The sequence below is a fragment of the Acipenser ruthenus genome, chromosome 2 (genome assembly GCF_902713425.1).
Source record: "Acipenser ruthenus chromosome 2, fAciRut3.2 maternal haplotype, whole genome shotgun sequence".
NCBI lineage: Eukaryota > Metazoa > Chordata > Actinopteri > Acipenseriformes > Acipenseridae > Acipenser > Acipenser ruthenus.
This window is the reverse complement of record NC_081190.1, coordinates 90,704,276-90,776,364: the sequence shown is the minus strand read 5'-3', so window position 1 is coordinate 90,776,364 and position 72,089 is coordinate 90,704,276. Positions and strand designations below refer to the sequence as shown.

The window sequence follows — 72,089 nt, the reverse complement described above, 5'->3', positions numbered from 1 at the left end:
CACAAAACAAACATGTAGCCAAGGCGGTTAAAGTGTAAGTGAACCACTGCCTTTCAGGATGTGGAAATCTATCCGTCTGCTTTCTCAAACACACAGGAGTGGCCAGACCTAATAGATCCAGAACAATCAAGTCAATTTGAATAGTCTGATTGCAGACTATTGAAGTAGACCAAGCCTACAGCACTTAGAAAGTGGTCAGATAGCCACAGCAACATTTAATCCATGTCATGTTTTTATTGTTTTTTTTGTTTTGTTTTTTTTAATATATATATATATATATTCAAGTAAAATAAAAAGCTGAGACTTAAGTGATCAGCAAAAGAAAAGAGAGACCAGTGAGCTGACATATTATTATTTATTTATTTATTTATTTCTTAGCAGACACCCTTATCCAGGGTGACTTACGATTGTTACAAGACATATACAATAGATCAAAAGAATGAAAACAATTTTACAGTATAAAACTAGCAAGTAAATGTCCAGACCTCTAACTGAACTGCACCTTCTTGCTACAAAGTCGTTTCTTGCTAGTTTTATAGAATTGTTTAACTTCTCTCAGCAAATTAGCCTTTGCTTTTGAAGTAGCCCAACATTCGTTGTTTCTAACCTCAGTACAACAAAACCCTGAATTTGGAGATTAAATTGTACCATAGTGTACATTGTCAGTAACTGTAACTCATGAATTCAAACTACCATTCTAAGGTAGAAGCTGTAAGAAAAGACTTTTTTTTGTCAACACTTGTAAGTTCCACACTGGGGCCATTCTCTAAGGCAGGGGTTCCCAAACTCTGGTCCGCGGCAATGACATTCTATGTATTTTTTTTTTTTTCTATTAATAGTGAAAAGCAGGCGCCGGGCGGCAGCTGTAACTGGAAAAAATAATGTGCAGCAAGGCATTGGCGGACTGTCAATCAAAGCAGAAATTCACAAATCAGAGCTAACAGATTGCCTACCTGTAGGCGGGATGTAGAGCGAGGGCTCTGATAATAGGGCAGTGTTAAGGTCATGTGATCGCTTGCTGGCAGATGTAAAAAGGGTGTTCAGTAGTTAGTAAAATTACAATATGTCGAATCTGCTACCAAAGAATACGTTTGAAAAGTATAAAGAAAAAAAAAAGGCAGCTACAGGAGTTTGAATGCGTTTGTACCGCGGGCTCAGTTTTGAGGTGCTGGAATGGTTTTGTTCTTTTGTAGAAACGTTTTCATACTAACTTTTGTACTTAATAACATTCGTTTAAAAATTCAATTGACGCCTATGATGAATACGTTTTTGTGACAATTAGTTATTAACATTTAAAATAGAGTACTTTGATATATGTTTCAATAGTAACTAAATCAAGTTATTAATCAAACTCATAAATCTTGTTACATACTGGTAATTGTTCTTTCTTGTTTTGATCAAGAAAAATAACAGCATTTCTAAAATTTTCAATTATACAAAGGTACCTAATTTAAAGGTTTGATCAAAACGTCTGTTAAGTTTTGCAATTTTATTTTAAGTGTTTCAAAAAATGTTTTCACTTGGTGCATATTCTATGTGATTTCCATCTTTCACAATATTTATTCAAATGAATAAAGGACAGTTTAGATTAGGTTTATTTATAATGTTACAGGTTTAAACGTATGAAATGTTTTTAACTTGACATTTTCCCCAAGGAGTGCTAATAGTGGGCCGCAGTGCCTAATGCAGCTGAACAGGTGGGCCTCGGGTAAGAAAGTTTGGGAACCCCTGCACCAAGGCATTTGAAACTTCCTTTGCCTTGCAAGACCAATACAATATGCAATTCTAAAGCTGTTTAAATAATAAGAACATTTATGAACAAGAGGAGTCATTTGACCCTTCAATGCTCATCTGGTTCCTAGTAATAAAGGATTTCCAATGATTCAGCATCAACTACATGACTAAGTAACCCATTCCATACCTTCCACATTCTCTATGTCCTCTAGTCCTGGTGACTGTGCTGCACTTAATGTATTGGCAATGGTTACGTTTGTCTCTCCATTTAACATTTTAAACTTCAGCCAAGTCCCCCACCCCAATTCTTCTCAGTTCTAGGATAAATAAAGGAAATCTCAATCCATAGGTCATAATTTTAAATCTTGGGATTAGTCTGGTTCTTCTTTGGTGTTAGCCATAATGATTGTCAACTTTACTTTCTTAGTTTTCCCACATAACGTTTAACTTTTTTGCTTACAAGAAGGAGTAAAGCCAGGTGCTGGGGAAATGCAGGCAGTCAGTCAGTCAAGCTACTGTGTTGCAGTGAAGCAGAAGACAGCCCACTCGCTTGGACAGCAACAGCAAACACTCTGACGTGGTAATGAAGATCAATGAGGGGGTCTCTCCCAGACTCACCTCTCTCTGCAGCCTTGCGCTCCTTATTGATGGGATCGGGGTGAAAGGCTAAGGAAACAAAACGCTTTCGCCGGAGAGTATGCATTTCTCTTCGGGGAAGGTGTAAAAGGAAAAAAGAGAGCCACAGAAGAAGATGAAGAAGCCTGCCGCCTTGCTGTGCTTGAAACGTAGCCCCACACAAACGCTTTCTAACTCAGAAGCTTTCTCCATCCTCTTGCCATCCATCATCCCGTCGTGGGGGAGTCAGGTTAGGGCGAGGGGCGGCGGGGGAGCCTTTGTAAATGCAAATGGCACTTCCATTGGAACAAAGCGGCAAGCTTCTATTAGTGTCAGGCGGAATGGAGAGGGATTATCATAGTGCCATCTGTCTTGTTTTCTCTTAAGTGAATAAGGTATTCAGTTATCCAGAATATTTACTCATTTCCAATGTGCTGCCCGGCCCTGATGTAATTGAGCTGTTGTTGAGAATATCTATCATTATCTATCATTCGTACATCTATCTGTTTAGCTATGTCTATCTGTCTATCTGTCTGGCTGTCTATATTTTAAGTATCTGTCTTTATGTCTTGCTTTATGTATATGTTGGCGGGTTGAAGACGTTTGTCCAAAATAAAAATTTAAAATACTACTTTAATGCGGTGCTTGATTGATGATAAGGTTTGGATATGGTTTAGAAAGAAATATCGGGGCAAACTGCATTTACCCTGACAGGTAATGCCCTTAAATTTTAATTTGATTTATTTTTGTATTAAATAAAAAAGCACAAAGATGAAATAGTTTGTATACTGACATTTGCTGCCTGCCTGTCTGCCTGCTTGCCAATCTGTCCGTCTGTCGGCATATTTATTCCACAACGTTCTGTCCTAGTAGATAAAATAGAGAATCTTTGATTAATAATGGTGTGTCCCACTAATAATAATCAGACTTTGAGACCTTCTATCCAACCCCTCCCTCCTCTTTTTATCTGTCCTGTTTTGTCTGGTCTTTTGATTTTTGATTTTTAGATTTTAAATTGCACTGTTGATTGATGCACTTGATTTTATGACTTTATGGATTGCACTTGATTTTATGTAGGCCTACTTTTAATGTAAGATGTCCTTGAGTGTCCTGAAAGGCATCCACCAAATAAAATGTATTATTATTATTATTATTATTTGAGACAGCCTAGTGTCAAGTGGGGCAAACTGTGTGCGTATATTTTATATATTGAGGCTACCAAATCAAGACTTCCAAAAACCTCGATTCTAGGGCTCCACAGCTGAACCCCACTCCCTCCCCTTATATATATTCCCCATAATAAAAGCATAGGCAAGTGTAATAAAGCTCAGTGAAAGCATGGTTGAGCACAAGTAAATACAAAGTTTATAACATTTTTTTTTAAAGCATGCAAAAAAAAAGTAATTATAGCTGTATTGAAGAATTCAGCCACTTTTGCCACTGCATGCATTTGATTAGGCCGTGTCATGTTTTAGGAAATTACTCATTAAACATAAGAATGTTAGGAAAGTGCTGAAGGAGAGGAAACTATTTGGCCCATCAATGTTGAAGATGTGTGTGTGTGTGTGTGTCTATGTATATATATGATGCATGACATCTGAATGTTGCATTATTTTTAGATGTGTTTTGATGTTTTAAAAGTACATCTCATTTATAATACCGAAAGTTCACATTTTAAAAATACATTACTAATAGTGTAAGTAGTCACATGGAAAAAAATGCAATGAACCACTGACGCATGCACATATCTCAAAATATTCTCAAAACTGCTTAATGCAGCATGCAAATAGCGTTTGGTGCCTCGTGAGCACCTTATGAATATCCTGTTTGTTATGTTGGTTTGTGTTAAGTTTGAGGTGTTTATTAATTAGTTATGCGCACACTTTTTGAAAACAGGATATAGTTTCTGGTAAGGGATTGGCCAGTGAGAGAAAACAGGTGACGAAACGGGAGTAGAGCATACAAGAGAGTGTACACAGGTTATGGATTTGTTATTTTTCTTGATTTATAGCTGTTGAATGTTTTAAATACATTTGTTAATCGGGTTCTTAGAAAAAGAAAAAAACGCCAAGGAATGGAATAAGACGGTAAAATAATACTTTGTGTGATATTTGCCTATGAGACTAACAATGACTGTTATGTATAAGGTTTGTTGTATCTTACTATAAAATAAACTTGATTATACTGCGTTTGTATTTTTAACAATAAAAAGTATGTCTCTGCAAGGGTATTTGATTTTTTTTAAATCCCAGGATATCGCGATATGGAAATTATTATTGATATCAAACGACCTATTTTAAAGGTAGCTGCTACCACCTTTATTTGACTGGGAAGGTCCGATTTAAGAGATCCTAAAAGACTCAGGAGGGTAAAAACTTAAACAAGACACAAAGCAAGATATAGTTTAAAAAGATGTCTTTATATAGAGAAAATGAGGTCCATGATTTCAAAACATTTATAATCAGGTTCAATCAATAGATCAGTTATTGCACAATCCCAGACTAAATTAGCAAACAGGCTTCAATATTTTAAAACATCACACAAACCAATAAACATAAGCTAATATCAGTTACAAATCAATATAACTAGAATCACACACAAACAATTATCAAAGCATTTAAAAAGAAGTCAGTGCAATTTACAATTCATAATTCAATACCACACATCAAACTCAAATACTACTATTGTGTACCAACCAAAGAACGAAACAATTAGTGAGCTTTCACTAAAAGTCGACTGCACTTTATTAAGGCTAAAAAAAAGACCTATTAATACTGTTTAAACGCACTGTGACAAGGATGGCTGATGAGGTGACGTCAGGCCAGAAGCAGGAAGGAAAACAAACAAGTACTGCAGGGCAAACGACGCGGCGTGCGCTGTTTAAATAAACAAAAAAACATAAATATACTTCAACACAAAACACACTGCTCACAGAGCAAAACAAAGTCTTAAACAAAAACAAATCACAAACACTAATACAACAAAACCCCAAATCCTATGGTCTTATTTACTTTCATTCGTTTCTCCATCTCTCTCTCAACACCCTGAGCGCGCTGCAGGTTTATATACCGTGGCTGAGTGGTTTAACTAGCTAGTAATTATTCTATTACCCTTCCTGGCCCTGTTACATATCCCCCCCCTTGTGCACAGCACATTTGGCCCCAACAGCCACCTCCCACCTTAGTCTCAAAGTCCCGGAAGAGGGGAAGCAAGGTGTCCATGGGGGCGGCCATAGTGAGAGGTCCTTCACCCCCCACTTCTTCATGGCTGGCAGATCCTCTTTGTGGGGCTCCGGCCACAGTATTTCCTGCTGCCATGCAGGACTGGCAGCGACCCCAGGCGAAGCCGGCCTACAGGCAACCCCAGGCCAAGCAGAGCCGGCAGTGACCCCAGGTGAAGCGGGACCATCAGCAACCCTAGGGGACATAAAAGAAATAACAGGCAAGCCCAGGCGGTGCAGATGTGGCATCCCCGAGCGGTGACATGCTGGCATCCCCAGACGAGGCAGAGCTGACGACCCCGGGCGACGGCGGCAGCGGACCCTCGGGAGGCGACGGCTGCAGCAAACCACATCTCAACTACCGCTATTTTATTTGAAAAAATGTCGCACAACTCTCGCTAGAGATCTTGCTAAGATGACACAAATAATATTTAAATTAGTATAGTTCGGCTCTCTTCATTAACATATTTTTTCTTAGTACATATGACAAAATGTGCACTTTGCAAACTGTCGTAAGGAAAATGCAAACTGCGGACTGGCCCATCTTAATACATCTACCCCTAAGTATTTAAAAAAAAAAAAAAAAAAGTGTCAAGGGGTATCACTCCCCTCCTCAAAAAACCTCAATAAACCTACCCTCGACCCCACCTCCCTCCAGAGCTACCGTCCTGTCTCCCTCCTACCCTTCCACTCCAAAACCCTCGAGCGGACTGTACACCGCCAGCTCTCTGCTTTCTTGTCCAACCACTCTCTGCTTGACCCTCTCCAATCTGGCTTCCGCTCTGCTCACTCCACTGAAACCACCCTCCTGTCTGTCACCAACTCACTTAAGTGTGCCCGAGCTGCCTCTCTCTCTTCTGTCCTAATTCTCCTCGACCTCTCTGCTGCCTTTGACACTGTCGATCACTCTATTCTACTATCATCTCTTGCTGACCTGGGGATCTCTGGCACTGCTCTGGCCTGGTTCTCCTCCTACCTCTCCAACCGCACTTACCAGGTAACCTGGCGTGGAGCAACCTCCACACCTCACCCTCTCTTAACTGGAGTCCCCCAAGGGTCAGTCTTGGGTCCTCTCCTGTTCTCTCTCTACACTCGCTCCCTGGGCCCCCTCATCGCATCCTATGGTTTCTCATACCATTTCTATGCTGATGATGCTCAGATTTTCCTCTCCTTCCCCACCTCTGACTCCACCATCTCCTCCCGTATCTCTACCTGTCTGTCTGCTATTTCCTCCTGGATGCACTTGCATCACCTCAAACTCAACCTCTCTAAATCTGACCTCCTTTTCTTTCCCTCCTCCTCCCCCTCCTCTGATCTCTCTATCTCTGTTCCTCTGGAATCTACCACACTCTCTCCCTCTTCCTCAGCTAAAAACCTTGGAGTCACCCTGGACCCCTGCCTCTCTTATTCCCAGCACATCTCCACTCTGGCACACACTTGCAGATTCTTCCTGAGCAACATCCGAAGAATCCGACCCTTCCTCACCAACTATGCTACCCAGCTCCTGGTCCAGGCCCTGGTACTCTCCCGCCTAGACTACTGCAACTCCCTCCTGGCTGGCCTCCCTGCGTCCGCCACCCGTCCGCTCCAGCTCATCCAGAACTCTGCTGCTCGCCTTGTGTTCTCTCTACCTCGCTTCGCCCACGCTACTCCACTACTCCGCTCGCTCCACTGGCTCCCGATCACCACTAGCATCCAGTTCAAGACTCTTGTACTAGCCTACAGATGCCTTGATCAGACTGCACCCAGCTACCTCCAGACCCTCATCTCTCCCTACACCCCCACTCGACCTCTCCGCTCCGCCTGCACTAGAAGACTGGCTCTACCTCCGCTACGCTCCCCTGCCTCCCGAGCCCGCTCCTTCTCCACCCTTGCTCCGCAGTGGTGGAACGACCTTCCTACAGATGTCAGGACTGCCCAGTCCCTGACCACATTCCGGCGCCTCCTTAAGACTCACCTCTTCAAACAGCACCTGTAGAACTCCTCTGTTGTATCCTGGGACACTATCACCCTTCATTTAAATATGCTTTATTTTGCTCTTATCTGCCCTCTATTTTACTGCATTTAATCCTGTACCTCAGAATATTGTAATCTGCCAAGTGTTTAATCTGTAGTATTTTGTACTTAATCATATCCTGATGTAACTATCACTATTTCATCATATCCTGATGTAACTTTCACTATTATCTGCTGTATTATTGAATTGTGGTTTGTCACACTTGAGAATTATTGTATTTCTTGTTCTTATTGTATGACTTATATTGTAACACTTGAATGTATTTGTATTTGCTTGCGATTGTAATTCGCCATGGATAAGGGTGTCTGCTAAGAAATAAATAATAATAATAATAATAATAATAATAATTTAAAAACCTTTCATACACCAATTATCACTACTCAAATGCCATGGGGTGGAACAGCTGGCCTCTTCCCAAAAGATGTGTCAGCAAAGTCCCGCATAAAAGATTAATTCTCAAACTGAACGCAGTAGGGATAGCGAGGTAACCAGTGGTGTACCACAGGGATCAGTATTAGGTCCTCTGCTATTCCTAATCTACATTAATGATTTAGATTCTGGTATAGTAAGCAAACTCGTTAAATTTGCAGATGACACAAAAATAGGAGGAGTGGCAAACACTGTTGCAGCAACAAAGGTAATTCAAAATGATCTAGACAGCATTCAGAACTGGGCAGACACATGGCAAATGACAGTTAATAGAGAAAAGTGTAAGGTACTGCACGCAGGCAATAAAAATGTGCATTATAAATATCATATGGGAGATTCTGAAATTGAAGAAGGAATCTATGAAAAAAACCTAGGAGTTTATGTTGACTAGCCAATGTGTGGAAGCTATAAAAAAGGCCAACAAGATGCTTGGATATTTGTGAAAAGTGTTGAATTTAAATTAATGGAAGTAATATTAAAACTTTACAATGCATTAGTAAGACCTCATCTAGAATATTGTGTTCAGTTCTGGTCACCTCATTACAAAAAGGATATTGCTGCTCTAGAAAAAGTGCAAAGAAGAGCAACCAGAATTATCCCGGGTTTAAAAGGCATGTCGTATGCAGACAGGCTAAAAGAATTGAATCTATTCAGTCTTGAACAAAGAAGACTACGCGGCGATCTGATTCAAACATTCAAAATCCTAAAAGGTATAGACAATGTCGACCCAGGGGACTTTTTTGACCTGAAAAAAGAAACAATGACCAGGGGTCACAAATGGAAATTAGATAAAGGGGCATTCAGAACAGAAAATAGGAGGCACTTTTTTACACAGAGAATTGTGAGGGTCTGGAACCAACTCCCCAGTAATGTTGTTGATGCTGACGCCCTGGGATCTTTCAAGAAGCTGCTTGATGAGATTCTAGGATCAATAAGCTACTAACAACCAAATGAGCAAGATGGGCTGAATGGCCTCCTCTCGTTTGTAAACTTTCTTATGTTCTTATGTTCCAATTGCTTCAGGAGAATCCTGTCAAGTAAGTCAGAAACTGAGCTCCTGCTCTACTGCTAAAATAAGATGCCAGTCCAAGTGCTATTACCATTCATGATTCCTCGTACGGATTGCTCTACTTTTATCTTCCTCCTCGTGTACTGACATGTGTATACAAATTCAGCCAACGCAGAGAGCGCAACTTTCAGAAAACAAAATCGCAGCCACCTCACCAATCATAGCAGTAACAACTGCAAAAACAAGGAAAACTATATTTGTCTTTAGGGTGTAATTAACTATTTTCGATTCAAATGGGATGTTTTAATTAACCGCTTACGTTGTAATACTTAAACGTATACATTTGATAAACGTATCTTCAACTTACTCAATGTCTTCTAGTCAAACCAGTTGTCAATTTTATAAGTTTCTTTTACTACATATATTATTACATGTTCTTCTATTGAGAATTTATAATTACTGTCTGAGCCAGGTGCGCCACGGGAAAGCAAAATGGAATGAACCAACACCCTGGTGGTCATCTGCATATTACGCTCCAATATTCAAGACAATTGTCAATTACCGGGCATCGAAGATACTCTTTCTAATAAAGAAAATTGAAAAAACAAGGGTTTTGCTCTCAATTTTGGTTCAAGTGTGTTCTGACATTAACTCCAAAGAGCCTGTCGGTGAACAGAGATAACAGCACAATTAATATCACATACTGTATGCAGCCGTGTCTGTGTTTAGGCTAGATGGCGGCATGATTCACAAAGATGGTTTATAGGCCTCAATGAGCTAATTCTAAAAAGGGCACTTAAAGTTAGAGTAATGGATTGTCTTGACAACTAGGAAAAATCTAGATATTTACTATAAATAACCATTTTTCAACCAGTTTACTGTATCTCATAAATGCTGCCATATGTTCAATATTAGAAGTAATCCCCTTTCATACAACTTGGAGCCCCACCAATTCAATAAAACATGCATCAAAAATCCATCATAAATGCATAATAATTTTTTTTGTTAGAGGCGGGTACGATGATGGGGCTGATCTCATTTTCAAGCGGTTATATTAGTTTAAAATAGCCAATTGTATTACAATAATTGCATTATACATTTTGTTATTTATTAGAACACCATGTGGGTGTTGTAAAGCATGGCTTGCTGTAGATCATGTGTTACATCTTGAAGCACAGCTACAGAGCGTTAATGGATGCTGGAAACATTTAGCATACACAACCAAAGAGAGCATGTACAGAAAAGTACAGTATTTAGAGAAGAGAACTGGAGTAAGGTGGAATATCTTGTTTTCAATAATAATCTTGTAACTCGCTCAGTCTGTTCTGATCAACTGAGTCCGAAAGTGTTAAAACCGTATACATGAAACACCCTGTAGAATTAAAATGTATTGGTAATCATATGAAAGAAAATGTGCTGATCATGTTAAACCAGTTTGCTGGAGATGACTTTAGCATAAGTAGGGTTGCTAAGTAACTCCACTTGGCCTTAGGCTTAGCGTGATTGAAGTGATAAAGCATCTGCAAGAAAGTTGTTGGACTTGAATGGAGTAACAGCTAAAAAACACATTTCTATTATAACTAGTAAGATAAAAGAAAAAAAAAATTAGTCATGTACGCTCTGTGCATACCAGAGTTAAATTCCAGGAATAGAGGCATACACAGACAGATAAGCTCCTAATACCTCCGGATCATCTCTGTTAATACTAGTGGCACATATTGTAGCTAAACAATAACGTTTAAGTAGAATGTAATGTAATGTGGGTATGTTTACCTTCGTTTTTAAACATTACAACACTACCCTGCAAATGACATGGGATACAAGGTGGTTTACACTGGTTAATGATAGACACTCGCACTAACAGAAAATAAATCAGACATAATGCTTACTTACTATTTGTTTACCGAAACTGTACTCATTTGGGTCTTTGGGTCTTTGTGTCAAGTCAATCAAAGTTTGGAAAGGTTCCCATCACACATTCTCAGATTTAAGTCTTGTTTTGTTTACAATGTATGTTATGAATCAGGAAGTACATCAGGGGCCGCATTTCAAAAGCCTGAATCACACTGGAAGTTTACTCCCAGGCATGCTGTAGCTGATATTGAGCAATAGGAATAGTGCCATTGCACACTTGTAAAGGACGTTCAAAGTACCTGCTATATAGGTTACTACCAGCAACATGCAATGCTTTAATTTGGCTTACTTCAGTTTGCATGCAACTCTGGTCCTGGGTTCTGTGCTGTGCTTCAAGTATTGGCAAGGGTTAACAATCTTGAGAAACAGGAACCACATCCCCTCCAGTTGCACAGCTGCCTCAAGAAAATTATGTAGATGCTGGGATTTCTGTGAACAAGTGATTACTAAAAATAAATATTTACTGTGGAAGCTGTTTCACCTTTAATGGAAGTACCACAAGGGGTATATTTGCAGAAATTAACTTGTCTGTCGATGCATTCTTATTCTTATATTTTTTCCCATGAGTATAGAATTGCATTTATTTAGGTCCCTGTGGTAAAGTGGTTTGTAGTGTGCAGGTGTAGAGGTGATGCAGTGTACAACACAGACAGTCCAAACAATGTTCACGGTTAAATAGAGCTTTATTTGGCTCTTCCAGTCGTTAAATAATGGTGCTGGCAAATACACACAAATGTGTATTTGCACAGCTAAACAATACTGGATTTCAGTCCCGGAATAATAACAAGTACAAGCAATGTACAAGCACGGTTCTGCGTCCTTTTCACGGTGCTCCAGTGCCAGTGGTAAATACACAATAAATAGTGCTTAGTGCAGTATTGTAATCCTGGTTGAATGCTGGCTTCACAGCGACAGCTCCTCGGTGTTAGCCGTCTAATAAGTACAAATCAGACACAGTGAATAACACACAAAACAAATAGAAAACATTTTGGTTTATGGTTCGTCAGCGTTCCATTCGTCACATCCCGATATACCCTCAGTCACGCCCACTTAAGTAGTGAGTGCAGTCACGTATCCTCCAATCCATGACTGACACATCGCCTACCGCATTAAGACGATGACTTCTGGTATTGTGACTCTGCCCCTTTCCTGGATGATCGGCTTCTGACTGACACTGGAATGAACTGCCAAACCATCCAGTCCGGGGCACACTGTTCCCTTTAAACAGCACCCTCACAGGTCAGGAGGGAGAGTTATAACCAAGATTCATTCTTTCTCTGTCACATCCCACCGTTCAGAATGGAGCTGAAAGAACACTCGGTTAAATATACTTTTCCCATTACACCCCCTTCCCGGGAAAAAAAATCTGCATTTTGGTGGTCTTTCCCTGCACGGTGCATCATGTGATACATGAAGGGCTGCAACACCAGATACCACCGAATTATCCGGGCGTTGTTATCCTTCATTGTGCTTAACCACTTGAGTGGGGTGTGGTCCGTGACGGGATCAAATGAATGTCCCAGTAGGTAATATCGTATGGTGTGAGTAGCCCATTTAATGGCCAAACACTCCTTTTCGACTGCGGAGTAGTTGCACTCCCGGGGGGAGCATCTTTTTACTGAGGTACAGGATGGAGTGTTCTACTCCATCTACCTTTTGGGACAAGACCAACATCTGAAGCGTTGTGTGGAGGATGAGTCCTTTGTTAAAATATGATGTAATAAGGGTAGGGGCCTGGCAAAGTGTCTGCTTAATAGTATCAAATGCCCCCTGACATTCTCCTGACCATTTAAGGGGTCGACCACTGTGGCATACTCGGGCATAAATCTACGGTAATAACCGGCCAACCCCAATAGAGACCTCACTCCTGGAAGGCTCAATCACCCCAAGTTCGAGCATCACCCGCACCTCTTTGCTAACGCCACTTCGTTGACTTTCTGGGATCCAGTAAGGTCACTCTTGAACCGTGGTACCTGGGGAAGTGATAATGACATATTCAACAAAGGTTAGTTCTGCCGGGCACATCAGAAAAAAACATAATTGAACTCCTCAGTTAACTTACACAGATCTCTTTTCTGATCTGGAAGTAACTGTTCCCCCATCAAAATGGTGCTAGGAGCCTCTACACAGGGGCTAAATCACCCTCTACCTCGCCTGGGGCTAAAAATAAGGCCTCCCTTGCCTGCCAGAGCTTCAATAAATTGATGTGATAAATTTCACGTTGATTACGCCGATTGGGCTGCTTAATTTCATAATTTATCTTCCCTATAGCCTGAATCACCTCGTATGGCCCCTACCATTTAGCGCACAGTTTCGATTCTGACGTGGGAAGGAGCAACAGTACCTTGTCTCCTGGCTGAAAAGTCTGAATGCGTTGCGTGCATTTCTATTGCACTGCTGCTCTTGCCGATGCTGAGCCGATTTTAGATTGTCCTGTGCCAATCGACCAACCAAATTCAGGCGTGGGAGCACATGCTTCAATACATTTTTGGACAAGCCTTTATGCTCCTCCTACCCCTCTCTCACCTGATCGAGGATGCTGCAAGGCTGTCGGCCATACAAGAGCTCAAAGGGGGAGAACCCTGTAGAACTCTGGCACTTCTCTCACTTTAAAAAGGAGGTAGGAAAGAAGTGTTGCCCAATGTTTTTGCTCTTGAACCACAAAACATCTCAGGATGATAAACAGGTTCGGATGGGACGTAAGTTTAGTATTTTGTATACATGCTGTAATCTTTGAGACAAAAAGTTAGTTCCATGAACAGTTAATATTTCTTTGGGGATCCATACTCTCGCTATAATCTGCACTAGTTCTTTGGCTATCGCAGATGCACTAGTAGACCTCAATGGAACTGCTTCCGGGTATCGCGTTGTATAATCTACCACCGCTAATATATGCGTATACCCGGAATCAGAAGGTAGCAAAGGGCCTACAATGTCCATCGCAATGTGTTCAAACCGAGTGGAAATGATTGGCAGTGGGACCAGAGGGGCAGAGCGCACTCGACCTGGCGCTACTCGCTGGCAGTTTGGGCATGTGGCTACATATTTCGACACATCCTTATGAAGTCCTACCCAATAAAATCGAGCCAATATGTGTTCCCTAATTTTGCCAGCGCCGAGGTGTCACGAAAAAGGGATATCATGTACAAGCCTCATGACCTCAGACCGATAAGACTGGGGAATCATTCATTTTGTTACATACAGGCTGTCCTGTGCCCGTGGCAGTGTTCACCCTATATAACAATTGCCCCTTGATAATGAAATGTGGAAATACTAGCTGCCCAGCGCCTTCAACATCCTTACCTTCAATAGACTGGACCTGTCCCCAAGTGTGCACCAGTGTGTAATCGTTTTTCTGGTCCCACATGTCCAGTATATTGAGAGGAGCCGGAGTAACAACTGCCCTGGATGGCCCAGTAACCTCACCGCCTAGGTTACACTGCGTACCAACTCCCTTTGGCGTTTGTTACCAGCCATGCTTTTTCACACCAGACCCCAACCTCGTCTCATTGATGCACCTCTAGGACGAAAAAGGGAAGAAAACAAGTCAGCTTGTAAGGGGAAAATCTCACCAATCATTTCCCCTTACTTTTTGTCTGCCACGTTTACGTGGGCGGTCAGGACTGACTTTTTAATTAATTGCTTATACTCTGGATAGTCCTGGCCCAGAATTACTGGGTGTGATAGCCTTTCCACCACCCCCACTACGAGGTGACGCTGCGTTGGTCCTACCGATATATATGTTTTTAGTATGGGGTATGTCGGTGTCTTGTAACATTTTATATAAACCCTATTCACGGAAGTCAAAATGTGCGCACAAGACAAATGCTTATTTTTCAACCGCAAATTGATTTATATATATATATATATATATATATATAGTGCCTTGCAAAAGTATTCAGACCCTCTCACGGTTTTCACATTTTGTTGCTTTAAAGCTTGCAGTCATGACACTTTGAAATATGAATTAATATGTGTTATAAACACAACCTACTCCACACATTCAAAGCAAAAACAACAAGAAAGAAGTACATAGATCATCAATATGAAATGAAAATGGAAAAGTCACAATTGCATAAGTATTCAAACCCATTGTTGTGGCAAACCTAAATTAATTCAGGTGCACAAAATGACCTTAACAAGCCACAAAATTAGTTGAATGGCCGCTGTCTGTGTGCAATATTAGTGGTTCTCATGATTTCAGAATAAAAACACCTGTCTCTGTCAGGTTCCTTGGTCAGGTAGTGAATTTCAAGCAAAGACTCAACCATGAAGACCAAGGAGCTTTCAAAGCAAGTCAGGGATAAAGTCATTGAAAAGCACAGATCAGGAGAAGAGTACAAAAAAATATCAAAGTCTCTGAATATCCCTGTGAGCACAGTCTACTCAATCATCAAGAAATGGAAGGTGCATTGTACCACCCAGACACTGCCTAGATCAGACCGTCCCTCCAAACTGAGCAGCCGGGCAAGGAGGAACTGGTGAGGGATGCCACTGTGAGGCCAACGACAACTTTGAAAGAGCTACAGAGTTCAATGGCTGAGATGGGAGAAAATGTGCATCAGTCAACAATATCCAGAACACTTCACAAAAATAGCCTGTATGGCAGGGTGGCAAGAAGGGAGCCATTACTAAACATAAGCCATCTCAAAGGCCACATGGAGTTTGCAATAAAGCACCTGAGTGATCCTGCAAACATGTGGCAAAAGGTGTTGTGGTCAGATGAGACCAAATTGGAACTTTTTGGTCTAAATGCCAAGCGTTACGTTTGGCACAGACCCAACACAGCACATCTCCGAGTCAACACCATCCCTACAGTCAAGCATGGTGATGGGGATGCTTCTCCTCAGCAGGGACTGGAAAGCTTGTTAGGACTGAAGGAAAAATGGATGGGGCAAAGTACAAGCAAATACTAGAGGAAAACTTTCAGTCTTTCAGTCTTTCAGTCTGCTAAAGACTTAAAACTGGGGCGAAAATTCACCTTTCAGCAGGACAATGATCCAAAGCACAAGGCCAAAGCTACACTGGACTGGCTTAAGAATAAGAAAGTTAATGTCCTTGAGTGGCCCAGTCAAAGTCCTGACTTTGGTTTGACTTGAAAACTGCTGTCCATAAGCGATCTCCTAGCAACTTGAGAGAGCTTGAGCAAATCTGCCAAGAACAATGGGCAAAAATTGCACCAAGCCGGTGTGCAAAGTTGGTAGAGACTTACCCAAAAAGACTTGCAGCTGTAATTGATGCCAAAGGTGCTTCCACCAAATATTGAGTTGACGGGTCTGAATACTTATGCAATCAACATATTTCTGTTTTTTCTGACATTTACTGTAACTTATCTTACCCTTAGAAGTCTTCAGTTTGTATATTTTAACAACATTTTACCTGACATTACAATATATGCATAAAGTGTTTCTCCGAGGTTGGTAAACCGCAGTTAAACCCGCTGCTGGGTGGTCTACAATAGACTGCAGTGGGTTGTTAACGAGCCACTGCTGGCACGTTGAAATTGAAAAAACATTTTCACAGGTTTTGGTTTAAATGCAATTGAGCTCATAGACCCGTCTCGTTTTCAGATTTAAACACATTTTAAACAGATTCAACTAGAACGTTGCAATTCACCCATCAAGTGGACTAAATGTGGTATGCTGCAATTAACCCAATGTTTTTTTTCATTGTCTTGTCTGCATTCTCCCTACCTCTGTGGAATACAATTACAGTAAATGAAAACAGTGATGCTTCTTTTTTTATACAATTCTAATCATACTGAATAGCTAATAAAAAACATGTATATAGTAATTACTATGTTTACGTATAGCGGGTGCTTTTAACAATAGACTTTATTTAACAAACAAAAAAAAGTATTCATTTGTCAGAAACATGCAATTTGCGTTAAGGCCCGTAGCAAAAATGTAAACAAACACACAGAAGGGTTACTTCTTTAAAAAAAAATAAAAATAATAAATAATGTTAAGCCAAACAAATGCACCAACATAAACCTTACTTGCCTGCCATGAAAATCAAGTGAATTGTTTGCCTTACTAACACAGTGTGAAAAAGCAGGAAGCGGAACAACTTATTTTTTAATAAAACAACAACTTGTATTGAAAAATAAACAGCTAAATGTGAATATTAATATACTCTAAGTAGGGGTGCACAATTGCATGGGGTACATTTCTCATAGGTTTAGCTATGCAAAAGTGAATCCCCTTTACATCACATAACTTGCGCATGCGTGGTAAAGCCTACAGCGCATGCTACACCGGACTTAAATGTATGCAGTAGCGGACTGGCCATCTGGAGCACCGGGAGAATTCCCAGTGGGCCGGTCGACCTGTGGGCCGGTGGGCCCGATACAATATATATATATATATATATATATATATATATATATATATATATATATATATCCCGGTCCAGGCTGTTTGACTGGGTCGGCCCAATGGTCCAATTAATGGGGGGGCTAGAAAGTTGAGCGACGCGGGCCAGCCCACTGGTCCATCTCTCCCCCCCGGCCCCGGCCCTTTGGTCCATTCCTCCCTCTGTGCAGCGGCTGCAGTCCTTAACCCCGCCCCCTTCCCACACACACACACACACACACACACACACACTGACAGTGAAGTCCGCTTCAATTTTGGAAAACATCATGGAAAAACAACACAGTAAAAAACACAAAGGTGGGGCTGAAAAGTTAAGGGAGAAAAAAGTAAAGTCCCTTGAGTCAGATGCAGCCAAATGTAGGAAGTTAACCGACTTATTTGGTAGTAGTGCCAATGCCAACAACGTGCATGTAGTAGTCCATGCCGAGGAGGATGCCGCAGCCCCGGTTCAAACTAGAGTAGTAGCAGAAGAAGGAGACAGCGACAGCATAGCCGACGACGATTGTGAGTCTAGCACAAGCAAAGTCAGTGCAGCGGCTGCATCCGAAGCGGTAGGCAATGGGGAGCCAGGGCAGGGAGGGAGACAGATAACACAACACCAATATTGTGCTAGCTAACTAACTGTACCAGTAACATGATTCCAGCCAGACAGTTTGTTGATTAATGTACATGCCAGCCATATCAGTCATTTCAAGCCCTATTCCTCAACTTTTGTTGACTAGGAACTACACCATATATGAAATTTCATATTTTCATCATATTTTTACTGTACTTGAGCTTGTGTCTTCAAAAGTGAGTACACCTCAGCAATTTATAACTATTTTTACCAGAAAGGTGAGATTTTAATCTTTCTTGGAGTGTGCAGCATTACTAGTTATTGTGTATGGCCCTCTCATGATAAATAATTACTTTTGGGTATGTCTATTTAGGCAGAAATCTGCATTTTTACATTACATTCAACAGGTTAATGTTCATTTGAAGCCCTACTATTTACATTAGTCAGTCCTTGACACAGCACAACTGCCTTTTATTAATTAAATTCATGATGATTCAGCCTGACTATAAGCTATTGTTTCCACTATGTTGCTATATTTATAATCTGTAGCTGAAACAACTATGAATTACAACTGAATTTTAGTGCTAAGCTACTTTTCTCCAGCCCCATTCATGCTATACAAATAAAGGTTTATTATTATTATTCATTCATTCATTTGATCAAATGGTGGGGCTGCTGCTGTGTTTTTGTATTTTGTCAAAATATTGGGCCTTTATAATTAATTGGTTTATTCATTAATTCATATCCAGGTTGAGGTTGATGATAGGCCCATTTCAGCTGCAGTGGAAGAGAGTCAGGGAGAGCCAGGATGCAGGCCAACTTTTGATTATTTCAAGAGACCCAAGTCAGAATTTCCACTCTCAACAGAAATCAAAAAACCCTGTGGTGCAGAAGGTTTTCTGTTTTAAAGATGGCACCAATCGAAAGTGGCTGTCATACACTGAAGAAAGCCTTGCTTTTTATACTGTTCAATTTGTATGGCATTTGCCAAGCCCACCGACAGCAGTATTTTCATGAGTGGAATGACCGATTGGAAACATATTCACCAAAGAGTAGAAGAACATGAGAAGAGCAACATGCACAGAAGTCGTGCTGAGGCATATGTTTTAAGGGCCTCCAAAGCAGATATTGAAAATCTGCTCAGTGGCAGTCAGATGTCTGCTCATAGAGAGCAGGTTCGCAAGAGGAGGCAATCATGACAATTCAGTATGTGTTCTGTAGAACTCTTCTAACAGTGTACAGAGTGTGTGTGTTCTGTAGCACTCTGAAAATAGTACTGCATTAGTGTACAACAATAGCTGTGATGCAGCTAGGTGGTGGTATAGGGGCTGGTGTGTGAACGTGCGTGTGTCGGTGGGGCGGTTGTGGTGGGCCGGTCTGGGTCAAAGTCCAGGGCCGTTTTTTAGTCCCAGTCCGTCCCTGATGTATTGTAACGCTGAGGTTTCCGGGATACAATGAGACAGACAACAGTTGCGGTTATTTTTTTTTTTTTTTTTTTAGCTTTTAATAAACAATGGTTCTCATTCCTCTCCTCTCATTCGCACCCTCAACCTCTTTTTTCAACTCTCTCAATTCTCCCGCCACCAGGTCCTGCTTCTTCTTTCTGACTGTCATCTCCACACACACCCCCTCCCTCCTCACTCATTGGTCCCACACTTCCTTATCCCTGACTGGTCGTGTCAAACCTGCACCCACCTCCTTCAGTGACGCACTCACACACACGCAGCACAGTTGCCAGATCCGCTTATAACAAGCGGGATTGGGCTTGTTTATTTGAGCGTCGCAGTTTAAATTTGCATACACCAATACTCTAACATGGATTGCGCTTGTTTTGAAATGTATTTACAGTTTTTTTTCCTCCTGAGACTTGGCAACACTGACAGGTATGGAAGGCCATCTGGGTCAAAACGTGTGCTGTTAGTACACATTTCAAATAAATTAGTACGTGTGTAGTACTGCGAAACACTACGCGTTCTATTTTGCTAACTACACGTTCTATTTTTAGTATACATACAAATTAGGGCCAATCAGTTCTTTAGAAATGAAATAAGAGCCAATGAATTTAAAGAAAATAGTACGTGTACTAAATGATCCAATGAAAAGTCGCCTCACATTTTCCTCACATATTTTTAAAAGCCGTCTCAAAACATACTTTTTTAAACTTGCATTTAGGGCCTCCTCTCCATAATAATAAAACTCTGCAACAAACTTAAAAAATAAATAAATAAATAAATAAATAAATAAAAACCCTCTGGCATTGCATGAATAGACCAAGTGAAGCAGCGGATATCGTCTAGGCTTCATTTTTGCAAAGATATCAACCAGGACATCAAAATCAAGTTTATTTTATTTTATTTTATTTACCAATGATTTTTCAGTTGCCATCACTCAGACGAGGATTGGTCATGGAAGTTCGTAAATAGGTTTTAACTAAACTTAAAACAGAGGCTTAAATTGTCATGGAATATTTCATACTACATACAAGTACGCTTAAGTAAAACTCCAACTTCAAATAAGACACCTGCGTGAATCAACCACAGTTGTAATTCCCAGCACATTAAGTAAATTACAATGCTCTAAACAGACAGGCGTTACATTCTCAGTTTTAGATTCACAAATTACTATAAAGAAAATAAAAAAGGTTTTCATAAACTAGTGCTGATAGTGATCTAAATCGTTTCTCAGGCCATTCAGTCAAGTACTTTGATTCGTTTTCATGTTTCGAACTAGTTAAGCTCGTACATTCTCAGGCAACCAAACCGATATCTTGTTTCAGGTCTGCCAAAAGTAGTGACTTCTTTAAAATCACGGAAACAAAGCAAATACATTGTGTCAAGTTTACACAGCAGTTAACTCGTTTACAGTTTCACATGATACACGCACACGCAGCACTACACAGCAACAACCATGGAAAGGAAGGACAGACGCACACATACAGATACAGAAGTGGCGTTCTTGTTATGCTGCTCTCCATGTACGTAAATATTTTCACTTGTTATAATTGCCATGAAAATAAATCGCTACAGTCCCCGTGAAAATAAACGTTCATAATTATTTATGGTAAAGTTGTATTTTGTATTGTTTTCCCTACAGAACAGCCTCAGGCTGAAGTCAAGATGCGGAAACATTTAGCCCAGTTCCGGACAGCTCCGGCTGAATTTAAGCCGTGAGTATAATAGCGAGCATCCTTTTAGAGTTGTACCAGCTCAAAAAAAGAATACCATCTGGTGGTGGCGCGAGTTTAGCTTTTCGTTCCCCTCTTCGACTCAGTAACTTCTTAATTAGCTAATATGGCACTGGCTATTATTATCAGGGCCGGTAGGGCAATGGACCTCCAGGGCCCCCCACCTTCACCCCCAAATAAAATATGTTTCTATCAAAAAGGTTTTCATAATCAGCAGTCCCTCGCTAAACCGAACGTGTCTGAAAACACACACTTTACAGAAATAATATTTTTTTAATTTACATATGCAATTACAAAATTTGAGTGTACTCACTGCAGTTTTTTTTCTGTAGGCTTTTCCTTCCGTTTTTGACATTCAGATTTATGTTTATTTTTATTTGGAGGTTCCAGAGGTTCGGCAGGTTTCATTTTTGATGGGCTACATTCGTATAATTATAATAGGCGTTATGATAATAATAGACAACGCTTGTCAAAGCAAAAGAGGGGCGATCTGAAAAGTGTCACTGCACTGCACGCATAAAGTTTAGTTGAGTGAAAACAAAACGTTTCTTGTCCTAAAGGCTGCTGGATTAGGATAGCTGACACAGAAATAGTACATTTACTCATACATTTTATTTCTGTATGTATGGGCCCCCTCTGGCGTCGGGGTCCCCGGCGCTTGCCCGGGTTGCCCAGGTGCTGACGCCGGCCCTGGCTATTATTTAGCCATTTGCTTAGTTGCTGTGATGTGATAGATGTTATAAACTAAGCACTTTTACTGACAACTTCCCAGAACACATCTTAAACAGAATTATTATTAAAACGTACCTTTCTATTTGGCTTTTTGTAACAACAGCTATTATGGTTAATTTTGAATTTCAACAAATTCAACAAATTTTTTAAGTAGAACAATTTTAAAACATAGTACTTTGGATCATTATAGCTTTTGGCAAGAAAAAATTTAATGTTTCATTCAGCAACGTTACATTGTCAGGTTAGTCGCTGCACTTTCGATGTCCCGAAGCATGAACACTTTCCTTTAAGTCTTTTAACTTCGCACAGAAACTGCCATTTGGGGGGCCCCTGTCGAGCATATCGTTCTGGAAAGAAAAATACTTCTGTTGAAAATATAGTACTGTACCAACAAAACCAACTACAGTACATCTAAATGGAAGACTGCTTATTAAAAAAACAGTGCTTTCAGCTATGTGTTTTTGTATCTTTTTTGTTTTCCTTGAATAAACGGACAAGGGTTGGAACGGGACAAAATGAAATAATCACATATGCGTCACACGCGTTTAACCCTCACTGAAGTCGAAATGTTATAGGGTCGGATATATGTGAGTGCTAACTGAAATATATATTTGGTAAAAAATAGTTTACTCAAACAATCAATCACTAAATAAACAAATATTTTTCTCATATAACTGTATTCTTTTGTAAGAATAGAAAAACTCAATAGCCTCTTTTGAATGTCATTTAACACTATACAATGCCACCCTGTTGTATGCGTTGTGGGTCAGTGGATGTTCTGAACCAGTAGCCAGACCGCAGGACCGCATGCTCTGTGCCAAAAACCTGTATTCAGCGTTCCCAGTGCAAACATGGACAGGTGTATTGTGGTCCCACGGTATATTCTGCCAATTTAAAAGTTATGGATTAATGTAAAAGAACGAATGTTTCTTTGATTCTATTATTTTCTTTATAGTATCGCATACCTTTGTTTTTCTTCCTCTGGGTTTTGGCTTCTTCATTTAGATGTGTTTAGTACCATTTGTTTAGACAACGTTATATTTATTTTGTCATTCCCTCCCTCTTTGCTGATTTAGTTTTAAAACAACGATATACATTTAGTTTTTCTTTCTTGTTTTGTTCTTTTTACTGACTGTTATATTTTTTTCTTAGTGATGCACAGATTCTTGACAGCCTATAGCTAAACAAATAATTATCTCCTTTTGCAGCGCTGAAAACACCACACAGTATTCAGTTATGGAAAAAAGTGAAACGCGGGAAAGCAGGAGGCAAGTAAGCAGTGAAAGAGGAAAGAAAAATGAAGTTCAACCAACACATGTAATAATCCAATACTGCTATTAGATGCAGATTATTTGGGTTTTAGTTTCAACCTTGCTTCGCATGATACTGTTTATTCGACTATCCATGGGGCGCCAAATGTATTTGTTTAATTTATAGCGGTGTTGATTGTACTGTCTAAAAAAAAAACCCTGTTATGATTAAGGAAAATATTTTGTTGTGTTAAATTGCATTTAATTAAAATATACATTTATTACAAATATACATTATTACAATTAGTGTTTTATTTATGTATTTATTTATTTATTATTTAAATTTTAACGCAGTTTTAGCGTGTTTTGGTCTGATAAATGGTTCAATAAGGAAATTTAACAGATACATGTCCTAAAATACACCAAACCCCCCCAATTATATATATATATATATATATATATATATATATATATATATATATATATATATATATATATATATACATTAGTAACATGAACTGTTAGTAACTAGACACTAGCTTATGCTCCTAAAATTATTTTTTTCTTGTGTTCCTATCAGTTTTTCTGTAACTAGACTGGACTGAGTGCTATAAATACATGAAAACACAAAACTATCGCGTATTTAAATGCATTATTGTTATGATTATTATTTGTAAAGAAACTACAACAGAGCTTGCTTTTTTTCTTGTGTCAAACTTTTTCCTCTCTTCCTAGATAAATTTCCTTGATTGTCATGGTTTGGAGAGGATGCACTTTAGCTCTTTGTAACAGTGTAATTTGATAAACGTCTTTTGCTTTTCTTTTCTCTTTTCAAAAAACAAAACAAAACACTTGTTTCCGAGTCTTTTCAAACTCTTGCCACAGACATTTGAGATCTTCCAGCAGAAGCGGTTTTGGGTCAGGTACCAACCTCTAAAAAGGAGGACGAACTTGCCATGCTTTTGTACTTAAAGGTGCCCTGCACTTAAGAAGCTCTTGGGGTCTTTTAGTGATATCCCCCAAGTTATTCTGGTTATACATACCGGTGAATATGCAAGTTTAAAAAACTAAAACGTCACACATATGGGTGTATTATATAAAACCTGGGTTCGCCAGCGCTTGTCACAGCAACCCATTGAATATTGAATGTATTGACGGGTCGAACATAAGGCTGAGGTGAGTGTATGTATGCGGTTTTTTTTTCTCGGTCTCTCTCTCTCTCTCTCTCTCTCTCTCCTCTCGTATAATTGTATGCATGTTTATTAAAATGTTTATTTATAACTGGATATACAAATGTAATGTTGTTGTTTCCATGTAATGGAATGACATAATTTTATTATAGCATTGTGTGTTAGTGGATTTAGGGTTACACGGTGCTGCTTGCAATTGCAATTAAAGCAGTAGCACATCCACACCTCCACGAAGTAACAGGTGCAATGAAGCGCTGGAAATTCCATCACTGTCATGGTGTAGGCTAATTTCAGCGCAGAAAAGGCCCGATTGTGTAGGCCTATTGCAAGTTAAGCTTTAAATAATTTCAAACAAAACAATACATACATACATACATACATACATACATACATACATACATACATACATACATACATACATACATACATACATACATACATACATACATACATACATACACACACACATACGGTTACGATGTGTACTTACATACATAAAAAAGCTGTTGGTTTGGAGTTGAGCGTTAATTATTGTGGCCTACCCTCGCATCTTACACAGGCACGAGGTAATGAACCACTTCGGGTGTATGGATTGTGGGGTCAAATGCATTTCAATATCTGCATCGGTGCATTGCACTGTTAACAAACGATAACACAAAACAGTTATAGTTTCAATAAACTGTAACTTTTTTTTGTTATATTTAAGTGATTTGAGCATTTCACAAATTCCCATTTTTGAAACCCGACGTGAGTATTGTCAGTTGGTTGATTGATATGAATGCAAATTGGGTATAGGATACAGGCTACATTATCTGAATTTGCTTATCAAACTATTTTTGTAATTACAAAATACATATCTTAACCTATCTATCTGTGTTGTATGTCTGTCTGCATCATTTAGTAAATAAAAGTTATGCCGGTGAATGAAGAGGGGTGGAGAGTGAAAGAAAATAAGAAAGTAATCAGGATGTTTTCCTCATAACCACCGGGGCTCCAAGAACCAGGTGGGATGAAGGAGCCTTTCTTAAAATAATAAACAACACAGTAGCAGTTACTTAGTTACTTACAAGGCAAACATAGAGATATTGTCAATGACCTGCGTGTGACAAAGTTCAAGATCTGAATTAAATCATTAATGTATTCGATTCCACAGCTTGTAGTGTGGCTATATTGTAGTGTTTTTTATCTGAAAGAAAAACTTATAATTAAAGCAATTTAAAGATCATAATTTGATGTATTAGCCTAATTACTAGGGTAGATATTCTTTCGTAGGACATTATTTGCTAACAGTCATACGCTTACACTTAAATAGACTGGGTTATATGAATAGTGAATGATGCCTTCACTTATTTGTGTTATTGCTTGATTTGATGGAGTTTTATTTTTATTTCTTTGACGATATTTTATTTCTTAACTAACATCAGTCAACCCACAGTTGTTTTTAACTGAAAAACTGCATCATACTGAAGCAAAGGGTATTATTTGAGTATATCAGAACACACACACGCACCCCCATCTATCTATCTATCTATCTATCTATCTATCTATCTATCTATCTATCTATCTATCTATCTATCTATCTATCTATCTATCTATCTATCTATCTATCTATCTATCTGTGTGACTTTCGTCTACTTTTCTTCCTCTGATTCCAACACACTATATTTACTAAGCGTGATTAGAATGCCGACTTGCCCAGATCAATCACAAATGCAGTTTCCAGGTCAGAGTTCTGAAGACACGTAGCTGGGCTGACTAACTTCAGAGCTCAGATGATCTGCACTCGACTTGTCAGCTTTATTGAATGTCAGGGGGTAGTTTCTTGTATACAGTGCTCTCTATTACACATTTTTGTAGAGCGTTTCGTTCGTTTTCGGGAAGTGGAAAATGAAGGTGGTGGGAATAGGCCTTTATACTAAAATAAGACACATTTTGGTTTAAGCAAAAACTGGGCAAACATCAGCATCTTGAATTCGTTTGAACTGTCGTTTAGAAAAAGTGAGAACTTTTAAAACAGTGCATCTGTTGTTTCCCTTTATGGAAAACAACTTGTATTTGTTCAGAAATTGTTATTTTTTGTTTTTGTTTAATTCCTTATTGAAAAAAATGTTAGATGTTTGCACACATTTTTATTACATTTTTAAATAAGGTACATGCAATCTTATAATGCATACATATTTTTAAATATATAACTTTAACATTCATACCTGTGTAAATCTAAACCCACAACCCAAACCTATACCTTCAGTGGTAATTACTACATAATAGGAATAGTATGCTTACAAATATATATATAGAGAGAGGGAGGAGGTAATTTAATTATATATATATATATATATATATATATATATATATATATATATATATATATATATATATATATAAAGAGAGAGAGAGAGGGGGAGAGAGAGAGAGGGAGGAGGTAATTTAATTATATATATATATAGAGAGAGAGAGAGGGAGGAGGTAATTTAATTATATATATATATAAAGAGAGGGAGAGAGAGAGAGAGAGAGAGAGAGGGAGAGAGAGGAGGTAATTTAATTATATATATATATAAAGAGAGGGAGAGAGAGAGAGAGGGAGAGGGAGAGAGAGAGGGAGAGGGAGGAGGTAATTTAATTATATATATATATATATAAAGAGAGGGAGAGAGAGGAGGTAATTTAATTATATATATATATATATATATATATATATATATAAAGAGAGAGAGAGAGAGAGAGGGAGAGAGAGGAGGTAATTTAATTATATATATATAAAGAGAGGGAGAGAGAGAGAGAGAGAGAGAGAGAGGGAGAGGGAGAGGGAGAGGGAGGAGGTAATTTAATTATATATATATATATAAAGAGAGAGAGAGAGGGAGAGGGAGGAGGTAATTTAATTGTATGTATATATATATATAGAGAGAGAGAGAGGGAGGAGGTAATTTAATTATATATATATATATATATATATATATATATATATATATATATATATATATATATATATATATAAAGAGAGGGAGGAGGTAATTTAATTATATATATATATATATATATATATATATATATATATATATATATATATATATATATATATATATATATATATATATATATATATTCCTTTTTCTGTCTGGTAGAGCCCCTCCAGCTGTAAAACATATGGCATTAGATGTTTCCATAAATTCTATTTCCTTAATATGCCCCAAACACTGATTTCTCACTCCTGGTTTTGGCCTACATGGCTACACCTTACCAAAGGAGACAGCAATAGATACCTTACAGAAATGTTAGATTTTAAAAATGCAAAAAACCCCAAAACAAACAAACAAATAAAACAACCCTTAATAAGTCGAATGACAAACACTAAGACACCACCCGATAGGATTGTAATCGTAAATACTGATAATGTTCATTCAATGATTGATTATAATCCTATCGGGTGAAGACACAGCCAAAAGGTTCTGCTCCAATGTTTGTCATTTAACTTCATATATTATTATACGCTATGGTGTTTATCGAAGAAAAGTCAAATAAAATAAAAAATATATACATAAAATATGACGCATTAATATTTAAGAATGCAGAATTCACTTCATTTGTCGATTTTTTGGGGGCAAACGCATTTTTTACACACTGTCGGTCTGATGTTTATTTTGGTAACATTTTGCCTCTAGCCGAAAACAATGAATAATAACATAACTACGAAAATGTGTTTAAAACCTAATGCTATTATTGGACAAATTGTTTTAAAGTGACAAAGGTTCATTTAAACGTGACATGGTGTTAGCTTTTGAATCAGTTTTTAATGTTGAATTGTCTTCAATCTTCCATAGCCTCCACCTTTTGTCTTCCTTTTCATATAGCAGATCTCTTAACTCATTCACCCCTTTCACAAACGGAAGGCTTACCATATCTAACTTGTTATTTTAATGCCTGCTTGCGCAGCCAACAACCCAAAACATATCCAGACAGCCAACAACCACATTTGGATGCTGTCTGATATTCTGTCATATAGAAAACCAATGTTGTCGATTATCTCCTTAAATAATCGAAAAACCTAGACATGGCTTTAACCCACTGCATGTGTTTTTTGTTGGCTTAATCTCTTTCTGCGACAATCATTAGTTCGGCGAAAGTGTCCAAACATACCAGAACAAAATCGTTCGGAAAATTGCTGCAGATTCTATTCGAAGTGATTCTAGTGATAGCGTAATGGGTTGATCGGAACCCCAGCCCAGTCCAGAGTAACGTCATCCCCAGTCTGTTGTAAGGCTTTCAAATGTTCTAATTTGTAATGGTGCTATAACAGTTATTTGCAACAGTGATGTTGAACACTAAAACAGAACAGCAGCTCAAACGTGTTCATTATTGATTAAATCTATTGTCGCATTGCAGTTATTGTTTTTGATTATATTGGCTTTTAAATAAGACATAGGCCTATACTGTGCTTGAAATGCATCAATACATTTACTATAATAACAATCTATTCACGAAATAAACATGTGTGTATGTGTTTATTTGCTGATTTAAAAAAGAAGAAAAATAATTTATTTACAACATATGTCGGAATGGCTTTTTGCTATTACAAACCAATTGAACTATTATTTATTCTGAAAATCGGCATTTCCACCTCAGAATGGCCTTCTCGGTAGCAGAGATTAATATCTGAAAAATAGCGCTTCCCCTCAAAATGGGCTAGCCTGTGTTTTGACTGAAATGAAGCCTACAGGTTTTAACCTATTAAATTCCAAGTAGTTCACTTGGAGGTAGAAGTGACAGCTCAAATGGGGCTATTTTTACATAATGTATCCCAAATAATAGCTAGCTATAACTTAGTACAAGGCTACTCAAATTAAATTAATGTTTATTACTCCAAAATCTCAAAATTAAATATTATAAACAGCATTTGCATTAAATGGTCAGGTAGGTAACACACAACACATCTAAGTTACATATAATTAAGCTCTGGTCAATATATAACACGACGGAATGAATTTACGCAAAATGATGCTTTTGCCGAAAATAGTTCACATTTTTGTAGGCGTGTCATAAAAAAAAATCACGCATGCCTAGTTTGTGCAAGTAGGTCAGATTTCTAGGTAGCACAGATTTTCAGAACATAAGAACATTAGAAAGTTTACAAACAAGAGGAGACCATTCGGCCCATCTTGCTCGTTTGGTTGTTTGTAGCTTATTGATCCCAGAATCTCATCAAGCAGCTTCTTGAAGGATCCCAGGGTGTCGGCTTCAAAAACATTACTGGGGAGTTGGTTCCAGAACCTCACAATTCTCTGTGTAAAAAAATACCTCCTATTTTCTGTTCTGAATGCCCCTTTATCTAATCTCCATTTGTGACCCGTGGTCCTTGTTTCTTTTTTTCAGGTCGAAAAAGTCCCCTGGGTCAACATTGTCTATACCTTTTAAAATTGTGAATGCTTGAATCAGATCACCGGGTAGTCATCTCTGTTCAAGAATGGACAGATTCAATTCTTTGAGCCTGTCTGCATACATCATGCCATTTAAACCTGGGATAATTGTCATGTGACACTTTCTATATTGGCTTGCTAGCTTGCAATTGGCTGCTGGTCCGCGGCGGTGCAGCACTGAGCGCTGGTTTAACATGTTACAGGTGTTTTACACCAGCGCCATGCGTATCGGGTGGCAGTTTGCCAGTCTTTCGGTACAACCCCTGTGTCAAGAGACTGTTGCATGATCTTGGTTAGCGGTTTGTAAATAACTTCTTTCATTTCTTTGAGTACTATTGGGAGTATATCATCTGGTCCAGGGGATTTGTTTATTTTAAGAGCTCCTAGTCCCTTAACACTTCTGCCTCTGTTATGCTAAAGTTATTTAAAACTGGATAGGAACAGGTCGACATGTGGGTCGTGTTGTCCATATCCTCCTTTGTAAAAACTTGTGAAAGCAACATTCTGGTAAATTGAAAACCACATCAGTCAGTAGGAAGAGGAAGAAAAAGAAAAAAGAAGCAAAGGGGACTGTATATAATTTTAGACTATTTTCACGGGAATTAAGTTATTTAAACGCTAACAATAGTATGTATTGGGATACATTCCAGATGGTAGGCTATCTATATGAGGCAAAAAAATCTTCCCAAAATATAAACATGCAACCTAAACTACTGGGAACCACTGTAAAGAAATGCAGTAACAATTGGTCTGTATGAGGCGCCCCGTAGCCCTACTCAGATTAGCACTGTGGTTTACAAAAATCTGGCTTCATAACTGTGGATTTGCCTATAATCTCGTGCGATCTTTCGAAGCGAAACAAACATTTTAAATTTATAGGATTGTACTGTTTATTTAGTGATAGTAATGAACAAACGGAAACAGATACATTTGGTTGAAGCTTCAAAAAGAGCGAAAATCTTTCTTCTGATGATCCAGAATGTCAAGGGGGGGGGGGTAGAACAGTTTCTGACACTAACGGTGGTGGAGTTTTAGGCAGCATTCAATGTTAATCCTGAATGATCTGAATTCAGCTGCTCTTCCAGGATAAAGCATGGCAAAGTTTCGTTTGTGTTTTAATTTTATCAGTGTCTTATATTAAAATATACAATACATTTCATATCATTAACACATCATTGCCAAATTTTATTATTATTATTATTATTATTATTATTATTATTATTATTGATATTTTATTTTTTAACTACCTGTTTTGTCACAGGGTGTTCTCGGCTCACCGCGCACTAGCCACCCCTCTAGTATGGCCAGGCGGCTGCCGATTTGCCTGTAAACTGTCCATAGCTGCGTTATCCTCTTTCGCTGCAGTTCTCATGTGGCTGTATGGCGAGTCTGCAGTGTGAAAAGAAGCGGTCGGTCAGAGGACAGCGTGTGTTTGTTTTTGCCTTCGGGGTGGTAGCGGTGAGCTGAGCCTAAAAATAAATTGAGAGAAAATAATTAAAAAAAAAAAAAAGTAATTGGGAATTACTAAATTCATATATATATATATATATAAGTTTGCACCTGCAAATCTTTTCTGTCCAACGTAAAATCAAATATAGTATTAGACTACTTGTGTCTAATTAGGAAACAAGAAATTAAAGAACAGGGTCCTTTTTGACTGCTGCACCCTTATACAGTACTACTGTAATTTGAAGTTACATTTAAAAACACTTATGCAAGAAATATATTAACATATAGCCTATTGTTGTTTTGGACTTTATGTGGTGCAGAATCAATTTAAACAAATCATCTCTTTTTTTCTTCTAGGAGTACAGCCTTAACTCTAAAACAGTGCTTAGTTAATGTCAGAAAACGATCAACAAAGCACGTGATCAAGAGACCTTTAATTATCGTAGTTGTTTTGTTCAAGTTTTGTAAAATTAGCAGGTATTTTTCTGTTATCTATGTCTCTATCTATCTATCTAGTAGCATTGCGTGGAAGTGAAGCAGGCTTACACAGGCATTTCATGTTCTCAAATGCAGCGGTTTATTAAGACGGGACTACACTTGACAGGTAACGCGTGCTGCATTACCAGTCAGCGGTACAACTGTAGATGAGCTGCGTAGTGCTACTCAAACTGTGACAAAATAATCAAATAAAATGGAAAGACATTATAATCTATCAACCTCATAAAAGTTTACCATAGTTTAATAAAGAATAGTGAAAGTATGGTAAAGCACAGAGAGGTACTATGGTAAAGCATATAAAAAGACATGGCAAATCATGGCAAATGCATAGTATAACGATGGGAAAATGACAATTTCAGTGCAAATTTACTGTGGTATACCCATGCCTTCATCTACTCTTTATTCGACATTGTGAAGATGCAACTATAGCATGGCAAGTAGGCCTATGTGCTCATTGTGGCTCCATATTGTAACTGCACAATTAATTTGTATGCCTGTCTCATAAGGAACGTTGTGATTTTTTTTGCATATCGCAGAAATTAGTTCCAGTTGACCTAGTCCTGAATTAAATCCAAGTTTATGGTGCCGACATAGCTATAGTTTATAGTGGATATGATAGTGCCAAGGGGATTAACCAGCGAGCATCTTGAATACAAGTGAAATCATTTTCTGAAAACCGAGTGCTAGACGGACAAGTCATCTTTCCTAATAATCAAGATTGCCAATGCGACCCAAGGGGTGTCCACCTGGAATTCAATCCAAAGCTGAAAGGAAGATTTGATGAATGCAAGAGATCTCCCCTCAGGCTTGACTGCACCTTACAGTGCCCTCTAGCTGCTGTACCCACTATCCAGCTACACAATCTTTCCAGTACATCTGTACCTCCACCAGCACAGCTGGGTGTGCACTTATTTACTAATATGCCCAGTAAGGAAAATGTATTTTATCAGATACTGTTAAAACGTCACCCTCATGCGGGGCTACTATACACCAAACGTGTCTGGTTTCAACGTCAGGGAATCCCTCAGCTGAACGTGATTTTGTAACTCTGCAACTTTTATTGTATTTGATTTAGGCGTAGTTTTTTTTTTTTTTTTTTTTTGAAAAGCAGATTTTGCGCTAGGGTTTGTGAACTTCAATAGCCGCGCCTTTTCGCAGTGGGTGTATCATTATGCGTCACTACTGAGAACATAAGAACATAAGAATTGTAATGTTGTTGAAACTGACACCCTGGGATCCTTCAAGAAGCTGCTTGATGAGATTCTGGGATCAATAAGCTACTAACAACCAAACGAGCAAGATGGGCTGAATGGTCTCCTCTCGTTTGTAAACTTTCTTATGTTCTTATGTAAAACTTCGACAAAATCCGTGCAGCATTGGATGTTTTCTAGCATAAACCTATATTGGCGTAAATGTAGTTCAAAAGTGCAGAAGTTGATTTGTAAGTGAATTAATTTAAAATTGGATCGCGATTACAGTACTATATATTGCTGCAGTGTATTTAATTCACAACTATTCATTTTGAGTTGCACTTTTACATGATATTTTAATATTAAGTCTTCGCACAGATTAGTTCAGGACGCTCTAGTCAAAAATAATGTATGTTGTTAAGCGTTAAAACAAACTATTAAACATTTCCTTGAAAAACTACATCTACGTTTCCTCAAATGACTGGTGGCAAATGAAAGTGGCAACCTGTGAATCACAAATGAAACAACATATATATATATATATATATATATATATATATATATATATATATATATATATATATATATATATAAACTTAGTATAGTGGTATAGCAATTTGAGTGATACTTTAAAATAAACGTTCTTACGTATTATTAATCTTATTAACCTTATTATCACTTTTCCCAGTGTTATTGTTATGCAAATAGTTAGTTATTTAGTTAGTTGGTTATTCTGTATACAAATATTTTAAATATAGTGCTAGTGATAAAATGCTGAATCCCGGTACAGGAGTCGGTCTGAGTGTAGCTACACCGTTAGAGTTAAACTATTGTGATAAGGAGCAGTAACTTTTCAAATCGCACCGCAATTAATACTTCTGCATAGTCCTATAAAATAATGATATATATATATATATATATATATATATATATATATATATATATATATATATATATATATATATATAGTTTTCTAATGGAGCAGATGTGGAAGGTTTAATCTGAAACAGATATCCAGTGTAAACTGGCCATCAGCCATTAAAAACTTTGTTCAAATCGATTTATTTATTTATTTATTTATGTATTTATTTATTTATTTATGTAGGTGTGTATTTATTTAACAAGGAGATTTACCCATTGAGACCCATGCCTCGTTTACAAGGGGGTCCTAGAAAACAATAAAAAAGACAATTGGAATGTATAAAAAAAACAATTACAATGTACACTCAACAATAAAAACACGTGCGGTTCAAACTTAATCAGCAGCAGACAGAGATCTAAGAATAGTATAAATAAGAAACATATTTGTTAATGTGGACTGAGGGAGAATCATTGGCAGGAGGTTCTAAGCAATTCCCAAATACGATCTTTAAAACCAGAGAAGGAAATATTATCAAATCCCATTTTCATACTATGTTGGAAACAATTCCACGTCTTCGGCAGTTGATAGGTAAAATGTAATTGTCGCATACAAAAAAGGAAGTTAATAATAAAAAGAAGGGGTTTATAATAATTATTATTAGTGAAAAAGACGTACTACCCTTGTTCTTGCCAAACGCTCTCTTCACCACACTGCCCCCTCCTACCTCAAATCCCGTGGTTATCTACACCCCCTACCCATCTTGCCCTCCCTGCTCCTCCTACTACTGGCCGAATGGTCATGCTTTCGTCCCTCTCTCCATCACCCCCCCCCCCCCCCCACCCCCTCCCCCTCGTGCCTGCTCCTTCTCTTCCCTAGCCCCTCTGTGATAGAAACAGCTCCCGGGGGACTTCAGAACTGTCCCGTCTCTTATTCCTTCCGCCGCCGCCTTCTCAGCTGATGAACTATCCTTGCACTATTGGACTACTACTATGTAATTGTAGATATCAATTGTTGTAATCCTAACTTATTGTATTTTATTCCATATTGTAACCTTATGCCCTGTAACACCTGCCAAATACATACATAGATAATAATAATTCCCTCATAAAAACAGCAGACGATTTCCCCGAGGTCCCGTAATGTAAACACGGGTAATCCTTCTCACACAGGTTTAGATTGCGTGCAGTTTATAATTCAATTTTCGTGCACTAACCTGTCTGTTTACACTAAACCGCTGCTGTCCCACAGATGTCCGCAAGGCGGCATTGTAGGGCAATGAGAAAGATGTTTCCACTTTCTTGTACTAGAGAGCGAAAGTATTTCTCAGAGAAAAAAAGGAGACATGAATCACAAGCGCTCCTCAGTACAAACACAAGGCACATTTACTTTGGGGGAACAAAACTGACGGAGAGAAATAGATGGAACTAGAGAGAAATCGAACGAGACGGACGGAGAGACGAAAATCCCAAATTAGCAGACAGACAGAATTGAACAAACAGTAAAAGTCTTACGTCAGACATGGACTCCACTATTCCATTTATAAATTTCTTAATTGTGGGTGTTTGACCCAGATTATTCTGAGCGAGTCAATGACTCGTTCTATCTGATTTCATGAATGAAATATTACCAAGTTTTCTGAGCAACGATGTACAATTCCCCTTGAAAACGGTTCTTTTTGGAGAATATAAACTCATTCAACATTCAATCAAGATCCGCATCATTGTATCGTTCGATTACAGCTGCTGACAGAGCTGTAACAATCTGACAGAGTTCTTACACTCCAGTTTCACTCACATTGTAAATGATCTGGAACACAAACTAATGTGCAATTGCTTTGTAATTTAACAGCAAACAAACTGACTGCAGCCTTGCACATGCATACAACGCTAAATATAAAGTACAGCGATAGGAATAATAATAATAATAATAATAATAATAATAATAATAATAATAATAATAATAATAACTGTGTTACGTGTGTGTGTGTGTGTGTGTGTGTGTGTGTGTGTGTGTGTGTGTGTGTGTGTATATATATATATATATATATATATATATATATATATATATATATATATATATATATATATATATATATATATACAGGCATAAGCTCTTATTAATAAAACACACACACACACAAACCCCGTTACTTCTATCGCCAATTCCTGTGTAGGATTGTTTTGGTGTAGTTAAAACTATAAACCCTACTTTAATTTTAATAGAAAAAGCCATTGGAAACTTACACATGTACAATTATGATTACTATTTAATGTAGCCGTATATTCATGTTCACATAATTTTTAATTTTATAACACAATAGTACATAACTGCATATAAATATGCATATATTACTGCTATACAGCTATGTATTAATACATATATACGTGCACGTATGAGAAACATACTAGCATGCAGTATGGCGTAATACATTTTATTAACATAGATAAATATGACTTTGAGCAGTAGGGAATACAAATAGACTACAACCGCTACATGCAATGTATACCAGTTCCAGCATTTAAAAACAATGCTGTAGTACATATTTATAATATTAAATGTTGACGTGTATCTTGGTACAAACTATATTAATAAAGTAAATACAGTAGATTATAGCATACTACATAGCAAAATTGCTGCGAGTAAATGTCTTATATTGCCAATATTTTTGTTTCGCAGGTGAGAAGTTCCTGGAGAAGTTGGGTGAAGGGTGAAGTGCAACTGGAAGAAGGAAAAAAAAAGTTGACAAGGCTTCTCTCTCTCTCTCTCTCTCTCTCTCTCTCTCTCTCTCTCTCTCTCTGTCTCTCTGTCTCTCTGTCTCTCTCTCTCTCTCTCTCTCTCTCTCTCTCTCTCTCTCTCTCGGGCCGGGTTCCAGGTCCCGCACGCTCCAGCGCCCGGCCCGTTCAGACTTTTCACCCCGCCTCGGAGTGGGGGGAGCAGCTAGAGTCCTGGACTGTTGCCTGCCGCCCAGCCTCCACTATATAAACACACATTGGAGTCTCGCTTTGCGACTCCAACTCACATTGAGAGACTGTGTGTGAAAAAGAGAGAGAGGAAAAATAGAGAGAGAGAGAGAAAGAGCAAGAGAGAGAGAGAGGGAGAGAGAGAGAGGTATTTAACTTTATACCATTAGAAAAATTTAAACACATCCACAATACTTCAACTCAGGGCAAGCTGCAAGGGATGTATTATAGCTGGGCGATATATTGAAGTGCTACTGTTTTTTTACGAATATATAACTATATATATATATATATATTTAGTTTTTTTGTTTTTTAACTATTTTTCTTGGCAAAAAAGAAAACTTTTTTGAGTCAATTTGCTATCTATCTATCTATCTATCTATCTATCTATCTATCTATCTATCTATCTATATAATTTAACTTGCAACAGTTTAACTTGTATTCTTTGCAATTTATTTTTATTTTTATTTGAATTAATTTGGAAAACAAAAACACATAAAACAACTATTTATTATATACCAGTTGATAGTCTGTACAATTATAGATAAAGATTATGAGAATATCGTTTTTTAAAGAGGAGGCTTGCCTTAATACATGAGACAAGCTAAGATGATTTTTCTAATAATTCATTACCTCGGATGCGCAATGAGTTGTATTCATCATTTAAAACACTAACTGCGGGCTGAAGTTAGATACAATACTATTCATACTAAACATAAACAGGCTAAATAATAGCCTAGAAATCACCGATTTTTATTTATTTATTATTTTTTTTATTATAAATAACATATTATTTTTCAGGAAGGATACAAAATACAAGATAATTTGTATATATATATATACACACACACACATCCATATATATATATATACACACACACACACACACAGACACACACACACACACACACACACACACAAATCCATCCATAATATATAGATAGATAGATAGATAGATAGATAGATAGATAGATAGATAGATAGATAGATAGATAGATAGATTTCAAAATACATATTTTAGGCTATGTTGCTTGTGGTTTGAGGTACTTTGAAACTTTTTTATGCTTTGAAAGTTTTGACATTTTAAATGAAGAGAAGTTAATCAGGACTCCTCCGCCACCGTCACCATGTTTTTTGAAAGTTTTGACCTGGTGTCTGTCCTGGCCACCCTCACCGCTTGTCTGGTGTCAATGGCTCTCCTCCTGGCGGTATCCCAGCAACTGTGGCAGCTTCGTTGGACATCCACCCGGGATAGGAACTGCAAACTGCCAATCCCTAAGGGTTCAATGGGCTTCCCCATCATTGGAGAGACCTGTCACTGGTTCTTCCAGGTAAGAAGGTTCTTTCCTACGGGCTCCTCTGCGCTTCCGTGTTGCTATGCTGTCTGCCTGCCTGGCTGTGTGGAAACTCTTGACTGCGCTGCAGCGGCGGCGTGCGTGTCAACTGCACTCTGGTTTACTCTATCCTTTAAGGTGGTACGTGTCGGTTTAGGGATGCTGACTGTGGACACTGGCAAGTTGTCAGCGGGACGGATTATTGATTGCTGCTTTAGGTAAAAGAGCTTTTCGACTCGTAAGAGCACCCCGTGGATGTCTGTAGTGTTTGAGGTTGTAGCTGATTTTTCTCATTTAGCTAATGTGTCGTTTTAAATTGATGATTTTATTTCGTATAAAAGTATTTACAACTCGGTGTTGTGCGCACATATTTATTGTGGTTAATTTCCAGCAATATTCCTTTAATTCATACGACGATTACGCTATTCCTAATTCCTAATTACATACATATTTTTATATTAAGTCAAATTTTCAGTAGGTCAGCTACTATTCTCGCGTTTTAGTCGGAAACCCATAGGATAACATTGACAGGTGTTAAGAGATGTACTTCCTCCGAATTAAAACGGCTGTTGCAATTGAAATGGGCTATTTTGTGGATCTTTAATGGCGATCCCGCTTTTAATGTGATAGCAACATAACGAGTGTTGTTTTTTGATACAGGTCTTCTGCATGAACTAACCTGCACATGATGCATGTATTGGTGACGCAGTTTTTACATTTCGCGCAGGTTAGGAAGATTAAGATGAACAAACACACAGGAAAAGACTAATATAATCGATAATCATGTAGTGTTTATCGGTACGGCGCATGTGTCATATCATGTTTATACAGTAAAAAGGAGCACCACCACTAATTTCCTTTGATATTGATTTGATTTGATATTGAAACCTTAATGTGGTAAACACTGCGTTTAAAGGGGCAATGTCTAAGCTCTCCATTCTGTTGTCAAATCCCCATGCTTACCATACGATGTCCTTATCAGAGTCTGTGTATCAGTTGTGCACTGTATGTAAAGAACTTTTTTGTCATCTGTCTGTTTTAATTTTACTAAACAATATGTATGTATGTAAGTTGTGCAGTCAATGTGGCTTTTCTATAGGTAACTACTACTTTTACGTTTTTAGGTTTACCGAATTAAGATACCAATTTTAAATATTTTGTTTATTCACATTCATCCACAAGAATGGTTTTACTCTGCTATGTGTTTTTACCCTCAATATGACACAGACGATGTGCAGCTCCTGTTTTCATTCGGTTGTTTGAAGCCGTGGGAACGGGTAAAATCAAAGCTGGTTAACTTGCCCTTTTCAGTTGCATGGTAATTGTGCCTGTGCACACGCAGGCGTGTGTGTGTCTGTGTCTGTGTGTGCTCAGGCGTGTGTGTGTGTGCTCACGCAGGCATGTGTGTATGTGTATGCTTAGGTGTGTGCCTGTGTGTGCTCACGCAGGCATGTGTGTATGTGTATGCTTAGGTGTGTGCCTGTGTGTGCTCACGCAGGCATGTGTGTATGTGTATGCTTAGGTGTGTGCCTGTGTGTGCTCAGGCGTGTGCCTGTGTCTGTGTGTGCTCAGGCATGTGTGTATGTGTGTGTGTGTGTGTGTGTGTGTGTGTGTGTCTGTCTTGTGTGTGCTCAGGTGTGTGTGTGTGTGTGGTAGGATTCTGAAAGTAAAAGTACTTGCTGTGTCACTGTTGCCTGAAATGTTATGTATTACAACTTCCAACAAGATAGTTAGTTGTACTTTAGAATAAATGCCTTGCCAACGCTTAATTATTAAAGGGCTGGTAAGATGTTGTTGCTGGGTTGACTTAACTATTAATTACCAAATTCTTGGAAGACCTACTGAAAACATTTTCAGCTCTGAAGCGCTAACCTAGCTTTGATTATTGATACATAGACCTGTCAGATTCGGGATTCCCAAGCAGCTACAGTAAAAAGCAAATACATCTAAAACTAGAGAAACGTGCAAAAGATGTACTGAAGTTAATAATAGGTATTTTTTTTTAAGTTTTTAAAACTAGTAATGTTTTTTTATTTATTATTTATTTATTTATTTTGCATGGTATTTATCAAAGTGAACCGTTTTGCCTGGGTCTGAAGCTGCTCTCTCCGGTGACCTGTGAGCTGTTGAACTATAGCAGAGCTTCACTGCTCACGTTTCCATTGGCAATGTATTAGTATCGCACAGAAGTGGTTTTCTTTCCACTGGCAGGGAGCTGTTTCCCCACGGCTCTGTTAAGAAGCCTTTCTTATCTGCTGCCCACACGGGCCTGGCAGTCAGCTGAATGCCAATCTTCTATCACAAGTAGGATTCCAAAAGGGGCAATGCATGAATAGGTGAAATACTTTTTCAACCTTTTTGCCCTGAATGAAAAGTTTACAGTCAAGCCAACAACATTCTTTAATGTATACTTGTATTTTATTTTACTTGTATTGATTTATTTTGTGTTTTATCAGTAGCATCTGACATACAAAGTCGTTCCTGGAATATAATGTGTTTCAGTGCAAACCTTGCTGTATTATTTTCTGCTATTACTAAAGATGCTGTTGTTTTGAGTGCTTTTAAACAGGACTAGCTACCATGATGATTATCAATGAGAGTCTGTCCTGTTAAACCCATAAAATACAACACAAGAAACCTATGCTTCTATTTATTACTGTTTACTTTCATACTGCCCACATTCTATATGACCTTCTGGTACCCAATGAAGAAGAATTAATTATTCATAGAAAGACAGGAGAACCACATGGTTCTATATTTTCAGTGTAGAAACAGCAGTGTTAACAGAACAAGCATTCCAAAATATCCGGTTTACATATCTGGAATGCATATTTCACATACTCACACTATTCCCAATTCAGTCAGACCACGCTTGCTTGTAATGATCTGGCTCAATTCCCAAAGCATTCGTTTCTGGTGGCTCCCAACATTGTAATCACCTTGACACAATTATGGTTTTTTTTTGTGCTTTTTTTATTTTTATTTTTTTTAACAATGACGCACTCCCACTTAAAGTTTTCCTATTGCTGGTTTGACCCCACTAAACCACAAGCCTGAACCGTTGTCCCCTGCTTGTTAGGCTACGAGTAGCTGAAGTTAATTTAGCAACATGGCAAGCCTCCAGATCTTGATTGCAGGCATTAGGCAGCCACGACCCATTAGGATGCAGCCTAACCTTTGGCCCTTGTGTGGGAGGTTACCAATAACAGCTCCATCGCAGCAGCCAGACAGGCAGATTGCTGTTGATCAGGGGGGAGTTTCACATGCGTAGCCATGTGGGTGTGCTTCCAGTTCTTTGAATGAGCTCTTCATCCATGCTGGGGTGGGGAGGGTAGCCTCACATTTTGACTAGTACACTGGGATCTGTTTAGGACAAGCACATGGGACCTTTGGCACCCATTGGAGACAGTAGATTTTATGTTGCTTCCAAAATGTTTGAAACCATACTGGACTCTGGGGTTTAAGTAGATGGATTATCCCCAGGGCAGTGAGCTGTGATTAGCATACTGAGTAAAATTTGGCAACTAACCCGGTATGTTATTATACCCACTCACATCAATTAGCATCAATGCTAACGCTTTGTCCTCTGTTGCAACAATACAATGCACAGCCATCTGTACATACATCTCTTGCAAAGTAGTTCAGCAGTGCTCCTGAAAAAGTGTAGTCTAAAAACCCAAGATATTTTGCTGGTGAGACCAGAATAACGTTCCTTACCTTCTAACCTTCTGATCGTACCGGTAGTCCAGTAGCTTGTGCAAGGTTTTAAAAATGTAATAAAACTGTTTCTGTATATAACTATTCTAATGACTTATGAAAAGGGCACATATAAATGATTCGTACTGCAGTAGTCTCGGGTTCAGTCTGTGGCCAGGGTTGATTAAACCTACAGCACACATGGCAGGGTGGCCTGGCCTGGTGCCCAAGGGGTTGGCGATTCCGGCTAGTTATCAATAACACCTCTGCGGGAGTCCTGGGCTCGCTGTGCGGTCTCACAGCTCCCCTGCTGGAGGAAGGGACGCTGTCACTAGCACTGGGAACCCATCGACAGTCTGCTCGCATTCCCGCTGTTAGTTCTGTGTGTACCACAGGAACAGAGAGTGACTCTTGCTTTCTTTACAAGATTGACCAGATTAAGAACTGGCTGGCACAGCGGTCCAATGCCCCAGCGTTCACCTCTGGAAACCAAAGTTTCCTCAAACGACTCTTGTTTTAAAAGACAAAACAGTCACACAGTAAGACCCGGCTTGGCACAGCTACAGGCTTTTCACAACGGAGGCCCTGGGGTGAATATGCATACAGGCTGTACAACGATAATCTCACTACTGAGAGCCCTTCCAGGTCAGGGGTCAGCACATTTTCTTTTTTCTTTTTCTTTCTTTTCCTTTTTTATTGGTCCTGGTTTCCACAGTGCTGCGTTCCGGATAGCTAGCGAGTCTCCATAGGGTGGATGTCTGTGTGTTCCCTGCTGATATAGTGAGGACTGTCAATCCTTTCTTAATTCAGAATGGAAGATTTGTCAAGCAGACAAATGTTTCCGCTAGTTTGCAGCTGAGTTTACACTGAAGAATGAACAAGTCAAAACGTTTGTCTACTTCACTCAGTTTTTTGTAAGTTTTACCTTTGAATTTTGAGTGAGTGTTTTGAAGTTATTTGTTTGTGTTTCATTGTCTTCTTTTGTGTCTAGAGCCAAGTATGGAGTTGTGTTAGCTATATAATGCAGAATTGATACTGAAAAACTATTAAGTGGTATTTTTCAAATATTTTTGCTGAGAAACATTAATGATGCGTGTGAAATACAGATATGCACACACACACACATTATGTTGGTAATCAATAAATTGAAAAGTCCTGGCATGTAAATCCTTCTTAAGATATTGCTTCTTGGTACTTGTGTAATTTTCAGAATACCCTTAATCAGCACAAAGTAAGCACAAACACAATCACACAAACACAAGTGTACTATATGCTGTAATATCATACAGTAGCAGTATTGTTCAATGTGTATTCTATATTCTTGATAGTTGTGATTCCACGATGCACCCACTTCATAGCAAACCTGGGCTGTAAACTCGCATGTTAGGGTAACTCCGGTGCTGATCTGAATAAATATAATTAAAGTACTTTTTTTTTGTGGTGCTAATAAAAGGGTCATTTGTATAACATTTCCACTGCTGCACAAAGGCTACCTTTATGTGGTGGGAGTTTCAACCGGTGTCCAATTTATACAAAAATGTGTATTTTTAGTCTTGGACTCTGCTTGGAAGGAGTCTGTGGAAAAAAAAAGCAACCCCTTTATGGCACCCCTTGTAAAATATCTGATAAATTTCTTTAAAAAATAAAAGAACTATTGAGAACCATATCTTAACTCTGTCAGTGCCAGGCAACCCTGCCCCAGCACAAGAGGGGCTGTGTTTTAGAAGGCTGGTGATTGTTTTTCAGGCAGAGGTTAGATGCAGAAATGCATTTAGAGTTTCTTCTGCTAAAGCCTTTGCAATTGTATCTGTCTGACTGTCTGTGTGTTTGTTTGCCTGCATATCTGCTATATGTATCTGTCTGTCTGTGTTAATCTGTCTGTATATCTGTGTAGCTGTAGTCCAACTGTTGACCTGCCTATATATGGATCTGTCTGTCGTACATCTGTTTGGCTGTTCACCTGAATATCAATGTATGTGTCTGTCAATCTGTTCATCTGCCTATGTGTGTGTGCATGTCAGTCTATCTGTTTGTCTGTCTGTCAGTATGTGTTTTTGTCTGTCTGTCAGTCTGCCTGTTCACCTGAAAAATATTGTATGTGTCTGTTTATTGGTCTGTCTATCTATTGTGCATATGTGTGTTGTTGTGCGTTGACATATTTTGTTTTAATATAACAATATCATTTAGCTACAGAGGGAGGATGCACATGCAGTACAATCAGCCCACGGTAAACTCTGAAGGTCTTGTCTCCGTGAAGCCTAAGACCCTTTTTGTCAATTAAGAGATATTTTGCTCGTGAGACCAGAATGACATTCCTCACCTCCTGACAAAATGTTCTCAGCGCCGCTCCCTCTCCATTACAGTAAACGCACTGTTTCGCTGCTGTAAAGTGGAAGAGGTACTATTTTGGTCAGGAGACGTAATGTTCATTTAGTAAAGATAGCATAATCACTGACTGGACCCTCATTGAGACATATCCTGGGGCTTGCTCATGCAGTGATCTTAGGACCTGTGTCTTTATACTCTTTAAATGAAACCATTTTGAACAAGTCCCATTTTATTTGAGAATATTAAATAAATACACTTAAATACATTCCATTAATGCTGGTTAATTACAGTTGCAGAAATGAGATGAGGTATGCAAACCCAGTTTTGGGGACAATATTGTGTTTCATGTATTAATGTGTTTGTTGGTTTATTCAATGAAGAGAATGTATATATATTTTTTTCTCTTATTGCAGGGAACCAGTACACCTTCATACCAAACACATTAATTCTGAATTCGTCATAGAGCATTGTGTCAGGTTCAGGCCAGTTTCTAAAGTCAATTGCGCAATGCCATTCTTGAAATGCGCTGTTTCGACTTGTGATGTTGCTGTTCTAGTTTTCATCAGAATTTATGACTGAGTTCTTGACGTTATGAGGGGTGCACATACAAAGGGGTTGTTAAGGGCTGTCTATATTGTATTGTGTGCTGCAGCTTTATACACAGCATTTAACACATTAATGGACTGTCAGACAATGGGAATGCTTCACTTAGCATTTAATCCTGTGCTAAATTTGTTAGTTCTTACGTAATAGAACTAGCAGGAAAAGTGAATAAATACAGCTTTTTTTCTGTCTGTTCCAGTTTGGGTATGGTGGGGGGTAATCACAGAGAGGTTTCTGCAGTAAAATGTTGACGAGAGATACATTCAGATCAGTAGACTAACTCAGGATGTGGAGGCGGGAAAGGTGACCCACAGATAATTGTAGTAGAATATTAAAATCCAAACACAGTGCATCTGATAATAATTAAGTGATTAAGCATAATACAGACCATTCAGCCGACACAAGAATAAGGTTTTATATGACTACTGTTAGAGAAAAGCAGCAGCAGGTCTTGTTAACTCCATCAGAAAGGTGGTGACTGAAGCAGAAAATCGTTATGCGGTGACATTGGCAAACAATGCGTGTGTTTATCTCAGCGGGAGTCAGACTGGTGAGAGAGGTAACAGGGTTTACAGCCCAATCCACTCAGCCACTCTGCCTAATTCTAGGAAACACAGGTCCTATATATATATATATATATATATATATATATATATATATATATATATATATATATATATATAATACAAAAAACATGAATAGCCTGAATTAAACAAACCAAGCAATGACAAAATATTTTCATCGCAATGGAAATCTGAACCAGTTGTAAGGTTGATAAGTTACACGGCTTATTTTTCCACCTGAGATTGCCACCACTAACCTTCGACCAGATATTGTCTTGTGGTCTGGATCAGCACGCCTTGTTCACCTGGTAGAGTTAACAGTGCCATGGGAGGATGCTGTAGATGAGGCGTATGAGAGGAAGAAACTGCGGTATGCTCAACTAGCCACTGAAGTGGAACAGCGAGGATGGAGAGTCTGGGTTTACCCAGTGGAGGTGGGTTGTTGAGGATTTGTGGCACACTCTACAACCCAGTTTCTCAGAGACGTCGGATTCAGTAACCAAGAGTTGCGTCGCACAGTGAAGAACTTATCTGAAGCAGCGGAGAGGAGCAGTAACTGGCTGTGGTTGAGACGGAAAGATTCTGGCTGGGGATCTCAAGCACAATAGAAAGAAAGAAACGCTGATGTACAGGTAAGTAAGCTGGGCTGAGTTGAGTGGGGGACGGAGGGGGGTGATGCTGGGACGCCAGAATCACCGTCGAGCCCTCTTGAGGTGTCGTGGGCTAGTCGACGAAACACTGAGGATGGAAGGTGCCCACTTGAAAACCCCAGAGATGTACCCTACTTAGCTCAATCCAGACGGTTGTCATGCTGATGCGCTGGGGAGGCCGCACTTTGGTTGATCCCCGGAGCCAGCATCGCAGCCGTTGTGTGTGCTGATGCGCCAGGGAGGCAAAATAAGCTGATCCCTGGAGCCAGCATTACACTTCAGCCATTAACACCAGACAGAAGGATATCTACATCATAATATGGAAGGAAACGTAAATGGATGGAGACACATATGGATCACATTAGTTTACTGTCAAGCTACGTCTTAGTTGGTGCTTATCTTGGCGAGAGCCGAGTTCAAATCAGCATGAAGTTTTAACATCTACTCTCATGTAATGGAAATCACAGTACCTTTATTTCTAGTTATGTAGCTTGAACAACTAAAAACTTCCATTTGGAAGTAAAAAGCTTTGAAAAATCTTACTGCAGAGATATTGGCTGATCTTACTGAAACGTCCTATCCAAGTTCTTTCTTTCTTTCTTTCTTTCTTTCTTTCTTTCTTTCTTTCTATTTTATCATAATGAGGTAGTTGAGTGCAGTATGTATTTTGGAGTTTACATTTCTAACAGTTTAATCACAAATAAATTAAAAAATGTAAAAAAAGTGAATAATGTATCAAATGCAAGTGGTTTAGGATTTGTTTATACATTTCTTTATTAAGGAAATTGAAATGTGGTATACCCTGGGAGGTATTCTAGGTCTAGACATTCTTACAGAATGTGGTAGATAAATGGACCATAAATAGCAATTGAACCACTCGTTGAAATATTTAGAAAAACAGCTGGGTTTTTTAAAGTGGTTGTTTATTTTCAGTACTGTTTTAGAGAGGCTCTGCTTCAGAGGGTATACCATGTCAAATCCTGTGTATAGGTTTTCGTAAGTCTAGGTAACATGTATCAATTGTCTTGACTCATTTGAGTCTTTTGCATCAGAGTTGACAGTCTTGGCTCGAGAGAAGGCCAGGACTGAATTGGTTAACTGAAACTCTCATGGTGTCTGACTCTAGTTAATGGGGTAGTCCCTTAACATTCATGAAGACTACATTGACAACATTTTAGAAGCAAAACAAGCGATTTGCACCACAGAAAGATTAATCACTCATCCCCAATAGGTGTCACTGTAGAGCAAAGCCAGGGTTGATCACATGGGAATTAAGAAGTAATAAAAAAATCTTACTGATCATTAGTCAGTGTTGTGGGAGTTTAGAGTGTGTTTGTTGGGTTACTAAGCCTTTCAGGGTGTTTTTTTTTTTTTTAAATAACTAAGCAGAGTGCAGTAGAATGAAAAATAGACTGGGCATTTGGCGGAGTCACAGCTATGTTGCCTAGTTCCCTTTGAAACATTTAAAGTGTTATTAGCTACTCTTTATAACCTATTAGATGCAACGATATTGGGAATGAGAAAATGGGAGGGCAAGGGTGGTGTCTGAAAGGTATTGTCAGTTAATTGTTTTCAGCGTCACTTAATTGGTTTCAATGTAAAATGTGCCCTGGAAAGAATGTAAAAAAATACATGTTAATAAATAAATAAATAAATAAAATAAAGGTGGCTATATGTTTTTTTTTAATCCACCTATATTTTAAATTGCTAAAAGAAAAATACATACAGTACCTGTGCACCCCTACATTCATATATGTCCTGCCAAGCAGCCCAGAAATGCCTGCCTCTAACCCTACCCCTACGCCTAACCCTACCGCTAACCCTAACCCTAATCCCATCTCACTCGAAACCTACCCCTAACCCTAACTTTCACCAAACCAGAACCCTAATCTAAACACGCCTTCCAATATGAAAAACCTAACTACATCTGTAGCTTTTATCAAAACAGCATCTCTTTTGCTAGACTTAGACTCTCAGGGTACACCAGGTCGTAATGCAATGCTCACTTCTGAGTCTGTGCACGAGAATTTCTTCTTTTTAGTCTTATTTACTTTTGTAACATTGACAGCTTTATTGTCCTTTCACAAAATACAGCATGCAGAGTGTTCTTATACACTTCAGCGATACTGATGCTGCAGTACAGTAGCCATTAACAGCGGTGTCTCTGTCGTCTGGTGCAGGGCTCCAGTTTCCACTCCTCGCGGAGGCAGAAGTATGGCAACGTGTTCAAGACGCACCTGCTGGGCCGGCCGCTGATCCGCGTCACGGGGGCCGAGAACATCAGGAAGGTGCTGATGGGGGAACACAGCCTGGTCAGCGCGGAGTGGCCCCAGAGCACCAGCACCCTGCTGGGTCCCTACAGCCTGGCCAACTCCATCGGAGACATCCATCGCAACAAGAGGAAGGTAGGTTGGGAGGGGCAGGGAGGTGGGACATATTAGGGGTTGAGGAATTTGTTAACTGGTTTAAGCTTAGCGGACCTGAACCTTACAAAAGTTTCCCATAGAACTCAGCAAATTGTAATAAAGCATGGTGAAGCAAATGTAAGCATTGTAAAGGCCAAGGGGTACAGTCAAGCATTACAAATGGCATAATGCATATGGGTACAGCATGGCAAAACTGCTAAAGTGCTGTGGAAAATCACTGAAGTAAACTTTAATAAGGGTGTTGCTGCTAATTATCTGAATAATTGTTAATACCACTCTTAAAGGAGCTCTTTTGTGTGTGGGAAGCAATGAGAAAATACTAATAAAAAAAACTGTAAAATTATTTAGCAAATGTTTCAACCACAGTTTTTTTAATCAATGTCAAAAGCAACATTAAACTGTACAGTGTATAGAGTTGTATTTGAAACATCTGCATAACCCAAATGAAATATTAAATAAAAAAATAAAGAATTGTATATACTCAACATATGAAAAAGGGGATCTGTAATAAGAACTGTGATAATGATGTATTTCACCTTTTATTTAAATCATTAATGAATGGTTTCCACATTTTAACCAAGCAATTATACTCGTAATAATAACAATGTTTTAATAAAACTATTTTCTTGTGTGCAAGCTCTTTGAACTCCCTTCATTTGAGTTGAATATTAGCATCCTGTGGATCACAATGGCTGCTGATGTTTAACTGAGCGGGGGGCGGGGGGTCTTCTTAAGATTGACTGAGAAAATGGATTTAAAAACCTGCAGTGTGTCCAATGACAGTGCAGCAGGACTAGGAAAGAAGCATTGCCAATCCCTGGAGGCCCCCCATAGTAAATACCTGTTCCTTAACTTTTCAAAGACATGACATATCTATCGCAAGCATCTCTGCAGGGTGCCTTTGTAAAGCCGTGAGAAACCGAGTTCAGTCGCAGGTTCAAAACAACAATGTTGCTTGCCGTGTCATGACGAATGGAATGAAGCTTTCGTTGAGCCATTACTGCAAATTGCATCGGATTTGTGTCTTCACCTGGGCTATGTGACACTGAATCACTGAATGCACCCCCCCCCCCCCCCCACACACACCATTGTTCGTAGACAGAACGCTCCTGTCTCTCGGCCAGTGTGCTCAATCTGAGAGGGTTATGTTTCTCCTCACACACCTGTACCATTGAAAGGTAAATAGACTGTAATCAACAGATAATCCCTTCTGTACCAAAAGCCATCACATAGCACCTAATGATAGGTAATTAGTACTGTAACATTTTTGGTACAAAGACTGACCTCCCCCTGCCCATTGTAATTACATTTATTAGACCCAAATGCAGCAAGGCAATATGCTGACTAATACCGGGCATGGCGAATAGAATCATACAGTTTCTGGGCATCATGGTTAAAGTATCCAGGCTGGTAATAGTGAAAGGCAGGGCTGTAAGTTTAGGGTTTTATCTAAAGTTGAGGGAACACAAAGCCACTTTGTGGCTTGGAACTTGGTTTCAGGAGGCTAGGTTTCAGGTCACTGCATTGCACACCAGGGGAGACGTGGGGTTTGATACAGCAAAGTTACCTCAAACTAGGTCTCCTGGTCTCCTGGAAACAGGATTCAAGCCACTGTTCTGGCTTCATGTTCCTACCAGTTTAAAATTCACTAGGAATTATTTTCCGATACCTTTGTTTTACAGCAGCACAGTCTCTAATATGCTTTCTGTAGTTTACAAAAAAGATACACGTTGTAATATAAGTGCCAGATTCATGTAGTTGTACCTAATTGATAAACTTTTTAACCTTCCGTGATGAATCCCCTTAACATCAACTGAGCAGCAACACCAGTTTTTCTCTGTCGACCGCAGTTTCCAAAAGGCCCAGCAGAGGGCAAACCTATTTTGTTTGACAGATAGCTAACTGAGCCAAAGGCATGAATGAGGCATTGTGTTTTTGCTGGTGTGGGGGGAAAGAAGACAACAAATCCTATAGAATAAAAAAATATATCAAAAATCAAGTACAAATCAGAAGCTTTGAACACTCCAATATGATTTTAAAACATATGGGAGGCATTACTGTGGTTTTAAAGGTCAAATTTTGTAATACAATTTATTTTAAGCTTTTTGAAATATTTGGAATCCTCCAACAATACATGGCTTTATACATTCCTGGTGTAAGTAGCTATGTGGTCAGTGGCCAATGAAGGAAGAGGGAGGAAAGCCTGTTGGTAGTATAGATGTAGGGCTCTGATTAAAATGTGTTAACTAACATGTCCCGATTACCACCCTCTGAATGTAAAAAAATTGTATTTATTACAGCCATTAATAATCGTAAATGTGTTCTTAACTAATGATCATGGTCCTATTAGTAAAACATAAAATACAATAAAATAGACATATTGTTTAAACATTTCTTATGGGAATTATTATTCTAAACTAAAAAAAAATGTCTAAGAAGTCTGACTCAGGATATCTAATACCTAACCAAGCTGGACATTTTGTGAGTGACATTACCCTAATGCTATTATTATTATTATTATTATTATTATTATTTATTTCTTAGCAGACGCCCTTATCCAGGGCGACTTACAATCGCAAGCAAATACAAATACATTCAAGTGTTACAATATAAGTCATACAATAAGAACAAGAAATACAATAATTCTCAAGTGTGACAAACCACAATTCAATAATACAGCAGATAATAGTGAAAGTTACATCAGGATATGATTAAGTAGTGATAGTTACATCAGGATATGATTAAGTACAAAATACTACAGATTAAACACTTGGCAGATTACAATATTCTGAGGTACAGGATTAAATGCAGTAAAATAGGGGGCAGATAAGAGCAAAATAAAGCATATTTAAATGAAGGGTGATAGTGTCCCAGGATACAACAGAGGAGTTCTACAGGTGCTGTTTGAAGAGGTGAGTCTTAAGGAGGCGCCGGAATGTGGTCAGGGACTGGGCAGTCCTGACATCTGTAGGAAGGTCGTTCCACCACTGCGGAGCAAGGGTGGAGAAGGAGCGGGCTCGGGAGGCAGGGGAGCGTAGCGGAGGTAGAGCCAGTCTTCTAGTGCAGGCGGAGCGGAGAGGTCGAGTGGGGGTGTAGGGAGAGATGAGGGTCTGGAGGTAGCTGGGTGCAGTCTGATCAAGGCATCTGTAGGCTAGTACAAGAGTCTTGAACTGGATGCGAGCGGTGATCGGGAGCCAGTGGAGCGAGCGGAGTAGTGGAGTAGCGTGGGCGAAGCGAGGTAGAGAGAACACCAGGCGAGCAGCAGAGTTCTGGATGAGCTGGAGCGGACGGGTGGCGGACGCAGGGAGGCCAGCCAGGAGGGAGTTGCAGTAGTCTAGGCGGGAGAGTACCAGGGCCTGGACCAGGAGCTGGGTAGCATAGTTGGTGAGGAAGGGTCGGATTCTTCGGATGTTGCTCAGGAAGAATCTGCAAGTGCGTGCCAGAGTGGAGATGTGCTGGGAATAAGAGAGGCAGGGGTCCAGGGTGACTCCAAGGTTCTTAGCTGAGGAAGAGGGAGAGAGTGTGGTAGATTCCAGAGGAACAGAGATAGAGAGATCAGAGGAGGGGGAGGAGGAGGGAAAGAAAAGGAGGTCAGATTTAGAGAGGTTGAGTTTGAGGTGATGCGAGTGCATCCAGGAGGAAATAGCAGACAGACAGGTAGAGATACGGGAGGAGATGGTGGAGTCAGAGGTGGGGAAGGAGAGGAAAATCTGAGCATCATCAGCATAGAAATGGTATGAGAAACCATAGGATGCGATGAGGGGGCCCAGGGAGCGGGTGTAGAGAGAGAACAGGAGAGGACCCAAGACTGACCCTTGGGGGACTCCAGTCAAGAGAGGGTGAGGTGTGGAGGTTGCTCCACGCCAGGTTACCTGGTAAGTGCGGTTGGAGAGGTAGGAGGAGAACCAGGCCAGAGCAGTGCCAGAGATCCCCAGGTCAGCAAGAGATGATAGTAGAATAGAGTGATCAACAGTGTCAAAGGCAGCAGAGAGGTCGAGGAGAATTAGGACAGAGGAGAGAGAGGCAGCTCGGGCACACTTAAGTGAGTTGGTGACAGACAGAAGGGCGGTTTCAGTGGAGTGAGCAGAGCGGAAGCCAGATTGGAGAGGGTCAAGCAGAGAGTGGTTGGACAGGAAAGCAGAGAGCTGGCGGTGTACAGTCCGCTCGAGGGTTTTGGAGAGGAAGGGTAGGAGGGAGACAGGACGGTAGCTCTGGAGGGAGGTGGGGTCGAGGGTAGGTTTTTTGAGGAGGGGAGTGATAGAGGCTTTTTTGAAGGCAGAGGGGAAGATGCCAGAAAGTAGAGAGGTGTTGAGGAGGGAGGAGATGAAGGGGAGTAGAGCAGGAGCAGCAGCTTGAAAGAGGTGAGTGGGGAGGGGGTGCAAGGCACACGTGGTGGGTTTGTGACCCTGGAGCAGGGAGGAGAGGTCAGAGTCTGAGAGGGGCAAGAAGGTGGAGAGGGAGGGCGAGTTAGTAGGGGATGTAGTGGGTGTAGGGGTTGGAGCAGGAGGGGGTGCGGGGGAGGGAGAGGTGTTAAAGAGTTTGCGGATATCTGAGATTTTAGAAGAGAAGAAGGAGGCAAAGTCGTCAGGGGAGATAGAGGAGGGAGGAGGAGGGGGGGGAGGGTTTAGGAGGGAGGAGAAGGTAGAGAATAGTTTACGTGGGTTGTTAGTGGAGGCTTGGATTACAGATTGGAAATAAGTACATTTAGCAGAGGAGAGAGTAGAGGAGAAGGAGGAGAGAAGAGTGCGGTAAAGGTCTAGGGCAGCAGGGAGTTTGGTTCTCTTCCATTTCTTTTCAGCAGATCGCAGTGTGATTCTTGCCGAGCGGAGCACAGAGGAGAGCCAGGGATGGGGAGGGGAGGGGCGAGCAGGTCGGGAGGTGAGGGGACAGAGGGAGTCGAGGGAGGAGGTGAGTGAGGAGAAGAGGGTGGAGGTAGCAGAGTCTACGGAGAGTTGTGAAAAGGAGTCGATAGGAGGGAGGTGAGAGAGAGCAGTGGAGGCAAGGACAGAGGGGGAGAGAGAGCGGAGGTTACGGCGAGAGGTGACACTGGGGGTAGGAGGAGCAGGGAGAGGGGGGAGAGACAGAGAAAAAGAGATGAAATAGTGATCAGAGAGGTCCAGGGGGGTGACAGAGAGGTTGGAGGGGCAGCAGGCCCTGGAGAAGGTGAGGTCCAGTTGACGGCCAGCTTTGTGGGTAGGAGGGGACGGAGAGAGACAGAAGTCGAAGGAGTGAAGGAGAGGGAGGAATCCAGCAGAGTGGCTGGGGTTGGAGAGATGGATGTTGAAGTCACCCAACAGGACAGTCGGGGTAGACAGAGAGGGGAGGGAGGAGAGTAGATAGTCGAGTTCATCCAGAAAGTGAGTGAGAGGCCCAGGGGGGCGGTACAAAACAATGAGCAGGAGTTGACAGGGAGAGGTTAGTTGGACTGCATGAAATTCAAAGGTAGTGACAGAGAGGGAGGTGAGATCAGAGGGGACAGAAAAGAGTAAGGAGGGAGAGAGGAGAAGACCCGTCCCACCTCCCCGTCCGGTGAGACGCGGGGTATGGGACAGGACGTAGAGAGAGGACAGGGCAGCAGGAGTAACAGTGTTATCAGGGGACAGCCAGGTTTCAGTGAGAGCAAGGAAATCGAGCGAGAGGTGGGAGGCAAAGGCAGAGATGAAATCAGCTTTGTTAGCAGAAGAGTGACAGTTCCAGAGTGCACCAGAGAGTGTGCGGGAGGGGGGGAGAGGCAGAGAAATGAGGTTAGAGGGGTTGGAGGAGCAACAGCGGAGGGAGGGCAGAGGACGAGGACGGGAGGACAGAACAGGGATGTGAGAGACAGTCATAGCGGGACAAGCAAGACAAAAGGCACAGTAGGAGCAGTGGGTTGGAGGATACAGACCTGACTAGTAGATGGCTTCTTCCAGAGCGCTGGTAGGTTCGGATCTAGTCGAACAGCGTCTCAGCGCAGGCCTCCCCTCGCTCGACTCCCACAGCTAGACTCCCAGCTCTTTTGTTGAGGCTCTTCTGTTGGCTGGCGCTTCGTGCTGGCGCTAAAATAAGCTGCTTGAATAAATGTTGTTACCCCTGCTTGGCAAAAGAACCAACTAAACTGTGTGGAAACCAATCAAATAGCAAAATCAACTGCTAATCAATTTAGCCACTCACCTGGTACTAATCACACACAAACTCAGCCAATTCAAACACCACCTTACAATGTCACCAAATGTAGTAGTTACAATTACAAAAGCAGGAACTTATCTATCTGCCTCTCTCCCTGGTTCCCTGTAGACAAACCCTATGTTATCTCTAACCCTAATACAAATTAAAGGGGTCTTTGTAGCCAAAAAAGTTTGACTGCTCATTTCCAAGCCATCAGAGTTGAAAATATCCAAGCACCTATTATAACACCTTCAAATAAGAATATATAACACTTCAAAAGAGAGAAATACTCACAATATCTCACAAACGTGGCCCATGACACTAATAGAATCAATAATGGAGCAGAACCTGTCTCCCGGTTCTGTGTACTGTGTACTTTTGCAACTACTATTATTTCCCACTACAGCGGTTGGGAATGTACAAAGTTTCTTAACTCTTGTGATGTGAACTTTTACTGCTGCAATGCAAAGCTCAGAAGGTTTCATTGTTCATTCGTGGCCCTGGCCCCTAAAAGTAGCAACAACATTTAAAGTGTGAGAGGGAGAAAGAGAGCTGGAGGGAGAGAGAGAGAGAGAGAGAGAGAGAGAGAGAGAGAGAGAGAGAGAGAGAGAGAGAGAGAGAGAGAGAAAGAGAGAGAGAGGAAGGAAGGGAGGGAGGTGGAGAGAGAGGGAGAGTAGGAAGGTAAGTTCATAGGCTTAGAACTACTCTCTGTTTTACAAGTTTGGAAAACCTTCCTTGGCCAAGGTATTTGGAGGTCAGATCATGCTGGGATCTCATGTAAAAAGTGCTATTGTTAACCTTCAGAGCTGAGGTTTTAAGGGAACATGGATGTTATTTTACCAAACAAACCCTTGCGAAAGAGGCGCATTAGAAATGCGTAACCTTGGCCAGGAAAATCTTACCTTTCTCGGGACTGCTGACAGCAAGGGAAACTGTCGCACTCAGAGACCTTGCTTTCATTTCTACACCAGTCAGAAAAAAAAAAAAAAGATTTTCCAAATGTTGGCAATCACTTGCTTGGAGGAGATTTTACTGACGTATACATTAGCCCACTGGAGGGCACTGATGAGGAAACAGTAAACCTGGTAGGTACCTACTCACCTTTACAAACCATTAGGAAGGAAAAAGGACCTTTCCAAACATTGCAATACAGCTCCGTAACTGTACTGTCCCTGAATGATCCCTCTCAGTAGCAGATATAGTGGGTGGATTTCATGGTTCACATTGTTAATTGAAACGTTCCTTATCCTATTTGCCGTGAGTTCTGTACACACTTTTCATACAGGTTTTGTCCCTGGTACCACAGTCATACAATACTCAGTTTCCACCAGTCAAATCACTTTACCCTTCTCTTTTTCAGGGAAAAGAAACAAAATGATCCTATGAACCTAATTCTGTAATCCTTACCCCCCCACACCAGTCCTTTCGCCTCCACTTTCCTTTTAAGAAACGTTTAATTACGCCTGGACACGTCTGTTGTGCACACGAAGAAGAAGAAGAAGAAGAAAGGATTTTGTGTGCAACTGAAAAATCAAGATGTTCTTGTTCTATATGGCTATACAGAAATAGTATTTAAGTTAGAGATGAACTTTACAGTGAAAAGAAAAAAAGGATTAACTTCATAGACGACTGAGACCAAAGAACACCATTTCTGATAACACAGCACTCCCTTGCATACATTGAATTGTTAATGAGGGAGGTTTTGCTATAGGCATGATTCATGTCTGAGGCAAACTTTGTCTCAACCCAATGCGGGAAGTGCAACCAGCTTCATGTTGCAACAGACAGGCCACTGATTGCTCCCATCTCTCTCCCCCCCCTCTCCCCTGCAGATGTTTGCAAAGATGTTCAGCCACGAGGCTCTGGAGAGCTACCTACCGAAGATCCAGCAGGTGATCCAGGACACTCTGAGGGTGTGGAGCAGCAACCCCGAGCCCATCACTGTGTACCGCGAGTCCCAAAGGCTCTCCTTCCACATGGCCGTGCGCGTGCTCCTTGGCTTCCGCGTCTCGGACGAGGAGATGAGGCACCTCTTCAACACCTTCCAGGACTTCATCAATAACGTCTTCTCCCTGCCCCTTGACCTGCCCTTCAGCGGCTACCGGAAGGTGAGCCTCCAGGTTCAGGCTATGGGAGAGCCCGAGGAAAAAGTCCTTTGACCCATTATTGCAAACCTTCCAGGGCCTTCTAACGTCCTTTGTTTATCAAAATGATTCTGCTGCGAGTTGCACAATGACTGCTGTGTGAATGTTGTTGTAATATTAAAATGTAGGATTAAGGATGCACAAGGTGTGTCTTTGAAAATAAGGTATTCTTAGTTTTAAAATAACAGGCTTTGCTTATACAGTTAGGATAAAAGTTGGTTAGGATATATATTTTTTTTAATTTAGATTGACCAGTTTTTAGTTTTATTTATTTTTCCCCAATTTAGAATGTTCAGTTATGTTTTTTCTCCTCACTGCAGTGAGTCCCCACACAGCAGATGTTCTGAGGGTGTGTGTGCATCCTCAGATCTCACAAGCCTAAAGCCAGAATCGCTTTTACACTGAGCAATCCAGAGCAGAGGTGGGCGGGCTACCGATCCCGGAGAGCCAGTCCTGCCTCTTATCCACTCTGAATGTGCTCGGTGTCTGGCCAGTAGGGTTCGCTGTGAGGAGAAGCAATCCCTGCCGGTTTCCCATCCCCTACCCTAGGAGCATAAGAGCCAATGTGACGCCTCCCTCGGAGTCCCCAGCAGGCAACATCCAAGCTGTGTGACTCATCCTGCACTCCCAGTGGCAGCGCTTTAACTGGATGAGCCACTCTGGGACCCCTAGTTACGATATTGTTTACCGAAATCTGTTGCGTATCAGAAAATATGTCCGTCTATGTCCCACACTTACATCTCTTTTGTACTGACGGTGACATATGTCACGATGATACATCTTGATAATGGTGATACTGATTTTGAATATACAGCCGAGGCAAGGCTAGTAATACAGTATGTTACTAACATAATGTTATATGCGTCAAGCTGTTACCATAATTATCCACCATCAGAACTCAACAGAACGTTTTGCTTTGAACAGGAATGTTTGTGCGTGATGTCAGCTGTCCAGACAGGAGACGCATGTGTTTCACTGCGTGTGTTATTCTCCTCCAGGGTATCCGAGCCAGGGACACCCTTCAGAAGGGCATTGAGAAGGCGATCAGGGAGAAGCTGCAGAGCAGCCAAGGGAAGGACTATGCTGACGCTCTGGACATCCTCATTGAGAGCGGGAAGGAGCATGGCAATGAGCTGAGCATGCAGGAGCTCAAGGTACACCAAAGGATATCTGTAGGAAAATCAGCTGCAAGGAATGTTTAGTCAAATTTGTACAGACTGCTGTTACAGTGAAGTTGGAATGCATTTACGATGTGGTTATAGTTTACAATGTGGTCATGGTACCTCTAGACCAGTGGCATTCACAGTTCATCCCATTCCAGGACCTTGTTCCAAGCAGGTTCTCTGGAACCTGGTTGCTTCAATTGAATACTTTAAGGAGGTTCCTTCATCTTTGTTGACCTCTGAATTTTGGCTCAGATATTGAATTTATTGGAATGAATTTGCCCGCATACAGTAATTCTGCTTTGAGAAATATGTTTTATTAAGATTAACAAACAGAAATGTTGCCCTTACAAGCAATCATACGCATTAGACCTTCTTCAAAGTCTTTCTCTTAATTTAAACTAGTATGTGCAAAATTAATATAAACAGTTTTGCCACTTGCACATACACATTTCAGCATGATCTTAGGAGCCTACTGATGATATCATCTTCAAAAATTGTTTGTATTGCAGCCTTTTTGTTAAATCCCTCAAAACTTATTTCTTGAACCTACAGTATATAACCTGTAAGAATTGTTGTATATTGGGTCCTTGAGAGGCTCACTTGGTAAAAGCAAGGCCACGTTGTGTTCAGGGTGAGTCATGCAGTCGGGAGTGCAGATTTGTGTCCTGGCTGTGCTAAGTCGGCAGTCTTCGCTGGGGATTCCAAAGGACGCATTGCATTAGCACTGGGTTACCGAGGCAAAACCAGCAGGGACTGTTTCTCATCATCACACTTGAGTGGACTCTACTGACCAGGTGCCTGGTGAGCTCAGGTGACATCTGTTTTCGAGTTCTTGGGTGTAAAAGAGGAAATTAGCTTGGTCGTGGGATCGGAAGACGCCCACTGAACCTTCAGTTCTCAAGAGCTGTTTGTGGAGTCGCTGCAGTGAAGGAACGTAATTGGATATTCTAAATTGGGAAGAAAATCAGGGGTAAATTAATTTTAAAAAATGACCGCATTGTATACAACTTTTGTATATGACTGTATATACTATACTAGCATTTTTAAAAAACAACTGGACCATCTTCCTGTTGTGTAATTTAAAACATTAACAAAAAAATGGTTTATAAAACACAAGACCCACAAGGCTGTCAGTGAACATAGTTTTCAAAAGCGTTTGTGAATTGTTTTCAGGTTTGTCCTGAAACAAGTTCAATTTCGCATGTGTCATCAGTTCTGACAACACAAGGGACTCTGTTTGCATGTAAACACAGCATAAAGATTAATTCCTGCTAATACTTTCACGAATAACAACCCATTTGGATCAGAATTCTCTTAGAATTAAGGAATTGGGTAATACCATTGGCAGATAAAGACTCTTAGCTGTTGTTTCTCAAAACCAAAACACAAGCGAGATTTCAGAAAACGTGGAAGTAAAAAGTGTACCTCAGTAAATCTGCACAGTAATTCAGCATTTTTCCCTTTCAATAACATATTCGTCATTGATAGCAATACAAGAGTAAGATTTATTTTAAGAAAACTTGGCACAAGCAGTTATTTCTTATTTGTTTTCACCACCACAGACAGGAGAAATATCCACAAATGAGTCGACTTGTTTCTTTCGAAGGCATTGCACTGCACTGGGTGTGCTGATAATACTGTATGCTGCTCTGTTTGATCTCATGTTCAAGCTGAAAGATTTATTTCATACATTTTTCTATGTAATTTCATAGAAGATTTTAGAAGGGATATCATGAACCTGCAGCAGAGTATGATAAAAATGGCCTTGTCAGCGTAGTTCCTTTTAAAAGTTTGCCACAAGTTTTTTTTTTTTTTATCTGCTTTACCATACCTCTCTGGGCTTTACAATGCTTACCTATGCTTGACCGTGCTTTATTACATGTTGCTATGCTTTTACTAAGGTAATAGTTTTTAAGGGTTTCTCCACTCCCTGTAAGGGAGCTTAAATGAGAATGGTTAAAGAAGAATCTGTATTTCCTGTCCATGGTTGTACTGTACAGAGTATACAGGTTCACAAAATATACAGCGATAACGTGATGATAAGTAAAACTGCATACTATCTGGGTTTACATGGTATACATGTTTCCAAAAAAAAAGAACCTTTATTTTTGTTCAGAAAAATTATGCACTTGATTCTTAAAGCTATTCCCTGTAATATGTTGAAATTTTTGGTAACACATTAAGGGGCTAATGTAAGGATACGTGCAAAATGATATTGATATAATATTGAAATGTAGAAAAGAGCACGGAATTGGGAGGGGATCTGGAATGCTAAGCGGGTGCAAACATCACCTGGTTGACTATCCTTCTGGTGACACCGACAGCATTGACTTTCTCCACTGTAGAAGACCATATGGCCTCTTTAATAGCATAATTGATGTTGGCTGGGGCTTTTCCAAAGAAATCAATTTCATTATTATTTATTATTATTTATTTCTTAACAGACGCCCTTGGACTCTCATCCTCCTCTGAAAACTTTTCTTTTCTTTTCCGTGCACCAAGAGGACTTTGCTGCCCTTCCTCTGACATCTTTTTTAGTTTGGTTTGATTTTCGTGCTCCACAAATGTCACAGAGCGCCTACTGCTCTCTAACTCACCTCACCTCTGGGCTGTAAGTTCGGCCTCTAAATAGCCCGGTGCACAGGCGGCACCTAAGTGTCTCAAATATAGTAGAGCTACTTAATAAATACATGTGAACTTGCACATATTTACAATGCTATTATTCATAGTTACAATGTACTTACATCTTTTTGCACAATATATGTAAGTACACAATTGTACCAGAAAAGGTTTAGGGATAAGATTAGGGTTATGTCGTGCAAAAAGATTCACACATTAAGTACATTGTAACTATGCATAATAATATTACCATTTTTTTTTCTGGACTGAAAAAAACACCAAATACAATTCTAAAGCAAATAAGAAATAACTTAAGACTTTTTACAAGCCCTGTAAATGACACGTTCTATTTCTGGTCCAGTTTTCCTTTATGAACAAATGAACAAATGACAACTTGAAGTAAAAGTCAGAATCTAGCCCTATATCTCCAAAATAGTATAGCTAATATAAGACCAATGGGGGGTCTGGAACAAATCAGGACTGAAGATCCCTCTTTCAGGGGTTCTTTAAAAGTACCCTGGATATGCCATAGAACCTTTTATACATTCCACATGGAACTCTTTTGCGCTAACATTCTGCCCCTTCCCTCCATTGTCAGGAGTCCACCATTGAGCTGATCTTCGCTGCCTTCGCTACCACAGCCAGTGCCAGTACGTCTCTCATCATGCAGTTGTTGAAACACCCTACGGTGCTGGAGAAACTGCGTGAGGAGCTGCGGAGCCACGGCATCCTGCACAATGGCTGCCTGTGCGAGGGAGCGCTGCGCCTCGACACCATCTTCAGGCTCAAGTACCTGGACTGTGTCATCAAGGAAGTGCTGCGACTCTACACCCCCGTCTCAGGTGGCTACCGGACTGCCCTGCAAACCTTCGAGCTTGATGTGAGTCCAAACAGGCATTCTACATGTTGGATTTATTGCTTGACGTGATTTGGCTCATGCAGCTTTTAAGCAATGGGAATGGATGGTTTATTCAAAGTGACAACATTTGCACAGGACCGAAATTATTGAAACGTGAATTAACGAAGGCGCAGGGTACTTGTAAAGTCTGACAGGATCACTATAGTAGTTGTAAATCATACAAATTTATATGGAATGAATGTTATACTTGGCTAATATTTGCTATCCAAATGGGTACTACTGCTTACAGAATATTGCGGCTGTTAAGGAACAGTCCCTGCTGCTTTTGCAGCCAGAAAGTATTTTAGCACTTGTGTCTCATCATTTACAGTAACAGGAACAGCACTGACTGTGTCTGCCTCTATCTGTTCCTCCTGCCAGGGTTTCCAGATTCCTAAAGGCTGGAGTGTGATGTACAGTATCAGGGACACCCACGATACGGCGTCGGTCTTCAAGGACGTGGACACCTTCGACCCAGATCGCTTCAGCCAGGATCGCAGCGAGGACAAGGACGGCCGCTTTCACTACCTGCCGTTTGGAGGGGGTGTGCGAACGTGTCTGGGTAAGCAGCTGGCTAAACTGTTCCTGAGAGCACTGGCCATAGAGCTGGCCAGCACCAGCCGCTTCGAGTTGGCCACCAGGACTTTCCCACGCATCATCACTGTGCCCGTTGTGCACCCTGTTGACGGCTTGAAGGTCAAGTTCTTCGGACTCGACTCCAACCAGAACGAGATCATGGCCGAGACAGATGAAATGCTGGGGGCCACTGTCTGATCAGGAGGAAGAAGGGCATTCTGAGAAAAGGATCAAAACTCAAAAACAAAAAACTAATAAACAGTGCAAGACAAAAGAAAAACATCCTGGACTTGCTGAATGCTAACTTCATATGAAGAGAAAACACAAGCAAACATCATGAAGCTGCCAAAAATGTATAGATTTCATTTTTTATATATCTTCGTGAGGAACAATAAAAGAAAAAAGTATTTGCAACTATGTGGGGTTGGGGGTAGGTGGAAACTAATACTTCACAACCACAGAGAATAAAAGCAGTGATGAAAAGCTAAAACACACCCCTTTGTAAAGAAGAGGTGCCAATCTATGAAATAAACGAAACAGGGTGAAGAAATACTAAAGGACAGGGAACGAGAGACAAGAGATTAACGAGAGGAGGAGAAAGAAAGAAAGAAAGAAAGTAAGAAAGAAAGAAAGAAAGAAACAACAGGAAAACACAGGGTCACATAATGGGCAAAAAGATGTAAGGGAAAAAAGGAAATGGGAGACTTGGCAAAGGGGACCTGAAGTGATAATAAGAAGTCAGGGAGTATATAATTGAAAGTAAAAGACCTTACACAGATGCGCTGATTTTTCAGACTAAACCATATTACCTGACTGTATAGACTGTGATGGATTTGATTTGTTTTGCAGGCAAAGCACTTTGGAACATGATCTGTTAAGTCATCATCTTTATATTCAGTAAGAAAAACACCAGAGGAAAAATCCTATACTGCTTGTAAAGTCCCTTGGAGAGCTCTTGGTATTAAATACAGGAATGCTACAAATATATAAGTAATCAAATAACATGCTGTATAAGGTTACATTGCTTTCGCTAGCTGAAATGTCTTTAACAGGATCTTAAGTTATTGATCAAATATGATAAGGTCATTAAACAAGATATAAAACAAACCAATCCCACACAGAAGGGTAACTACAGGCTTTAAAGAGCTTTATAGTTGCAGCACACTAATATAGTTCTGGGAGACGTGTCAGTAAATCTTAAAACCAGCTTACTTAGGGTTCCTAAAGGATTTTTCTACTAGCGTTGCCCCGTTTGGTAAGGTTATACTCTACGTAAGACGCAACAATGAGATGAGAACAATATTGCATAAACAGAATGCAGACATAAACACAATGGCAAGAAAATAAGAAGCTGACAATAAGCTGGGTAAAATTACTCCTGTTTTTTTTATCACAGTGCAGTTAAAGCCATGGTCTAGTGCGACTACATTAGAAGGCTTCATTATTTCTACACTTGTATACCCCACTGCACATGGGAAAAGCACATAGTCGTGATTGGTTGAAATGATGGACAACTCAACCAATCAGAGCTGTGACACCAATAGCAATCAACCAACTCCTTTGAACAGCCTTCATACCAATTCTCATTCGCTACACTGTGAGGTGCCCATGTTGAAAAAAACAAATAATAATAATATAACCAGTATTAAAAAACAAAAAAAACAATAATAATAATAACAAAAAAAATTACATACATTTTTTAAATAAAAATCCCTTTAGCCGAATTTGAAAAGGATAAGACATTTAGGCTCTATCAGTACAATATTTTACTTTTTTTTTTTTTTAGACTACCAGTACCAAAACAAAATCTACTCTATTCTATTTGAGTTCCTTTGGTGCCCCCAAAATGAACTGAGTACACCCAGAGTTACAATAGACAGGACTACCAACAACATCTGCACAATACCTTATGGGTTCTCTATGCACCGGGCCTTGCTGACCTGTGCTCCTGTGGCTAAATCCTTTAGTGCAAGGCCTTATGGTCTTCATAAAGAGCCCAATAATGAATGAAGTACACTCATAATGTCTATGATATTCAAGGACTTGGGATCATTGTATATGTCAAAGCAATGTAACCCCATTTTAACCCAGTTTTATTGCTAGCTGATTTCATCCAGAGGTTCTCAGCATGTTATGCTAGACCTCGACAACGAAAGGAAAAGAAAGGGTGAATAAAATCTGATTTTTGTAGATTTTTTTTTACATGCTGCTAAGAAGCCATTCATGAAAGTCTCTGTGCAGATTTGCGTTGATACGTTAACTACCATTATTTACACTGTAGTTATTACAGCATAGTTGCTGGTTTCACTACATGCATATGTAACATGTGGAATGTATGCTTTACAGTGCAGTTATATGTATAATTACATTGTATTTAATGCCTCTTAAAGTGATTTTTTTTTAAACAGAATAATGAAAAAATTAAGTGTTACAAGAATTTTGTATCTTATACAGTGTTGGCGAGAAACATCATGCTCTTTTTTGTCCACTTGCATTGTTCATCGGTAGGCCACTAAAACATCCAATAGGATACCTGTGCTGCCTGTTCCCTTGTCAGAAGAAGCGGGTCTTTGTAAAGTCGACAAGTGACACCAGTAACACTGAATTTAGAAAATTCTTAATTTTCTGAAATTAGAACTAGGACTGTAAAGGAGCCCCAGACTTGCATACAGCTCGCCAGCCAATCAGCTGAAGCCATCCAAGCAAGCACATGCAATATGGGATTTAAACAGGAGGCGCAGAACTCATGGTCCTAATTTAAATCGACCACTGTTTAGATCAATAGAAAATACATTCCAGTGGCTATTATAAGCATAGCCACTGGAATGTTTAAAAGGTTCTGTGACATATCCATTGGTTTTAAAAAGGGGGGACTTGCACAGATGGATTCAGTTTTTAAAAGAAATTGCACGAGGGAGATTATCCGATGGTGTGAAATAATGTACTGGTAATCTGGAAGGAGAGCCATGGGGAGTAAAGGGGAAGACACAATGTTGCCGTCAACTTGGACCCATGTTAACAAGAAGTAGACTTACATGTTCGTATTGCCTGTCTTTCTAATAACCTATTATTATTATTATTATTATTATTATTATTATTATTATTATTATTATTATTATTATTAATAGTGTTTTAAGTGCTATTTTTGTTATATTTCAAAATAGAGATTTAGTATAAAGACATTTGTTTGGTAAATATTGTTTTATTTAGTATAATATTGATTTCTTTATATTGTAAACAGTGTTTAAATGTTAATATTGTTTTTATTACGTTCAGTTGATATTAATTATAAAAGCACTTGTGAGTTTATGTTAATATTTGGTGCCATGTGACCATGTGTTATCTATATTGTGGTTAGGTGTTTTTTTGTGTGTGTGTTTGTATGTAAATAATATTTTGTTTCTGTAATTTACTTAGTTAAAATATGAATGTTGTGTTTTTTGTGATCTTAAAAAGTGTACTTCACAATTTTAAAGACTCCTATAATAAAAAAAGTTAAATGCATATTGTGTCTTTTGGTCTTTCTAACATGGTCTAGGTAAACCAAAGGGAAAGACCACAAAGTAAGAAAAAAAAACACTTTTTAAGGAAGAATACTTTCTCATTAAATTAATAAATAAATAAATAAATATATAAATAAGGAACCTCATAACTTTAGTGCACCAACCAGCAAGCTCTATTACAGCGAATTACCATGCCAACATTCAGATTGAGAGTCTAGCTGTAAATAAATGTGAAAATTTGAGATTTGAAATGTTTAAAATAACAACAAAAGGTACTGTCTACCAGTTTATAATGGCAATCAAACACTGATCATTGAGCATTACCTTGGTAGTTGATGTTGTCTATACAGTAGCTTTCAGACACTAATGACCTCTAATCAGTTCTGTTGCTTAAATATAACCTGTGATCAGAACCCAGTTAGTCACTCCATGGCAGACCACAGTGTATATATATATATATATATATATATATATATATATATATATATATATATATATATATATATATATATATATATATAATACACACACACACAAACGAACCTTTTAATCAAAAATACACAGGACAATAAACTCAAATAGCATACATTTTAAATCACTTTTGTCTAAATTCAGAGGAGGCATGTTGTATTGCTGGCATTTTCAATGTATTACTGTATTGCTGAATACCAGAACATATTTAATGCATACTGATAACAAAAACTAATAAAACAATCCAGATAGCTGTGTAACATGATGCATTGTCTTGTAGTAATAGTAGGAAATCTTAGATACTGTACATCTCTGTTCAGTGTGGTCTTAGGAATCATAAACCATTACCTTGGAAATTTCTGAATGAATATGCAACATTTTTTTTATTTTTTTATTTCACAGTCACAAAATATACACAACGGATGAATTGTATTGAAAACATCTTAATGAAGTGTTTTAAACCCTATACTAGTGTGTTATATTGATCCGTCCCTTGCTACAGAGAACATTTCACTTGTATTTTTCCCTAACAGAAAGAAATCCTTTATCATTTATAGAACACCATTATAACATTTCTAATTAATTAGATTGCTCCGTTGTTGTAGATTATGTAATGATATACTCATGCTTTTGGTTTCTAGTCTAAAAATAAATACAAATCCATCACTACAGCAACCATGGATACTAATGCAGAGAAGACAGCAAAGGAAAAAATCCAAAATGTCTAGAATAGATGTATTCAAGTAACTGATATGAAAAAGCAAAACAAACAGTACAAAACACATTTGCAGGTAATTTCATGTAAAGTAATGGTGTAAAATATCAATGATTTGATTTTAAGTGAAGTGATCTCAGCGGTAAACATTCAACATTCTAAAATGAAGCATGTGGAATGTTTATCTCCTCCTAGGCGATGCTGAAAAAACAAATCATCACTTAAATGTCCATTTAAGGAATATTGTGTTTACTGCTGTTCTCAGGATTGCTTGTATTACTGTATGTCAGATGGAGGCTGGCCGCAACCCTGCAGCCTTGTCAATCCCAAGCAAGCCACTGCACATGTAACAGGGAGGAGGCTGTGCACGAACTGACGACCTAGCATCACACAACACTACACACAAAAAAGGATCAATTCCCCCGGTCCAATGTGTTCTTCAAGCTCATATTCCATTATCTTGTGTCACCCACAGGGGTAAGCACAGTCATATGACAGTGCACCCTGCAACACTGCCCATTATAGGTAGGTGCTGGAGGAGAGAACCCCCCCCAATAAGATTGACACTTCCTTAAACCACTTTATTCTGTTCTGAATGTTAAGAAAGGGATACTCATTCTTGAAGCGGCTTAATTTGGAACGCTTTTGTTTAAATATTTTTTTTTATTAAGGTTTCAAAGTATACTGTATACATGTAATATTGTAATGCATTTCTATACACTCATAGAAAAGAAAATGAGGACTGTTCACTAACGCATTTGAAACTTCCTTTACCTTGCACGACCAATACAATATGCAATTCTAAAGCTCATTCAATATAAGAACATAAGAAACTTTACAAACCAGAGGAGCCATTTGACCTGTCAATGCTTGTCTGGTTCCAAGTTACTGGTTGATCTCAAAAACGTTTTTTTCAAGTCAGATTAAAGGATCCCAATGAATCTGCATCAACAGCAGAGCTAGGTAACCCATTCTATACCCTCACCACTCTCTGTGTAAAGAAGTGTCTCCTGCCCTCTGTCATACTATATGTCTGTATCCACTTCATTTTAAACAGTGTCATCTGGTCTTGGTTCTGTGCTGCTCTTGAAATATTGGCTAGGGTTAACTTTGTCAATTCCTTTTGAGACTTCAGTCAAGTTTCCCAAATTATTCTTTGTTCTAGGCAAGATAAATTCAGTTCCGTCTACCTGTTGTCATAGCTCATTCTTTTAAGCCCTGGGATTAGCCTGGTTGCTCTTTGTTGGACTCTGCATTGTGTGGACTGAACACATTATTCAATACAACCCCGTCATAACCTCCTTTGATTTGTATTATACACTTATGATGATGTCTCCAAGCATTCTGTTTGCCTTTTTGATTACTTCCTGACACTGTCTGGTTGCTGACAGCGATGAGTCTGTTACAACACTAAGGCCTTTAAATATACACAAATATAAATAAATAAATGTACACAAACTAAAATCTAAACTCGAAATCCAAACCACAGGGTATTATTATAGCATAAAAGAACGGAATGGCAGATAAATGAAAAAAAGCAAACACAAGACTTAAAAGCAGGAACAATGAGTCTAATCCTCTGGGGAACCGTCTAAAGTGATACACTTTCCTTGATTAACCCACTACTAAACATATCCTTATTGCAGGATTACTTTGGAATTCGTTTTTCTCTAAAGAGAAACTTAGAAAACTGTATTGTTTTCATCCTGTAGTGTTCTTTTGGTGCTTTTGAAAGGACATGCAGTACACCTGGAAAAAGAACACGGTCTAAGCCAGTCATTACATGCATCCTTACATCATCCTTAATTGATCTGCAGCAGAGATAATCTCACAGATGTGTACAGGCCCAGGTTAGCAAGCGGGAATCTTGACACATCTGTCAAACTGGAAATGCTTACCAGCGAGGTAATTTATATTTCTGGTACGATGCAATTGGGCAATGCGCATGAATATGAAACTAAAATGATTCATTATCACAATGAATAATTTGCCAACTAAATGACACACTCTAAAAGTTCCAGTTTCAAACTGCAAAGAAATTCAAATTCAAATTGGTTGGAATGCATTTTTCTACTTGAAAAAAAACAACCAAACCAACTTAAAAATTATACACAATATCCAAAAGTTCACACAAAGGTAAGACTAAAAGAAAATAAGTCACTAGACACTAGAACTTATAGAAGTTTTACTTTGGGGTTAGTTTTGGGGGTATTGTGTATCATTTATAAACTCAGGTGTATAAAATGTGGAAATTAGAACAGAACAAAGAACAGGAGACCACCAATTAGTTGTTCATTATATCAGTTATGCCTTAATATATTACCTGGTTTCACTTGCACTTTTCCAGTAGTTTCTAAAAGAGGTAACACTGCATTAAGTGTCTCTAATTACTGTGTATTTACATATTAGTTACTTAATGTGTAAATCTTTTTGCACAATATAATCCTAACTCTAACCGTAGCTCTAAACCTAACCCTACCCAGCCTAACCCCCTAGCCCGAATCCCTTAAACCTAACCCTAACCCTAACTTTATCGCTTTTCTGATAGAATTGTGTACTTGCATATATCGTGCAAAACATTTTTTACACATTAAGTACATTGTAACAATGCATAATAACATTGTAAGTATGTGTAAATACACAGTAATTAGAGACACAATGTAAAGTGTTTCACTAAAGGACTTGCTGTTTGACTGATTGTAGTCACTTCATGGCACAGATCACTGATCCTTCAACAGGAACTATCTGAAAAGCGATGGTCCATTCTGGGTATCAGACATCACTGCAAATTTTCACCCCTAATTAAAGGACATTAAAGCCCAGGTTTATCTTGTGAAATCATCAACGTCTTAGTGGTGGCACAACAAACACACCCTTTTGCCATAGAAAAGCATAGTATACGTATAAAGCAAAGCATAGGTAAGCATTGTAAAGCCCAGAGAGGTATGGTAAAGCATACTAAAAAAAAAACATGGCAAATCATGGTAAACTATGGTAAATGCATAGTATAATCAGGTGAAAAGCATGGGGGTAAACTGCAAAATTACTATGCACATTTACTGTGGTAAACCTTTCTAAGGTGAATTGCATCTATCACGTCACCCTGACCAGAGTAATCATGGTATCTTAATTCTAAGGAGGCCCAGATTTATTGTAGAGACACCTGGCAGCATGCGTAAATGCTTGCTCACAAACTTCTAGCTTTTGGGAAGTGATCAACTGTCCTGTGACTTGCTTTCAAAGTATAGAGTCGGTGTAGGATTACAGATCTGTCAGGCACATGAGCTGGCTCGATGTTACACAAGAACAAACGAATGCCATTGCATAGGAACGTCACTGATCAACAAATGAAATGATAAAATGAAACCAGTGGCTGAAAGTGACTGAAAGCATTAAATTATTGTACTGTATTGTTAATAGATTCTAATTAGAATACTATCATAGTATATATACTGATGCACAAAAGAAACGCAACACTCGGGTCTAATGGATTTATCAAATATTTTAAACATAGGTATCAAACTAAATCACAGAAAATGTGAACAAAAATACAGATCAAAGAATCATGATATGTTTTCAGTTTGAAACATGACACACTGTCAAAATGAAAACATTACAAAGTTAGTAACGGGTATGACCGAAAAACTGTTGCCTCAAGGATTATGTCAATGTATTGCTGAGCAGTAAGGTTACCCTCAATCTACACCAAAGACATTCTTGTGTTAAAGGAGATTCCTCCCCACATCATCACACTTCCACCGCCCCACCAGTTGGCTTGAACAAAGCAACAGTCAGCATAACGCTCACCACAATGTCTCCACACACGTTGTCTTCTGTCAGGTCTGTCAAAGGCAAAACACCATTCATCTGTGAATAAAACACTCCACCACTCTCTCTGCTGTCACCTCAGATGTTCTCTGGCCCACAGAAGACGGTCATTTCGTCTCTCAAAATAATTTTCATGCAGACGGCGAGCTACAGTCATTCTGCTGATGCGCAGGTTATTTCTTCCTAGAATTTCTCATGCTTTAGCTACTGCAGTCTGAAAACGATTACGCAAATAGATGAGTCGGATGTGATGGTCCTGGGCCATTGTGGTGACGTGGCCTGACCCTCACAGAGCCAGTTTCCTGGTTTCTCTGGACTAGTCTGCTGATTGTTGAAGCAGAACATCTCATTCTCTGGGCAACTTCTCTAACAGACAGGCTGCGTTCAATCATGCCGATAGTAACCTGGCAATCTTCATTACTCAAGCAGGGAATGGTTGTATCTTTCGCTGTACTCATTTTGGTAACTCAAATACCAAACACTGACCACCTGGCGTTTTTATGAAATCACATGACTTGAGCTCAGTATTTTGTTATTCCAAGGAACAATACTACTCAAACAATCAACAAACCTATCTGCTTACTATTTAAAACACATCTACAGTATCCAAAAACAGACAGAACAATGAGGAACTTGTGAGAATGCTGTTATGATATGTTAGACTGATGTTTCAACTGGATGTGAAGTATGGAATAAGAATTTTCTAAATACTAATTTCTAGCAGGCCACTTAGCTTTACTTCAATTCATCTGGGAATCACTGCGAAATAACATAATTCAGGCTTAGGTCTTATTTCTTTTATGCTATTAAGTGGGTACACAAATCATCCCTGGAGGTGGAGAAACCACAGCCAGATTAGCATAAAGAACATCACATTTAAATCCACAATTAAAAGAGACCCAATAACCGGTTCTCTACAGGGCTGTGATATGTTTTTAGGAACCATATGGAAATTAAATCTGAGGCATGGTTATGCAAAGAAGACGAACCATTGGATGTTTCGTGTGATTGAGAGTGCAGTACTGTGACAGAGGGAAGTAGTTGCATATCATTTAGCCCATACATGGTGTAAACAAGCCTTGCGGCTCGGGTTATATAACAATAACACAATAACAGAACACAATTATTAAACAAACGTGCATTTGCACGTGTTTTTCTTGAGCAGGGAGGAATTCACCGTCTCCCTGCTCACACATCCTTCCCCTTGTGTGCAACACACCGGCCATTCCAAGGCCACTTCCCTCCACCCTTAAAAGACCACCCACCCTCAAGTCCCAAGTCTTTGATTTTCGCCCTCTTCTACGGGCAGGCTTGAGTGTGGGTCAGTCGTTCCTCTGGCGCCCTCAAGAAGCGACCACGTACTGGCAAGGATGGACCCGGACGTCTTGCCCTGGGCGATTGCAGTGCAGGCCGGTGACTGGGAGCAAGGACTGGCAGGCAGAGGCGTGCTGCTGTGGACCGGTGCAGCGACGTCTTGGATCTCAGGGGGAGTGGAGCAGTAGGTAGGGGGAAGGTAGCAAGCAGCAGGGGGAACGCCAGTGACGTCTTCCTCCTGTGCAGCGATGTCTGGGTTCCAAGGGGGAGTGGAGCAAAGGACCAGGCAAGCAACTGTGCCTGGCCGTCCTGCGACCTGAGCACAAGGTCAAGTGGAGGGAGATTGGGGCCTTCAGGACTGGTGTCCACGTAGCTGGAGCATGGGACCGCACTTGACAGCGCCGGAGTAACTACCCCGGGCTGTTGCTGAGGCCATGATGGAGGTGTGTTGCTCACCTCTTCCCCCTTGACTGCAGCCGGTGTCTCCGTAGACAGCAATGGCTCCTCCCCC

At 39.6% G+C, this 72,089-nt stretch overlaps 1 protein-coding gene and 1 long non-coding RNA gene across 3 annotated transcripts; both read left to right on the top strand.

Annotated features, from left to right (window-relative positions):
- Positions 1-20,359: 20,359 nt before the first annotated feature.
- Positions 20,360-23,324, top strand: LOC131705293 (uncharacterized). Its single transcript, XR_009310287.1, has 3 exons — positions 20,360-20,842; positions 20,962-21,034; positions 22,993-23,324. It is a non-coding gene; the product is annotated as an uncharacterized LOC131705293 (long non-coding RNA).
- A 13,202-nt stretch (positions 23,325-36,526) lies between these two features.
- LOC117409199 (cytochrome P450 26B1-like) lies at positions 36,527-65,251 on the top strand. 2 transcript variants are annotated; one of them, XM_034014838.3, is made up of 6 exons: positions 36,527-37,931; positions 47,955-48,179; positions 56,177-56,452; positions 57,487-57,642; positions 60,872-61,153; positions 61,553-65,251. In XM_034014838.3, exons 1-6 carry the CDS (start codon positions 37,728-37,730, stop codon positions 61,943-61,945), a joined length of 1,536 nt encoding a protein of 511 aa, XP_033870729.1. In that variant the 5' UTR covers positions 36,527-37,727; the 3' UTR covers positions 61,946-65,251. The 2 variants fall into 2 exon arrangements, with proteins under 2 accessions (XP_033870729.1, XP_058859695.1); XM_059003712.1 differs by lacking the exon at positions 36,527-37,931 and adding an exon at positions 38,041-38,152.
- The last annotated feature ends 6,838 nt before the right edge of the window (positions 65,252-72,089 follow it).

Bases quoted from the DNA above. Each gene is read 5' to 3' on its own strand.
- LOC117409199 (XM_034014838.3), top strand. From the start codon at position 37,728: ATGTTTTTTGAAAGTTTTGACCTGGTGTCTGTCCTGGCCACCCTCACC. The intron at 37,932-47,954 runs GTAAGAAGGTTC...CGTCTGGTGCAG, and splicing joins CCTGTCACTGGTTCTTCCAG to GGCTCCAGTTTCCACTCCTC. The intron at 48,180-56,176 runs GTAGGTTGGGAG...TCTCCCCTGCAG, and splicing joins TCCATCGCAACAAGAGGAAG to ATGTTTGCAAAGATGTTCAG.